This window comes from Podarcis vaucheri (genome assembly GCF_965113315.1).
Source record: "Podarcis vaucheri genome assembly, chromosome: 4".
Classification (NCBI taxonomy): Eukaryota; Metazoa; Chordata; class Lepidosauria; order Squamata; family Lacertidae; genus Podarcis; species Podarcis vaucheri.
Window position 1 is genome coordinate 23,770,562 of NC_138762.1, and position 61,223 is coordinate 23,831,784.

Consider the following 61,223-nt stretch of genomic DNA (forward strand, 5'->3'; position numbering starts at 1 on the left):
TTGGAAAAGCAATAAATATTATTTTTTAAAAAAAACAGATGAGTCAACATTATGAGAAATGTAACAACTCTGTTGGCTTATCTAAAACGGAATCCCTGAAGGCCTGTTCCTACAGTATGTCTCTATATTATTCAGGAGGTTTCCTCTGTTTGGAGGAGGCGTAATATTGAAGTGCCAAACTAGGGCCCAGCCATAACTGCTCCTTGGTTTAACACCCCCACCCACCCACAAACAGTAGCAGATTGTGAAAATATGGGTTCCGCGTTACTGATTTTTCAGGGGGCTGAGTCTTCAAAATGGTAATAAATGTTCCCTGAGGCCTTACTGGTAACAGTTATGGTAATACTTTTTGTCTTATTTTCCCTTCTCCCTTCCCTCTTTAGTAGTAGTGGGACTTCCTCTGGTGGACACAAAATTCATAGCCACCATTTTCCCTCCCAGAATGCCCCTGGGAAAATCCTATAGCATGGCATGAAGACATTGAAGAAGCAGGCAGGGGAGAAGGATATCTGCTGGCTGGTGGCCGATGAAATTTGCTGTTAAAAGAAGCAGCAATAAACCAGGCTTGTCGTGGGCTTCTGCCACCAGATTAGTTTGGAGTTGCCATTCTTTACTGAATCCCTTTTTAGGGAGGATCCAGACAATATTATTGTCCGCTGGGGTTTTCAAAAAAGTTATTATTTTTATTTCCCCAAATTGGATTTATCATTATTTTTTTCCAAACGTTAAAGTATAACAGTGGTGTCACTTTTTCAAATGTGGACCTACAAGGAGCTGTTAAGACTTCTCGGAGCTTCTATACTTGTCATCAAAAAGTTCCTGCTTGCATTTCCTCTGCTTCTGTTTCTTCATCTTGAGTGTGGCAGGAGGGTTTTATTTTGAATTTGTAAGGCCTTCTACATGAAAAGGATATGGTTCGCCACTGAGCTTTGATCCCTTCCACCTCCATCCTCACCTCCAATAACAGTTTTGTTAAGATACTGCCCTCATTGCACAGGCTGGCCATGAATTTTAAGGTAAGACCCATACTGGTAAACCAGCAAAGCAAATGGACAATACAAAAAAGATACCTTCAGTGAGAAGCCAAAAGCATATCCTTCATGACAAAACACTGTGTTACCCCAAGTGCCCCATTCTCCTCCATTTGGCACTGTAAGCACGTCATGATATTTCTGGACTTCTGACTTCCAGAGGCAACCAGAGATGGTCAAGAAGAGCACAGAGCTGATGAGGAGCTCCATCAAAGGTAGCCAATTCTGGACACAACTGCAGAAGCACTGAGGAAGAAGAAGTCTTGAGAATGTTCGAAATCAGTGAATTAATTTATATCCCAGGAATTTTTGATAAGTTTATTCTCTAAACAGAATCTCACTGGATCCAATTTGCCCTGGAGGTGCCATGGTTAGTTTGGGTTGATGCACTAACCAAAAAAAGATCCACTAGCTTTTCTGATTACAGTTTGATTCCTTTGAGTTTTATAGTGTTGCTATAGGATTGGGGCATTGGTTCGGATCAGGGGTCAGCAAACCTTTTCAGCAAAGAGGCGGTCCACTGTCCCTCAGACCTTGGGGGGAGCGGACTATATTTTGAAGGGGGGGAAATGAATGAATTCCTATGCCCCACAAATAAACCAGAGATGCATTTTAAATAAATGCACACATTCTACTCATTTAAAAACACGCTGATCCGTGGTCCAGATTTAGAAGGCAGTTGGGCTGGATCCAGCCCCTGGGCCTTAGTTTGCCTACCCATGGTTTGGATGAAGTCTTTGGATCCCAACCAAGCCTGTGATTTTGTATGTGTAAGATGCAAGTTTATAGTAGAAGAGAATTGCTGAAGTGATTAACAAACCAGTTTGTTAAGTTAATATCCCTAGCTGAGCCTGTAAGTACCCCTTTGTACATATCTAAAGAGCTGGTCAAGAACAGATTGAACATTAAATGCTTTACTGTTGTAAAGCATTTCGGTGCTGTAACCCAAACCAAGGAGCTCCTGATCCCAATCGGTCAACTATGGGGCTTACTGAAAGCTGAGAGTGGAGAGATATGGGAGGCAGCCCTAGTCCAGAGTAGCTATCTTTGAATTACAACCATTCTTGCATATCAAGCCATGTGGCTCTGCTGTTAGAGATCTGCAGGTCAGCATTACCCTCACCCTGTTATAAGGAGAAATGTTATAAGGAATTAAGTATAAATAGATTATTAGAGCATTAAAGGGAAAAATAAGGTTAGAATGTGTTAAGACAATTATAGGATAGAAAACAGAGGAAGATGGAAAGGAACTGCTGAAATAATTAATAGAAGTGGAATACAAAAAGGGAGGTGTGAGGAAGTCGTGGAAATTAGTGAAAGAAAGATAAGATATTGAAATTGGACTGTGTTTTAAATGGTTTTTGTTTTGTTTTGTTAGTTGTATGTTAGTGTTTTGCAGCTTTTTTGTTTTTTTTTTCTTTTGTATTGTATTGTATTGTATTATTGTATGTTTTTTCTTTTTTGGCTTTTTGTAGTGTTGTGTTCAATTTGTTGGAAAACTAATAAATATTATTATATTAAAAAAAGAGATATGGGAAGCAGCCCTAGTCTAGAGTAGCTATCTTTGAATTACAACCATTCTTGTATATCAAGCCATGTGTCTCTGCTGTTAGAGATCTGCAGGTCAGCATTACCCTCACTCTGAATACATACCCTTCAAGTGTCCCAATTTTCCCAGGATATCCTGGAATTACAGAAGCTATCCTGGCTTCTGATTTTATCCTGGACTATCCCGTTTCCCCTGTCCAGCACCACCATGCCCAGGGAGGGAGGAGGTGGCACTTGCAGCCAGTGTTGACACTTGCAGTAGCGCTGAGTTCTCATGCAAGTCCAGCAAGAGCATGGCATCAAAAGACTTGCTGCCTTGCTGCCACACATGTCAGCTGGCTCCCACAGAAGTGCAGCACCTAAAGACATGGGTTCCAGTTTTCTTCGGAGGAATGTTGGAGGGCATGTGATAGGCAAAACTTTTACTGCCGCCACCCCTTTTGGGGTAACTCAAGGAAGAGGTCACTGAAAACAGGGATGGCACATTAAGATACTGCTGGAAAATAGTGTGAAAAGTGCCCCCCCACACACATTTTGAGGTTTGCCTCCCCACCTAAAAACACTTACCACAAGAACAATTCAGGTGGGTCCTCCACCACCTTTGTACCTCATTCAAGTTTGGTCACTGGTCTAATCCCATGTCACAATCCATGCACCACTTCCCTTTAACCTTGCCAAGCTGCTGATAGGAGAACAATGCAGTTGTCAGAATGGGAGATGCCTTGAGCTAAGCAGTAAAATGTGGATGTAGGCAGGGCAGAGAGCATAGGGCAGAACAGGGAAGGGCAATGTGGAAGTCATCCTCCTGAGCAGCAGCTGCCATGCTTGGCTGCCCCATAGCTAGGGATCGGGGAGAAATTCAATTCGGTTTGTGTTTAAAGGTGAACTTGCCTGACTGAGTTTCTGAAAGAACACTAGAACAAAAACACAGCCATCCTTTGAAATTTGCGCTTCTCTGAATTTTGCACTACAGTTCTCCAGGCAAGTAAGATGTAAAGAAAGGCATATATTGGGGTAAGTATGTCTAAAAATGCATATACAACATAGAAACACATTATATTAAGGAAAATTGCTCTGCAGAGTTGCCTGTATTAGGCGACATTACATGCAAAAATTTACATGTGTATATTGGGAGGAAAATGTACTGAAATGCTGGCGAATTTTCTTGAGAAGAAAGAAAGAAAGGAAGGAAGGAAGGAAGGAAGGAAGGAAGGAAGGAAGGAAGGAAGGAAGAAAGAAAGAAAGAAAGAAAGAAAGAAAGAAAGAAAGAAAGAAAGAAAGAAAGAAAGAAAGAAAGAAAGAAAGAAAGAAAGAAAGAAAGAAAGAAATTAGCTTAAGACTGAAATAGTGAGAAACTGGTATGGACAGGTTCACCTTTCACTATCCATAGCTGAGCAGAGAGCAGAGGAACAACTATAGAGTTTCTATGACTTGCCCACCCCCAACACTGGTTTCCTTGAGTATGTGCCTCCAAAACCATTTAGCCTTAGAGTGTACTTTGGCACTCTACCCTTTCCCTTTTCATTCTTTTGTGCATAATGCAATTGGTTATTTCCCTCTTGCTATCCATCCAGTGACTTGATTGGCCTATGGATTTCTGGCACATGTGTCTGCAAGAAACATAAATAAGTATAGACTGTAATAATCAACAATGTGTTTAAGCAACAATCACCCTTTGAATGAATTCATGGGTCTTGTGAAGGAAAAGCACACATTTCCCTTTTCTCATTTGCTTCCTTTGGAAGGAAAGAAGATAAGCCACTCAAAAGAAAGGTACACCTTGTTATTTAAGAAGGAACATCTTGTAATATATTTAAAATCCAAAACCAGAGTAGCCTTGTGCTACTTAATGAATGATAAATTACTGAGGTACTTGCAGTAAGGTACAGTACCTAGTATATCCCTGAGAAGAGAATCTCCTGTCCTTCATTTTGCCTGAATTTGGCTCTGAGCCTGTTGTAACCAGTAGAATGCAACCAGTCCCTTTGAGGAAGCATGAATGTATGTCTTTCTTTATCCTATTGACAACATTCATATATTGTTCAATAATTACCGGGAACAAATAATCACAGTTAGAAATCACAGCAGCAAACCATACCAAGCAGCCCTAAAGCACTGAAATATCTTTAAAAATGTAAAACACCTGGGAAAATGGAAAGGTCTTCACTTAATGCCAAAAGGATTATAGTACTGGGGCCACCCAAATAAGCTTAGCTGGGCAAGGCATTAAATAACCAGGATGCCACTACCAAAAGGACTCTTTCCACCCATCACACCTTACTTGGTGGGGGCACCCAAAGAAGGAACCTTAAAGTGGATGTGTCAATAAAAAGATATTTAAGGTAAAGGTAGGTCCAGTCGTGACCGACTCTGGGGCTGCGACACTCATCTCACTTTATTGGCCGAGGGAGCCGGCGTACAGCTTCCGGGTCATGTGGCCAGCATGACTAAGCCGCTTCTGGTGAAACCAGAGCAGCGCAGGGAAACGCCGTTTACCTTCCCGCCGGAGCGGTACCTATTTATCTACTTGCACTTTGACGTGCTTTCAAACTGCTAGGTTGGCAGGAGCAGGGACCAAGCAACAGGAGCTCACCCCATCACAGGGATTCAAACCACCAACCTTCTGATCAGTAAGTCCTAGGCTCTGTGGTTTAACCCACAACGCCACCTAGTGCCAAAAGGACCACGTGTGGACAGCAGGCAAGCTTAGAACTCACATGGTAAATCGCAACCAACCAGGTTTCTAATTTACATAAGCTGCATTCTGTGCAATACCAAAGATTTATTTGTGTCGACCTCCCACCACCACCATCTGTAACACTTCGTGAAAAGATTGGGGTTTTTTGTTTTGGGGTTGTCGTTTTTTCTAAAATGTCTGTATGTCAATCAAAACTTGGAGCAGCTGTGCTTGTGACAAACTTCTGTCCCTGCAACCAGCACCCACAGTCATATTGTTTACCAGTGGTTGTTGTTTTTTTTCACAACTTGTTGATGGGAAGGCCAAACATTATGGCAAGTACCTTATTGGAGATCTTCCAGAAAACCTAAAGTTTAAAAACATATAAAGATGATGAGAACCTCTCTGCATTTCCAGATTTCAGGAGAATGGAAAGGATAGGAAGCTGGTAAGGGCACAATCCAAAATCCTTGTACCAACACATAGTCAACTACAGATTTCCTCTGCCTAAGCATATCCATCAACTGCCCAGGAAAAAAAATGGGACATGCCTTTTTAAAGAGAGGACAGAGGCCAAAATGGCTGCCGCAATCTTGTGAGATTTTGGACTACACTTTTTTCGGGCATAGTGCCCAAATGCACATGTTTTGGGGTGCTGCACAAGATCGTTGCCCCACAAAAAATGCTTGGGGGGGCAGTGCTCTTGTGTGGTGCTCCAAAATGCATGTTTCAAGGCATTCTGCCCCCAAAAGGCCTTTCGGAGAGCGATTTGGTGTGACTCACATGAGTCGCACACAAGTGCAGACTCAGTACATGGTGTTGTGTTGGAAGGAAAGCCTAAGAATTGTTGGGATTAAAGTAACAATGCTTGCAACAAGTTACCTTGCACCAGTATGGGGCGATAGAAAGGGAACCTATTATTCTCTCACTTATCCCTTCTCTTTTAGTAGTTACTTGTTAGTGAAGTCAATCATTTCCACTTAAGCTTTATTCCCTTCCCATTCCATCTCCAGGTTCAGACAGTAACAGTATGAACTAGCATGTTCCAGTGTTTAACATTTACACTGGAACATTTACACTCCAACAAGAACACAGCATTAGATGAGCACTGTCAATTATTAAGAAACTGGGCATAGCCTGATAAACCTGATATTCCATATGCCAGCAGATCCCAGATGATGAAGCAAATGTTGACATCTGAGCATTATAGAAGTGGTGATAAAAAATGATAACAATAAGAACATTGTCAAATATGCATGATGCACAGTTATGACCACTATGCACCATTAACCAATAATCTCCCTAACAAAGGGCTTCTTGGGCAAGTTGCCATAGCAGCAACTGTAATAATCAGGCAAGATCAGCCATGTGTGGTGTTGGCCCCAATCACAGAAAAATATTCGCATGCATTAAGTATTGGCCATGAATGAGAATCTGCACTTTCACCCACACCTAAAGATGCATCCATTCAATTCAATTGAACTAGATGATCAAAAGGGGAAATCAGGTTCACTGTTGACAGGCCTAGACACAGAGAGATGCACCTTGCTGTCTATCTCTGTATTGGGGCAGGCAATTGTCTCCTGTTCAGAGGCTTCCATTTGGACAATGAAACATTAACGCTAAGGTCATCACTCCTCAATATAGGTACAATGGTGGACTATATATGTGTTGACTGGGTGATTTTAAAAATGTATACAGACTCTCTCTCTCTCTCTCTCTCTCTCACGCGCACACACACACACACACACCTGGAAGGAAGGAAGACCCAAGTTAAAAATAGCATGAACATCTGCCTTTGCTGTTCCCTCTTGCTTATGAAATATAAATGTTGCTGCTCAATCACACAGCTATTTGGGACAGTGGTCACTTCACCAGGAAGTACACTGATGTTCACACACAACTGGGAAGTCCTTTCTGCAGGCAGTTGTTGTGTTTCCCCCATAGTTTATTACAGGCATAGGCAAACGTGGCCCTCCAGATGTTTTGAGACTACAATTCCCATCATCCCTGACCACTGGTCCTGTTAGCTAGGGATGATGGCAATTGTAGTCCCAAAACATCTGGAGGGCCGAGTTTGCCTATGCCTGGTTTATTACCTTTGTGACTTGCACTTCTCCACACACCCCACCCCACATATTGGTTGAAAATACAGAATGTTGGTAGCAGGCTGGTTTCTTACTAAGCAAATTGACAGAACAGTGCCTCCAACACTATCAACACCTGCAAAGCTGTGCCCCTTATTTAATATTTTTCATTGCCTCTCATTGGGAAGTGATAGGTGCAGAGTTAAGTAATTTGGTTCAGAATAGACACACACCATTCTCAAGCTGATATTTAATTGTGGTTAACATCCATGACAACTGATAGTAGCAGAGAAACATTGTATGATAAGGAGACACCATAGTGTTCAGCGACAGCAGAAGAGCTCCACATCATTAAGTGCTGTGTCATCGCGCTCGCCTTGGTAACCCTGCACCTTTGTCTGGATCCCGCAGACAGAACCAGAATAGCAGCGACTGCTCCAAGAGCCAAATCTACCCCAGGCAAGTCCCTGGCCTGTCAGTGCAGTTCCGTCTTGGCAGGTGAACTGGACGTTGTTGGCTGCTGTATCATCACCTTTGCCTTGGTGTTCTTCCACTCTCAGAGAGAAAGAGACCAGATTGCCTTGTGGACAGTATTTAATTTCTTTCCAGGATCCCCACCTGTCAAAGAAGATACTAATGTTAATTAGAAATGCACAAGGATCCCTCTGCTTGCTCCAAATGGGATCAAGCACTTGTGAGCATTTCAAGAGGATGCTCCAAAAGCCTCAAAGGCCTTTCCATTGCTGCCTTCAAATGTCCACAATGTACCTGCCTCTGCGCCTCCTTCCTACCCCAACACTCTCCCCTCCCAGTGAAGGCAGTAGTCCATGGCCAGGAACCCAGAATTAGGTAGAGCTAGTAAGTCTATGAAACTGTTTGATATCATTTTGCTGTTCCATTTACAATAAATCTTGCTTGGTAGAATGATCTAGCAAAATTATATATTTACTGGAAGAGGAGAGAGATGACAGGGCACATAGATCAGTTCACTAGGGCTCGACTTCTTTTAAGTTAGAGAACTCTCCTGAAGCAAAGGAACCAGTATATTTCAGAGGATGTAATGTGGGATATAGGATTATGATCCTCCATCCCTGCTGTCAAGAAGAAAACACCAACAACTAGGGTATCATATGCCTGGGTACAGGGGTAGGCTTTAGATAGTTTTAAAAAAAAGTTCAAATGTTTTGAATATGTTTTGTTTTAACAGTACTTTTAAAATAAAGTACTTCTTTGGGAGGAAATGTGGGCTAGTACTTTAATAATTAGTGGTCCTGTAAGGAAAAACAATAACTGACTTGGGCTGCAATCCTACAAACACTTTGTTGCTGTTTAGTCATTTAGTCGTGTCCGACTCTTTGTGACCCCATGGACCAGAGCACACCAGGCACTCCTGTCTTCCACTGCCTCCCACAGTTTGGTCAAACTCATGCTGGTAGCTTTGAGAACACTGTCCAACCATCTCGTCCTCTGTCGTCCCCTTTTCCTTGTGCCCTCCATCTTTCCCAACATCAGGGTCTTTTCCAGGGAGTCTTTTCTTCTCATGAGGTGGCCAAAGTATTGGATCCTCAGCTTCACAATCTGTCCTTCCAGTGACAAACACTTTACCTAGAAGTAAGTCTCACTGAACTCAATGCAACTCCCAAACAAATAACTTCACTTAGTCCTTCCAGTTATTTAATCCCTGACAGTAATATGGTGTTTTCTAAGAATATCCTGGTTCTCTTGAATAGAATTGGAGTCTGTCTCTCTTCGTTTCTCGGCTTCCATGAGGCAGAGCCAGGTCCAGATTTGGCCTTGAGTAAGATCCCCTTAATACAGAGCTTTCCGAACTTTTCATGAAGGAGTGTGGGGAGAGTTCACGCGACACACCTACAGACTGCAGCTGACACACAAATGTGTTGTGACACACAGTTTGGAAAGCTCTGCCTTAATGTTTCCCTCCTTAAGTGTCATCACTGCCCCTTCATTTGCCTTCTTCTCTGAGTCCAACACATATGGCAAAAGAGGAGGGCAGGAAGAGCAGAATCTGCTCGTCCTCCTTCCTCCTTGCACTACTCACTTGCTCAGAGAGGTTAAGTGAACATGCAAGGAGGAGCGGCAGCTAAGCAAGGAAGAGCCAGAGGTTGGTACAGGGTCCCCTACTGAAGGACAGGCCTCAGCAAGTGTCCAACAGTGCCAGCCCCTCAGGCTGGATTTGCCATGAATTCTGTGGTCTTGCAAAGTAGTGTTTGAAACCAGGAAAATGCTAGAGTTGATACCACTTGAGAGTTTTGAACAGGCAGTATGAATCCTGATGTTCACCTTTTGATGGTGCTGATTTAACCCAGCGTAAGTAATTTCCTGTCAGTCCCTCCCATCTTCCAAACAATTACACCAAGAATAAATGAAAGCAAGAAAGCTACTTACGGTCCAACTGAAGACTCAATTATTGATCCATCAGTGCAGTGGAGACGGACTCCATTCAGGGCTGTATCATCCCCAAGGCCTTGAACTGGCTCTACCTATTGGGAAAAATATGCCAGGCTAGCTTCCTCATGAGGTGATTATCTGGGTGATGGCCCATTCAGAGAACAAAGGAAAAGGGGCTCTGTGCCAGACACCAAATGGGTGGGACCCATCCTTCAACTCTTAGATAGTTAGAAAGACAAGCCCGGGTTTTAGAGCAAGAGTTTTTGGTGATGTGAGGTAGAAGAACAGCAGCAAGCAGAGGGCCAGAGAATAATGCTTGATTTCTGTTTGTATCCAAGGCTGTGGCTATGAGAGAAGCAAAACCCTTTTGTAGGTAATGCTGTAAACCTCTCCATTGTAGGCTCAGGTTGTATATATGTGCAAATTAAACCATAAATCATAAAGACACCACAGTCTCCACTGTGCCTTATTCTAAAATGAAACCTGAACCCTGGGTAAGCACTTGGAACTCCTGGAATCTCGCACCACTTGGAAATTGGGCTGGTATGCAACAGTGGTGTCAGAAGGTGAGATTTGTGTTTCCTGGAGGTGGACCTGTGAGGAAGGTGTGCCCATGCCAAAATGAAGGGAGGAACAGCAACTTCCCTGGAGTAGGTCAGGTAGATGCTCCAGCAGCAGTTAGTGCAGCAGTGAGACCAGCTACCTGAGGAGCTGATGATGACTGATTTCTCCAACCCCTGGGAGCCTGATGTGGAAAATGGGATGCAGGAGAAAAGTGCCTCAGTGGAGGACAAACTGCAGGATGGAGATGAAGAGCGACTGCTAATAGATCTCTTTACTCCATGTGTGCCAGCGGAGCAGGAGGAGCAGCCTCACTCTAAAGAAAACATGAACCCCAGCTAGATGCCTGGAAACTCTGGAATCTTGCACCACTCAGAGACTGGGGTGGCATTCAATAATATCATGGAGTCCCATTCTAACCACATAGCACAGAAAGAAAACAATCTTACCATTGAGAAAAAGCTTTTATTCCCTGCAGAGATCACTGGGGGTGAGGGGTGGGGGAAATAGGGATGGTATTCAACTAAGCTTTACACAGATTTGTCCCATTAATGAACACTACTAAAGTCTATTAATTGCATCAGGCTTCTCTTGAGTAAAGCTGAGCTGAATACAGTACCTCCAAAAGATATTGCCTTGTGAGACAGTTGGAAGGGCTTCATTGACCATACCTGGTCCAAATGTCACTGGGCCCAACCGCCAACAGGATGCAACCACTTACATACAACCTGTGGCATTGAGGGGGACTTGCACCCCTAAACACATACACACACACACACACACACACACACACACACACACAGAAACAAACCATGCTAGAATACTTTCCCAGTAAAGAAATGAATTTAACAGAATCTCTCCTGATCAACCTCAGGGTAGGCGAAGAGGAAACCAGCCCATCACCTGGTTGCTGATATCTTTCCCATCATTCCTTAACACTTCTCCACCTTTTAGACAAAGGGGGAGAATAATAGACTTAAGAGTACAGCCATTGCCTATGCTCCCCCCCTCCTCACGGAGGTCTAAAACTATGTTCTGGGAAGCATTCAGAAACGAAGGAGGGGAAGAACTTTAGAGAGAGCTGAATGTGACAACATCTCAGGAGCAAACCTTACCTTCAGTGAGAAGCCATGAGCATAAGATCCTGCTGGACAAAACTGGATTGCACCCCAAATACCCCACGGTCCTCCATTTGACACTGTGAGGATAGAATTATAGTTTCGGGCTTCTGCAGGCGCAAGGGAGCAGGAGAGGGTCAAGAAGACCACAGCTGGGATGGTAAAATCCATGGAAAGTAATCTGCTCTGAATCGAGGTGCAGAAAGTTAAAGAAAGTTGGGAATTTATAGCCCAGGACTTTGAGCTGTGCTGCTATTTCCAGAACTCAGTAAGAAGTCAGACAATACCACCAGAAGACAGAGTTGCATTAAATGCACATCATGTCAAAAAGGGGCCAGGAAGTTTACAAAAGAGTTGGATTCCCCAAACCCTCTCAGAGTTGCTGGAACTCATCCAAGGCGAAATAATCCTGCAAAAATTTAACCTCTTCTCTATCTTTGCAATGTCCCACAACACACTTGGGTATTATATCCACATCCTTGGAACTACAACAATGAGAATTCAGGAGATGTGAAAGAAGGGAGAAACGTCACTAAATGCTGAGTCTAGATTTATAAATTATACATGGTGGGGCGCAGGATGGCCCCATAATGAGCCATTCTGACCTACAGTTCGCAGGCTGCAGATCATGGAAAAAATCACTACCAGAAAGAAAGAAAATTCCAGTGGAATGAGGGGTAACATATAAGTTCTAGGCAGGAGAATTGTGTGCCACATGTTAAGATTCCCAAAATAAAAATTAACAGTATATGTTAATGACACAAACCAGGAATAGGACGGGGGGGGGTATTTATGGTCTCTGTGATTTGTACTTCCTACCCCCATCCCAAATACAAATCTGGGACTTTACTCGTTGGCTAAATAATCTGAAAGTGGGTAGCAGGCTTGTTTCTCACTAAGCAGTTGGGCAGAATAGTGCCTCCACATTTTTCTCTACCTGCCAGATGGGAATCCTCTGATGAACTAAACAGGCAATTACAGATAGGTAGCCGTGTTGGTCTGCCATAGCCAAATAAAAAAATTCCTTCCAGTAGCACCTTAAAGACCAACTAAGTTAGTTCTTGGTATGAGCTTTCGTGTGCATGCACACTTCTTCAGATACACACTGAAGAAGTGTGTATCTGAAGAAGTGTGCATGCACACGAAAGCTCATACCAAGAACTAACTTAGTTGGCCTTTAAGGTGCTACTGGAAGGAATTTTTTTATTTAAACAGGCAATGTTTAGCTGATTCACCCTTAACATAGGACCTCAACTGTGGCCCTATGATTTCTTCCCGCAGATACAGTGGTGCCTTGGGTTACATATGCTTCAGGTTACATACGCTTCAGGTTACAGACTCTGCTAACCCAGAAATATTACCTCGGGTTAAGAACTTTGCTTCAGGATGAGAACAGAAATCATGCTCCAGTGGCGAGGCGGCAGCGGGAGGACCCATTAGCTGAAGTGGTAACTTCAGGTTAAGAACGAACCTCCAGAACAAATTAAGTTCTTAACCCAAGGTACCACTGTATAAGAAACATCCCTGGAGTCACAAGATAGTTGCCTAGTGAGGGAATTTCACAAGTATTCAGGTCCTACATAGACACACACACACACCCTTTTGGGCTGACTAATCAAATAGATATGAATGACAGATACATCTGCAGGACCTCAGAAGCTAAACTCAAGGCCTGGTCATATAAATTTCGGTGCAGGTCCTTCAGATAACCTGGCCCCAAACCACTTGCTGCTTTACAGGTAATCTGCAGCATTTTATACTGAGTCCAGAAATGAACAGGTAAGCAATGGCACTGATAAAGCATAGATATTATGTGCTCTGATCTTTTAACATAAGAAGAGTTTTGCTGGATCTGTCCACCAGCCATCTCATCTGACATCCTGTTCTCACAGTGGGCAACCGAGTGCCTATGGAAAATCAAAAACCAGTGCTTTCCCCATTGGTGATTCACAGCAAGTGTTATTCAGAGGCATATTGCCTCCAACAGTCCTGTCCCCTACCAGCAACTAAGCAGATGCACTCTGTACCAGCTGACACCTTTAAAAGCAGCCCCACAGAGAATGCAAGCTATTTTACTTTCTAAATTTGGATTTAAATATGTTTTCCCACCCACCAAAATAATTTCAGTTCTAGGTTGGAAACGCCAGAGTGTGCTATGTTTGATTTCAGGACCAGCAAGATGAATTCAGACTGTGACTCAGCACAATATCTGTATGTTGGTTAACCAACGCCTGCATAGTTGTGCCCCTTGTTTAAATTTTTTTTTCATTTCCTCTCATTCAGAAGAGAAATGTGCAGAGTTACACAATTCAGATCGACACACACCATTCTCCAGCTGATATTTAATGATAGTTAACATCCACGGCTACTGAAAATAGCAGAGAAACCTGGTAAGATGTGGAGACGCAGAAGGTTCTGAAACAGCAGTAGAGGTGTACATCATTAAGTGCTGTGTCATCACTCAGGCCTTGTTTATCCTCCACCTTTGTCTGTATCCCACAGATAGAACCAGTGCAACGACGGCTCGGTGAGCCAAAATGACCCCTGTCAAGTCCATGACCCTTCAGCACCTCTCCATCTTTGCAGATGAACATGATGTTGTTGGCTGCTGTATCATCATCTATGCCCCGGCCTTCTTCCACTCTCAGAGAGAAAGAGACCAGATTGCCTCTGGAACAATATTGGGCCTGTGTCCAGGATCCCCACCTGTCAAAGATGACATCAATGCTAATTAGAAATGCACAAACATCCCTCTGCTTGCTCAAAACAGGATGAAGCCTTTGTGAGCATTCCAACTGGATGCTCCAAAAGTCTCATTCATGTGTTTACACTGTACCTGCCTCTGCCTGTCCTTCCTTTCCCAACACTCTCTCCTCCCAGTGAAGGTAGTGGCCCTTGGCCAGGAGCACAGAATTAGGTATCATTGGTACATGGGTATAGGTAAAGGTAAAGGGACCCCTGACCATTAGGTCCAGTCGTGGCCAACTCTGGGGTTGCGGCGCTCATCTCGCTTTATTGGCTGAGGGAGCTGGCATACAGCTTCTGGGTCATGTGGCCAGCATGACTAAGCCGCTTCTGGCGAACCAGAGCAGCGCATGGAAACGCCGTTTACCTTCCTGCCGGAGCGGTACCTATTTATCTACTTGCACTGGTGTGCTTTCGAACTGCTAGGTTGGCAGGAGCAGGGACCGAGCAACGGGAATGCACCCCGTTGTGGGGATTCGAACCGCCGACCTTCTGATTGCTTTGGTATTTCATTTGCAATACGTATTACATGGTTAAACTTAAGATTGTCTGGGCCATAGATGAAACAGCAAAATTGAAGAGTTAATACCCTTTGAGAGCATAGAACAAGCAAGATGAATCCCGACATTTACCTTTTCGTGCTGCTTATCTAACCCAGCATAAATAATTTCATCTCAGCCTTTCCCACCACCACCACCTTTCAAACAATTACACCAAAAAGAAAGCCAGAAAGCTACTCACGGTCCAACTTTAGACTCAATTGTTGAACCATCAGTGCAGTGCAAGCGGATTCCATTCAGGCCTGTTTGATCACCAGGAACTTCGTCTGACTCCACCTAGTGAGAGAAGACAGAAAGAGATTTAATAAATGTGAAGATAAAGCTAGGATTTTAGTACTGCTCATATAAATAATGGCTAAGGGACACAGGGTTGAATCCACACCAAGTTAGTTATGCTTAGTCGCGCTGAAATCAGAGTCAAACAGATCTCATTGAACTCATGGTTAACAAATGCAATTAACATGGTGTGGATCCAACAGTTTTCAGCTGGAATTATCCATGCCCTGTCTTCTAGCTCAGACCACTACAGTGGGGGGGGGGGTTTGCTGAAAATAGGGGGTGTTATTCAGCTAAGTTTTACACTGATGTTAAAGAACTCTGCTAATGAATATTAATTTCAATAAGGCTTCTCTGAGTCAAACTGAGGACTTCATTGGCCATATTTGGCCCAAAGGTCATTGGTGCCAATGGCTCAGGACCTCCCTACCTAACGCATAGGTTCCACTTAATGTATTTATTTTTCCCAATTTGAACTACAAAATGGTTATTTTCTTGAGTCAAAATGAGAGTACCCCTAAACATTTTTAGAGAGAGAAAACATTGGGTCTAGAACTATGATCTGTGGAGTGTTCAGAAAGAAAGGAGAGAACTAAATTTAGATAGAGCTAGATGTGACAACAACTCAGGAGCAAACCTTACCTTCAATGAGAAGCCATTAGCAAAATATCCTTGTGGACAAAATTTCAGCGGCCCCCAGGTACCCCACTTTCCTCCATTTGACACAGTGAGAAGAGAAGCAGTGAATTGGGCTTCTGCAGGTGCAAGACAGCAGGAGAGGGTCAAGAAGACCACAGCAGGGATGGTGATATCCATGGAAAATGATCTGCTCTGAATCAAGACACAGAAGGCTGGCTGAAGAATAACAGCATTGACAGCCTGGACCGTCTAGAGGGGCTGGGAGCTGGGGGCACTGTTATACAGTGGTTTCACTCCTTCCTCCTGGGCCATGTTCAGAAAGTGGTGGTGGGGGGTGAGTGTTCAGACCCCTGGGCCCTCACTTGTGGGGTGCCTCAGGGTTCCGTCCTCTCCCCCATGCTTTTTAACATCTATATGAAGCCACTGGGAGAGATCATCAGGGGATTTGGACTGGGTGTCCATCAATATGCAGATGATACCCAGCTCTAGCTCTCTTTCAAATCAGAATCAGTGAAGGCGATGAAGGTCCTGTGTGAGTGCCTGGAGGCGGTTGGAGGATGGATGGCGGCTAATGGATTGAAGTTGAATCCTGACAAGACAGAAGTATTATTTTGGGGGGACAGGGGGCGGGCTGGTGTGGAGGACTCCCTGGTCCTGAATAGGGTAACTGTGCCCCTGAAGGACCAGGTGCGCAGCCTGGGAGTCATTTTGGACTCACAGCTGTCCATGGAGGCGCAGGTCAATTCTGTATCCAGGGCAGCTGTCTACCAACTCCACCTGGTACACAGGCTGAGATCCTACCTGCCCGTGGACTGTCTCGCCAGAGTGGTGCATGCTCTAGTTATCTCCTGCTTGGACTACTGCAATGCGCTCTACGTGGGGCTACCTTTGAAGGTGACCCGGAAACTACAATTAATCCAGAATGCGGCAGCTAGACTGGTGACTGGGGGCGGTCGCCGAGACCACATAACACCGGTCTTGAAAGACCTACATTGGCTCCCCGTACGTTTCTGAGCACAGTTCAAAGTGCTGGTGTTGACCTTTAAAGCCCTAAACGGCCTTGGCCCAGTATACCTAAAGGAGCGTCTCCACCCCCATCGTTCTGCCCGGACGCTGAGGTCCAGCGCCGAGGGCCTTCTGGCGGTTCTCTCATTGCGAGAAGCAAAGCTACAGGGAACCTGGCAGAGGGCCTTCTCGGTAGTGGCGCCTGCCCTGTGGAACGCCCTCCCATCAGATGTCAAAGTGATGAATAACTACCTGACATTTAGAAGACATCTTCAGGGAAGCTTTTAATCTGTGATATTTTACAGTATTTTTTGTTTCTATAGAAGCCGCCCAGAGTGGCTGGGGAAACCCAGCCAGATGGGCGGGGTACAAATAATATATTATTATTATTATTATTATTATTATTATTATTATTATTATTGCCCAGAAATTTCAGCTGTGTCACTTATTTCAGAACACGGTAAGAGATTAGGCAATACCAACAGAAGACAGAGTTTCGTTAAAACCACATTATTTCAGTAGTGGCCAGGAACTTTGTGAAACAGATAGATTCCACTGAACTCCCCTGAGTTACTGAGAATCTGAGCTTGAACTCAACCAAGTGGAATTAATCTTGCAAAAATTAATCTCCTCTGCCTCCACTTTATACAGCAACACACTTGGGTATTCTGTTGTTGTCATTTAGTCATCTAGTTGTGTCCAACTCTTTGTGACCCCATGGACCAGAGCATGCCAGGCACTCTTGTGTTCCACTGCCTCCCGCAGTTTGGTCAAACTCAAGTTGGTAGCTTCGAGAACACTGTCCAACCATCTTGTCCTCTGTCGTCCACTTCTCCTTGTGCCCTCCATCTTTCCCAGCATCAGGGTCTTTTCCAGGGAGTCTTCTCTTCTCATGAGGCGGCCAAAGTATTGGAGCCTCAGCTTCGGGAACTGTCCTTCCAGTGAGCACCCTAACAGATACAATGAGAATTCAGGAAAGGTGAAAGACAAGAGAAAGTGCCACCACATGCCGAGGATGGGATTGTGAATCTCACATAGGGACGGCCAAGACTGGCCCCATCCTGAGCCATTCTGACCTATGTTTCTCAGGAAGCAGCTTGCATGCGCTAGTGGATCATGCAGCCCCACTCCAGTGCTGCTAGGACCATGCACTACCATCACCAACACCATGCCAGTTGATCATGCAGCCACTTCCATGGATAGCTGTGGTGAGAGCCCAGGACCCTCCTGCAGAGCGAGGCATTGCGGATTATGTCAGCCTGCAGAACACCTGTCCTGAGATCTTATATAAACTTTATTTAAACTTCTCTATCATGGCTTGCAATGTCTGCTTTATAGAAGTTGAGGAAGACATGTTAGCCCATAACGGCCTTCTCAGGGATTGTGGTTGTTGTAATACAGCAAAAAATGATTTTTTTATTTTTTGAAAGCTGCCTGCACATCTTGCTTCAAAACCTTCATTCTAATGGGCCTAGAGGCGCCCTTTCTTCCCTCTCTGTGGAAGTAACGCTCCGCTTCTGCTGAGGCACACCTCGCACCCGGCACACTCCTGAGCTTCTGCCTCTTGGCTAGCAAACAGGGTTTTCCCCCTGACCGTTTGTCCTCTCTCAGATTTGGTTACTAGACATAATGCTTGGCTGGAGCATAACCAGGGACGCAGATGTAATCAAGTATTGGGGAACATTTTAGGGAAACACCTGCTGACATGTGTGTATGGAAATGTGCTTAGATGAAAATACGTCATGTTCAGAGTGGTTTCACTACTGCTTCCAATTGTTGACTTCTGCTAATAAAAGGAGCCTTGGCAGAGCTAGCCATGCAGCTTGTTTGAAGCATGCTTGCCAGCGTGTTTCTGCACAGCTCACCTGCATCCAACCTCCTGTCGTCCTCGTTATTCCTACACCTCTCTTTATTATTATTATTATTATTATTATTATTATTATTCAATAATCTAAGAGACTGAGCCCTTTTCTCTCTCCAGGCCCTGTGCAGCCCCAGCACCAGTAGAAACGAGTTGCAGTAAACATTGTGTGTCAACACTTTAGGAAATAGCTTGATTCAGATAAACCACTCAGTTTCTGTGAATCTGTACTGCAATTCGTCCAAAGCAAGGTAAACCTGCAAAAGTTGTTCCCTTTTGGTTCTATTGATTACCAGGAAAAAAAGGAAATTCCAGTAGGGCAGGGGGCAGACTACAAAAGCCACATGGAGACCAGGAGTTGGAGGGGCAAGTGGGGCATTAACTCCTTCGGGGGGGGTTCTTGCCCTTCTTCTTTCCACCCCCTCCCCCACCTCAGTGCTGCACATCTGGGAGGACTGGTCTTGGATTAGTATTCATGTTTCTGGTGCATTTGGGATGCATTGGGGTGCATGTGTGTTCAAAGCAAGCAGGATGGAAATGGACAGAATAGTGCCTCCACTTTCCCCCTCATATCTTGTCTTCTGGATATGCTAGATATGCTAGATCGGAATCCAGACTAGCTAATGATCTTACAGGAAGTCAGTATGGCCATTGTATCAGATCTTCCCACTTAGCCATGATGCTCACAGCATGACCTTTGGCCAGTCACTCCTTCTTTAGATTAGATAGATAGATGATAGATAGATAGATAGATAGATAGATAGATAGATAGATAGATAGATGAGAGATAGAGATGATAGAGATAGAGATATGCTTCTCCTTCAGAAGAGATAGGTGCAAAATTAAGTAATTAAAATGAAAAGAATCACACACTACTTTCAAGCAAGTATTTAATTGTGGTTAACGCTCATAACTACTGAAAAGCAGCAGAGATACAGGGAGGTACTTAGGGTTCAGCCACTGCAAAAGAACTTCACATCATTGAGTGCTGTGTCATCGCCCTTGCCTTGGGGAGACTCCACCCTTGTCTGAATGCCATCAATGAATCCGGAGTAGCAGCGACTGCTCCATGGACCAAAACTACCCCAGGAAAGTCCATGGCCCATCAGTCCAGTACCATCTTGGCAGGTGAACTGGATGTTGTTGGCTGCTGTATCGTCACCACTGCCCTGAGGTTTTTCCACCTTCAGAGAGAAAGAGACTAGATTGCCACGGGGGCAATACTGAATCTCTGTCCAGAATCCCCACCTGCCAAAGAAGACACTGACCGTTAATTAGAAATGGGACAGGAATCTGCTTGCTCCAAAAGGGATCAGGCCATTACTAGCATTGCAAGAGGAGGCTCTTAGTGTCTCAAAGGCTTTGCATTGTATTCAAAAGGTACCTGCTGCTCCTTCCTTCCCTTCTACCTTCCACTCCTAGTGAAGGCGGAGAAACCCATGATCATAGAATCAGGTATTATCGGTGTGTGAGTCTATGAAACTGTTAAATTTCGCAGTCTGAAATAAATATTGTTTGACACAGCCTAAGATCTTCTGGGTCTGAGATGATCCAGAATAATTATGTGTTTACTGGAAAAGAGTCGGGAAACCTTAAATGGGGAGAAGTATCAGTTTATTGGGGCTCAACTTGTTTTGAGCCACGTAGCTCTTCTGAGGAAACAGAACCCTGAGAGGATGTTAATAGGACATCAGAAGATGTAATGTGGGGCATGGGACTTTGGCCCTCCACTTCTTCCTCAAGAAGAATGAGAAACCAGCAACTAGGGACTGGGCCAGAGGGAGCAGTTGGTCAAATTCAGGGATCTCCTATCAACAGGATCTTGAAGAGGTATGGAATGATGGGTAAGCGATACTATCTTAGGAAGAGAGGTGGTAGACACTTGACGTTGGTTGCCACTGCTCAATCACCCCCCAAAAGAGAACTGGGTAGCCATGTTGACTTGCCCTCCTATCGGGTGCTGATCTAACCCAGCCTAACAAATTTCAGTTCAGCCCCTTCAACCATTATCTTCCAAAGAATTGAACCAAAGTGGAGAAGAAAGCAAGAAAGCCACTCACGGTCCAACTGAAGACTCAATAACTGAACCATCCGTGCAGTGCAGGCGGATTCCGTTGAGGGCTGTGTCATCACCACGGCCTTGAACTGGCTCTACCTAGAGGGAAAAGAGATGCAGAGAATGTGATAAATTTGAACTGCTGAACTACTGACATCAATCTAGTATATATTTTGGGAAATGATTTTTCCATTTGTATGCTCTCTATGAGTGTGCCCGCCTCTTGAGATATTGTCACTAAACCTGGCCCTAATGGTTCCTGAGGTGAGGATCTTTGTGGAATTTCGGGTACCAGGCGCCATTTTGACTCTAAATGGCAGACCCAAACATTACTTGGCAATACTGCATTACATTTTTTTCTGAGTTCCAAAATTTTAATAATTTCCATTCCATTCAATTCCACTGAGTAAAAATAATCTCTTATATAACAGCTACAATGTTGTGATTTCAATTAGTGTTGATATAATAGGTAATTTATAAAGTTCCAAGTGAGGAACTTTAGCTGTAATCCTTATTCTTTCCTGCCTGTGATACTTTTTTCCATGATGCTTTCCCATCCATATAATAATGCAATAATAATTTATAATTTATACCCCGCCTACAGGGCCGGATTTAGGTTTGATGACGCCGTAAGCTACTGAAGGTAATGGGGCCCTTTATATGTCCTGTTGTCCTTTGTCAACAACAAATTGCCACTGTTTTTTGTGTTGAATATCTGCTATATGGTCATTTAAGGAACTTAAACATAGCTAAAGCCATTTGCACATAACAAAATATGTATTTTATCAAAGTAATAAACTTAACTTAAATTTTGGAAATGTACATCCAGGTTTTTTTCTATTTAATTTTTTGAGGGGCCCCCAAGAGAGTGGGGGCCCTAAGCTATAGCTTGTTTAGCTTATACGTAAATCTGGCACTGCCCGCCCCCCTGACTGGGTTTCCCAGTCACTCTGGGCGGCTCCCAACTGAATATTAAAACATAATACAGCATTAAACATTAAAAACTTGCCTAAACAGGGCTGCCTTCAGATGTCTTTTAAAAGTAAGGTAGTTGCTTATTGCCTTGACATCTGATGGGAGGGTGTTCCACAGGGCAGGCACCACTACCAAGAAGGCCCTCTGCCTGGTTCCCTGTAACCTCACTTCTCACTATATGGTGTTGTATACAATATGGTGTTATATACAATGATACAACACTATATGGTGTTGTATCCTTTATTCCTGCAACTGTTGGTTGCAGAAGAAGCTGGTTGGTTGGGAGAAGTATTCTCTTACAGTTTCCAAAACTCACTGCATCGCTTTGTCCCGTGATTCAGCTTTCAGTAAACAAGCTGTCTTTGCTGTTTTTCCAGCCTCGGAAGAACAGTCTGAATCCAGACTGCAGATAGTTAATCCAAAAACTTCTCTTCTTGCAGCTGGCAGACTCCTTTCCTCCCTGCCACTTATTTATGGCCATTTATCCTTATCTCCTTAACACATTCATTTGTGGATAATGGAGGTTAGGGAGCATTTGATAGCAATTCTGGCCATTTGGCCTAGCATCTCCTTAGTTAAGAGTCCATCCCTGTCCTATTGCTTCCCCACATTTAAAGTTGAGTTCAAAAACTGTGTTCTGGGGAGTGTTCAGAAAAAAACAAAGGAAGGAGAGAGAGATCTGATTGTGACAGCAACCCAACAGCAAACCTTACCTTCAGTGAGAAACCATGAGCATATCCCCATGGACAAAATTGGATCGTCCCCCAAGTGCCCCATGGTCCTCCATTTTTCACTGTGAGGACAGAATTATAGTTCTCGTCTTCTGCATGGGCAAGGCAGCTGAAGAGGATCAAGAAGAGCATAGTAGTGATGGTGAAGTCCATGGAAAGCAATCTATTCTGAATCAAGGTGGAAATAGTCCATCAAAGAATAGCAGCCTTGAGAATATATAGCCCAGAAATTTCAGCTGTGTCACTTATTTCAGAACACAGTAAGAGATTAGGTAACACCACCAGTAGACAGAGTTTCGTTAAAACCACATCATTTCAGCAGTGGCAAGGAACGTTGTGAAACAAGCTGATTCCACTGAACTACCCAGAGTTACTGCAATCTGATCTTGAACTCAACCAAGGGGAATTAATCTTGCAAAAATTAATCCCCTCTGCCTCTACTGTGTACAGCAACACACTTGGGTATTCTGTTGTTGTCGTTTAGTCGTCTAGTTGTGTCTGACTCTTTGTGACCCCATGGACCAGAACATGCCAGGCACTCCTGTCTTCCACTGCCTCCCACAGTTTGGTCAAACTCATGCTGGTAGCTTCAAGAACACTGTCCAACCATCTCATCCTCTGTCCCCTTCTCCTTGTGCCCTCCATCTTTCCCAACATCAGGGTCTTTTCCAGGGAGTCTTCTCTTCTCATGAGGTGCCCAAAGTATTGGAGCCTCAGCTTTAGGATCTGTCCTTCCAGTGAGCACCCTAACAGATACAATGAGAATTCAGGAAAGGTGAAAGACAAGAGAAAGTGCCACCTCAAGAAAGCACCACCTGTAGATATATTTGCATTAAATACCTATTGTGTATCAATATTGGCTGGCGGTTCAGGAAATAGTTTGATTCTGATAAGCTTCTCAGAGTAGCAGGGTATTTCAGTTGTAACCTCTTCAAGCCAAAATAAACCTGCAAAAAGTAAACTATTCTGTCTTGATGAAGTCCTGCAACTCACTTGGGTGCTATATCCACACCCTTAGAACAGCTACAATGAGAATTCACATTTCACTTTAATGTACATGGGGAAAGTGCAAGAATCACTGTGATATGGGTGTCTAAAGAATTAGAGTTGAGGGTAAGGAAAATACAGATTATCCCAAGAACAATATCAGATCATAGCCCTGTATTTTTGGAAATGCAAGATGAAATTCAATCCACTTTTAGTTGGAGATAAAATGAGGACTTGTTAGAGGATCTAAATTTTTTTGAAAAAACCTTAAAAAAACCTTAGAAGATTATTTTGATCTAAATATTAACAAAGACACCAAAATTCAAGTAATATGGGGAAGACTTCCGGGTTGGTGCCTCCGGCAATGGTGGATTTCCTCTGATCGGGAGGAATCTGCTCTGTGGAAATTTGGGTCTGGCCGCCACGGTGAAGGGGGAGACCCGTAAAAATCACAGGCGGGAGAAGCCTGTGAACGTGGGATTCGGCGGGCACCTTTTGCGCCTCCCCTACTCATGGGGAAACCCGGTTTCGGGGATCCGGAGCGATGTGGGGTGAGCGGTGCGGTGCTTCGAATCATCTGCTTCTTCCATGGAGCGAAGCCGCATAGCTGTTGCCGGAGAGCATTGACTTTTTCCTTTAATTTGGCATTGAAACGGGGAGGTTCAAAACAGGAAGTCTGCCTTCCCTATTTGTAAACAGACTGAGGTAAGGAGGCTGTAGGCTGAAGTCTTGGAAAGCCTTTTGTAAAAGACTAAATTTTCATCGGTAAAGAGCATAAACCCCCCTTGGAGGCAGGAGAAGAGGGGGGGAAGTTCTGGACTAAGTATGCCTGCAGGAGAGAGTGAAGGGAATTAAAATACCACCGCTCTGACCCTGGAAACGGGCTGCCAGTAGGACTGACGTTTTGGAATGTTCATTGACAGCACTTAGAACGTTCCTTGACAGCTAGCAAAGTAAGAGAAATACATTGTTTCTATTGTCTCCGGCTGCTTCTAAAAAGGAGTAAAAAGTAACTGAAAACTGAAACTAACTTTGGATTGTATGAGTTGCGTTTAAAGGGGACACTGTTGACTATTATAAATAGAAACTGTTTCCTCCTAGTGGAAGTCTCTGAAATTGGTTACTTTATAAGAGCTGGGCTAGGGGGATTTCCAGCTGCAAGATAAGAATTGTGAGACTCTGGGATTGACCTTGAATCTTTCAAGTGTTATGGCAGATGGAAAGAAAAAAACAGACGAAATGTCGACAGAAGAGGCCTTAGTGGTCATATTAGTGAAAATAAACGATTCGCTGGAACAGCTTCACAGGAAAACAGACAATTTGGGACAAGAGGTGAACACCAACACAGAAACCATCCAGAGATTGATACAGGAATTTACCTTGATACGGCAAACTGCTGATGAAGTCAGGGAGAAAACCCTTGCTGCTGAATGTAAAACAATACAACTAGAGTGTGAGAGAGCCCCATCCATTCAAAGGCAACTCAATGAACATAAGTTGACATCTGATATGATGGAACTTAAAGAAACCCTACCTGAATTGGGAAAGGAAAGCTTGACAGAGCTTCAGGAGGAGATAGGACTAACATCGGTTGAGAAAGAGAGGCTTTGGGGGGTCAGTATGACCGCCAAAAATGTGAATTTATTTAAGGCTAACTGTGAAGGACGTTGGATTGAAGAGAAGGGGGATTGGGAAATATGGACAAATCTGAAGTTGCTATTGTTGGGCCGAGCTGTTGGGGTGGGGATGGGGGTTGCTGTGTTGCCGGGGATGTTGCTTTTGTTCCAAACAGTGCAAGTTTTGGATGGGATGGATTGTTTCAGGAGGTGGCAGAGGGATGTTTCTGGATTTGTTTGGCAGGGCAGGAAGCCTCGAGTAAAATTTAAGATATTGATGGATGCCAAAGAAGGAGGTGGACCTGCCCTGCCAGACCCCTAAACTTTGTTGTGAACCATCTGCTTCTTGCTGGCTGAGAGAATGGTTGTCTCTTGGAAGCACTGAAGTGTTGGATAATGGCAGATGAAGTTGATGGACTAGATGGAATTGGCAGGAAAGACTGGCAAGATCCGAGACCAGGGAGAAGAGTCAGTGGAAGAAGACTGGGAAAAGTTTAAAGATTATTTATAGAAATATTGTAAAATTAATGAATGTTAGAAGAATGTTGGAATGAAGTTATATGGCTTCAGTAGAAATGTTATAAGGAATTAAGTATAAATAGATTAATAGAGTATTAAAGGAAAATAAGGTTAAAATGTGTTAAGATAATTATAGGACAGAAAACAGGGGAAGATGGAAAGGAATTGCTGAAATAATTAATAGAAGTGGAATACAAAAAGGGAGGTGTGAGGAGGCCATGGAAATATGTGAAAGAAAGATAAGATATTGGAAGTTTTTTCCTTTTTTTGTTTTTGATGTGTTTTTAAATTGTTTTTGTCTTTCTTGTTTTGTTAATTTTTATGTAGTGTTTTTGTATTGTAATGTACTGTTTTTTCTTTGTTTTTTTGTAAGTGTTTAAATTGTTGTAAAAGGAATAAATATTATTATAAAAAACAAAACAAAATTCAAGTAGTATGGGATGCCAGTAAAGCGATCGTGAATGGTCTATTTATTCAGCAAAACACATACAGAAGAAAACAGGGAGAGAAAAGGAAAAGGGAAATTTTAGAGGCATTAATGAAAAATGAAAGACAGCTAATAAACAGACCAAATAAAGAGTCTATAAAACAAGCAATAAAATTGTTACAAACACAATATTCAATGATTATTAACCAAGAAATAGAGTGGAAGATAAAAAGAATGAAACAGAAATATTTTGAGTATGCAAACAAACCAGGGAAATTATTAGCATGGCAGTTAAATAAAAATGAGCAAAAAAATATATAAAGAAAATAAAATTAAATGACAAAATTATAGACAATCCCTAAGAAATTAGGAAGGCTTTTGTTAAATATTTTACAGAACTATATAGAAAAGGAAGAGAAAAAAGTAAAGATATAGATCAATACCTGAAGGGTAGTACTCTGCCAAGGATAGCAGAAGAGAAATTAACAATTTTAAATGCCAACATAACAATACAGGAAATACTAGATGCCATCAACTTAGCAAAAATAGAGAAATCGACAGGACCAGACGGATTAAAAGCAAAATAATATAAGAAATTGAACAATCAATTGTTGAAACCATTACAGGAGATAATGAATGAAATCTTAACTTCAGGGAAAGCCCCAGAGACATAGAAAGAGGCATATATAACTTTAATTCCAAAACAAGTGGCTGATGTGTTAGCAGTTAATAATTATAGACTGATTTCATTATTAAATAATGATTATAAACTATTTGCTAACATAATGGCCTATAGGATGAAATTAGTACTGAAAGATTATATACATCAAGATCAGGCCGGATTCCTTCCAGGAAGACAAATGAAGGATAATATTAGGAATATTATTGACATCATAGAATACCTGGAATTGAGAAATGAAAAGGAAGCAGCACTGATGTTCACAGATGCGGAAAAATCCTTCGACAATGTCTCTTGGGAATTCATGGGGGAAATTTTCAAGAAATGAAATTTGGAGATAAATTTAGGAAAGGAATTCAAGCCATATATTCAGACCAAAAAGCAAAATTAATTGTAAATTAGGTGATAACAGAGGAATGCAAAATTCAAAAAGACACAAGACAAGGATGTCCATTATCACCTTTATTATTTATATTAGTGTTGGAGGTACTTGCTAGAAATATCAGAGCAGATGAAAATATTAAAGGAATTAAAATAGGCAAAAAATCATATATGTTAAAAGCCTATGCAGAATATCTTGTAATTATGGTAGAAGAACCTAAAGACTCTCTCCCAAAAGTTATAGAAAAAAATCAGGAGTCTGGCCAAGTAGCAGGATTTAAATTAAATAAAAACAAGACCAAATTATTAATTTAAAAGAAGCAGATAAAAAAGAATTGTCTCAAATCATAGGAATAGAAACTCATTAAAAAGTTAAATATTTAGGAATTTGTCTCACAACCAGGAATATTACCATAATATCTATAAAGACAATTATGAAAAATGCTAGAATGAGGTAAAAAGGAATCTAGAAATATGGGGGGGGACGGGACAAATATTTCCTTATTAGGAAGAATTGCAGCAATCAAAATGAATGTTTTCCAAATACAAACAACACCGGTAATAAGTGATGCAGTTTTCTTTAAGAAGTGGCAAAAAGATATATCCAAATTTATATGGAAAGGAAAGTAGCCTAGAATAAAATATAAAATATTAACAGGTGTTAAGGATAGAGGAGGTTTCTCTCTTCCAGATTTAAAATTGTATTATGAGGCAAGCCGCATTACTTGGATTTGGGATTGGGTTAAGTTAGAAAATACTGATTTATTAGATTTGGAGGGACATGATAACAGATTTGGTTGGCATGCGTATTTATGGTATAATAAAGGGAAGATACATAAAGGATTTTACAATCATATAATTAGGAAAGCATTAATAAAAGTACGGGGAAAATATAAAGACTTATTAGAGCAAAAAACACCCTGGTGGGTAGCCCCAACAGAGGCGATGTCAATCAAAAGAATAAATATGGAGGCAAAATGCCCAACATATAGAGATTTATTGGCAGAAAGAGAAGGGAAACTAAGGCTTAAAGTTTATGATAAAATAAAAGATTCGGTTTACAACTGGCTGCAACATTGTCAATTAAATGATGTTTTTAAGGAAGACAATAAGAAATGATTTAGTTATACCACATCTAGATTCCAAAGAGAAATAATAGAAGAGAATGGTAAATTATTAAAGTACAGTGGTGCCTCGCAAGACAAAAAGAATCCGTTCTGTGATTCTCTTCATCTAACGGTTTTTTTGTCTTGCGAAGCAAGCCCATTGACAGATTAGCGGATTACCGCTATTGGCGCTATTAGCGGCTTTTAGCGGCTTATCTGCTGATCGGATCAGCTGATAAGCAGCTTAGCAGCTTAGAAAAAGGGGGGGAGGAAAAAAAACCTGCAGGAACTCGCAAGGCATTGTCGTCTTGCGAAGCAAGCCCATAGGAAATTCATTTTGCGAAGCACCTCCAAAACGGAAAACCCTTTCGTCTAGCGGGTTTTCTGTCTTGCGAGGCATTCGTCTTGCGGGGCACCACTGTAAACTTATAGTTTATTGTTAGAATGGAAGACAAAAGATGAGGAGGTAAAATCAGTAATGATTAAATGGGCACAAGATATAGGGCATAATATACACATGGAAGATTGGGGAAAGTTATGGCGAAGTAATTTAAAATTTACAGACTGCATACTGTTGAAAGAGAATTATATGAAAATGATGTATATGTGGTATATTACACCGGTGAAAATGGCCAAAATGCATAGAACAAGCTCCAACAAATGCTGGAAATGCAAAGAAAAGGAAGTTACATTTTTTCATATGTGGTGGAATTGTAAAATAATTAGAAACTATTGGGATATGATTTATAATGAATTGGGGGGGGGATGTTCAAGATAACCTTTGTTAAAAGACCAGAAGCCTTTTTATTAGGTATTATAGGACAAGATTTACCAAAAGACAAGAATTTATTTATGTATGCAACAACAGCGGCCAGAATTCTACTAGCTCAAAGACAGAAAAGCGATGAAATACCAACAAAAGAACAATGGCAAGAAAAGTTGATAGAATACACTGAAATGGCGAAGCTAACTGAGAGACTTAAAGATAAGGGCAATACGGACATTTTAAAAAGATTGGGAACCTCTTATGATGCATATACAGAAACAATGCACTGAAATGAACTCACTTGCAGGATTTGAGTAATACAAATAGAAAACATAAATATGAGGTTAAAATGTGAAGAACTGACTGACAAGGTACAACTTTAATTTTAATACATAAGGCATACAAAATTATAAGCAGAAGAAGTAAATTTGCAATAAACCAGAAAGGGACGTTGTGGGGAGTCAGGGGGGCGTAATTGAAAATGTAAAATGTAATTTGAATTTTTGATTATGTTAAAATTTGTTGCAAAATCTTAATAATAATAATTAATAATAATAAAAAGAACAGCTACAATGAGAATTCAGGACAGAGGACCTGTCACCAAATACTGAAGATAGGAGGTGTGAATGTTTGGGGGGGCCACCAGGGGGCGCATTGGAAGATGGCCAACAATAACATCTCTCCGACCCACACGAGGTAATTAAGAGGCTGATATGGGAGTATGCAGCCTCCCTTGCCCCCCCCAAGGGAATGGGGGGGACTGCCTTGCCAGCTGTGTCCTTAATTCACCCCCGGATTCGAAAGTAGGGGGTGAGGACACTTGGCACGAAGCCCTCGGATGAGGTCGGCTCTCCCTGACGCTGTCTCTAATCGCGCACTGGTTCGCATTAGCTCGAAATATATAATTGGAAATATATAATTGGAAAGAAGCTAATGCACATACATCAAGTGAAGATCGGGAGTAAAGACTGCTGATTAATGGGATCTCTGTGAGCGGAGCGACGGGCTGGACAAATAAATCAAGTGAAGAATCATCATTAAAAGATTGGTATGTTGGAGTGAAACGGAAAGGGGGGGAGGAAAAAACTTTTTTTGTCTTATGTGAGTACTAATAACCGTCCCCTCCAGAGAGAAGAATCATTGCAAATTACTAATCACAAGCAGGAGTTAAGAACTGTGTGGAAATGAATTACTGATCAAAGAGAGGACTGGTGGAAACATAAGGGAATGGAAAGAAAGTTTTATGACGCAGTTATAAATGGAGTTTCGTTAAGACAGGCTTGCCCATAGGACGACGAGGGGGAGGAGGACCAGGGTCATCGGAATGTGAATGTATGGTTATCAGAATGTGATCTTGACCTAGCAGGGCCCCCTGAGATATAGATTGGCAAGCCTGTGGAAATCAACGGACAGACTGTGGGAATGTTCTTTACGGAGGTGTGGAAATGGCGTCTGTCCTTTATGTGATATGACTCTTGGAGAGTGCAAAACCCACACAGGATATGTTTGTTTTTAACTCACTTGTGAAGATTATCAGAGATCACAAAGAAAGGAATATATGATAACAACAAGAAGATGAGGAAAATAACAAAGAGACTATCTGGACAGAACTGGATAGAACTGTTTAATTAAAGCAGCAGCAAGAGTGAAGTTTGGATCCCTTCCGGTGCCCCCAACAAAATTTTAAAAATCTGGCTGTATAATTTGGAACTAATGTGATTTGGAATTAATGTGATTTGATTGGCCTGTTAATAAAAATTATATTTTTTTAAAAAGGAGGTGTGAATGTTCAGTGGAAACAGCCAGGAGTGGCCCCATCTTCAGTCACTTGGATGGTTGTTGACTGAATGGCCAGCCAGCCAGCGGATCATGGGGCCATTGTTGTTGCTGGCCAGTGTGCCTTCTCAATCTGCTGCCTGCAAAGATGGGCGGGGTATAAATAAATTATTATTATTATTATTATTATTATTATTATTATTATGCATAGTCTGCCCAGAAAATACCGGGACCACCACAAAAACCCTTAAGCCATCACCGCTTTTCATCATGTCATGCGGGGTCAGGGCCGGATTAAGACCATTAGAAGCCCTAAACGAGAGCTTTCCAAACTTTGTGTCATGATGCATTAGTTTGTCAGCTGCAGTGTGTAGGTGTGTCATGCAAATGCTTCCTTGGTGGACCGAGTAGCATTTTACCAATTACCAGAATCTAATTTTGTTCTATTGATGTATATCATTAATCTCTATTATTACTAGTTTACTGTTATTTACTGCTCTTGTGGTAGTATATATGCCTGTAATTCTTCCATTTATTGTGGGAGCCTTTTCCCCTCAGCTGCAATATATGGTCCATGGTAAATCTGGCAAAGGAAAATTTCTGTGGCGCCCCCCTTCTCTTGATAAGTGTGTGTTTATTTTGCCTAAAGCTTAATCCAGCCTTGTGCAGAGTCCCAAATTTTACAAGCAGGGAAAGGGAGTGGGGAAGAAGAAGAAGAAGAAGAGTTTGGATTTGATATCCCGCTTTATCACTACCCTAAGGAGTCTCAAAGCGGCTAACATTCTCCTTTCCCTTCCTCCCCCACAACAAACACTCTGTGAGGTGAGTGGGGCTGAGAGACTTCACAGAAGTGTGACTGGCCCAAGGTCACCCAGCAGCTGCATGCGGAGGAGCGGAGACGCGAACCCGGTTCCCCAGATTACGTGACTACCACTCTTAACCACTACACCAGTGTGTGGAAGGAGATGGCTCAACCCCTCACAGTGATGCACTGGAACCTGCAGGGAGGAGAGGGGGTTGGGCACCAGCTGTTGTTGTTGCTGCTCCACTTCTCAGCTCCACCAGTTGGTACCACTCAACGCATCCGACCTGGGTGATGGTAGTAGCAGGAGCGGCCTAAGGGTGCCTGGCTCACGCAGGTGAACAGAGGTCATAGCCACTGACCATAGAGACTATGTTACTGGTGCAGAAGGGCTGCCTTGAAACTTCTGGTGTGGGAGCCTCTTCTGACATTCAAGGCTGGTTGATTTTACCATGTGGTTTTACCATATATCATAAAAGGCTGCTGCATATAACCAAGACATTTACCAGTACAGTATTGTGACATACACCTCTTGGTAACAGCCGTCTGGGCAACTTAGCCAGCCCTGCTCTTTCCCCATATTCAAATGCGGGGTGGAGGGGGATGTAATCCACTGGAGCAGTCAAGTACAACATTACCTGTTTGGCTAGAGTGGACATGCAAGGGAATGTTGGTCCGGCCAGTTTAAACATCCTGTTACACCTGGCTGGGGCATCCTTTCCTTTGCATATGACCAGTAGGTGGGCATGACCTTTCCAGACCTGGTAAAAGGCCAAGTCATGTAGCCACCTCTCTTCTTTTTCGTCCTGCCTGCTTCCTGCTTCACCTGGACTGCACTGCTGGCTCTCAGCCAGCAGTCCCTGGGTTATCTCCCATATGGGGTAAACCTATTTCTATGTATCTGTAACTTTAAGCCTAAAGTCTTCCTTCAGGAATCACACAGTGCTCTGTCCGATCATGAGTAAACTTCTTTTTGTTACTTATGAATAAGATTGTTGTGTCTTTATTCTTTTAGGAGGGATTAAAGGGGTCTTACCAAGAACATATCCCAATCTGGGCAAGGCAGATTGAATTGCTTATTATTTTAAGAGATTCTAACGAGTCTGCAGCCAACTTTCTGCTGTGTGATACGGGAATGTACAGTACTCTGCTATATGAAGAAATTTGCTAGTGTGAGTTAGGAAGGATAATATCAATCAATACATTGGTACCTCAGGTTACATATGCTTCAGGTTACAACGCTTCAGGTTACAGACTCCACTAACCCAGAAATAGTACCTCAGGTTAGGAACTTTGCTTCAGGATGATAACAGAAATCATGCTACGGGGCCGCAGCGGCAGCAGGAGGCACCATTAGCTAAAGTGGTGCTTCAGGTTAAGAACAGTTCTTTAATATTTTTCATTGCTTCTCATCCAGAAGTGATAGGTGCAGAATTCTGTTCAAAAGAATCACACACAATTCTCAGGACAATGTTTAATAGTTGTTAACCTTCACAAATACCGAAAAGTAGCAGAGATACGCTGTAAAGGGCGCAGGCACATAGAGTTCAGTCACAGCAGAAGAACTTCACATCATTAAGTGTTGTATCATCGTCCTTGCCTTGGAGACCCTCCACCTTTGTCTGGATCCCACAGATATAACCAGAGGAGCAGCGATTGCTCCATGCGCCAAAATTACCCCAGGTAAGTCCCTGGCCCATCAGCCCAGTTCCATCTTGACAAGTGAACTGGATGTTGTTGGCAGCCGTATCATCACCTTTGCCCCGGGGTGCTTCCACTCTCAGAGAGAAAGAGATCAGATTGCTTTGGGGGCAATAGTGAATCCCTGTCCAGGTTCCCCACCTGCCAAAGAAGACACTGGTGTTAATTAGTCACACATGGGAAGCCTTCTGCTCACACCTAAACAGATCAGGTCCATGTGAATATTCCAAGAGGATGCACCCAAAGTCTCAAGGGCTCTGTATTGTTGTGCCCAAAATTTCACAAAGCAGCTGCCTCTGCCCCTCCTTTCTGCCCCAACACTCCCTGCTCCCGGTGAGGGCAGAAGCAGTTCTCCAGGAACCCAGAAGCAGGTATTGTAGCTGTCTGAGTCTGTGAAACAGTTAATTATCACTTTAATGTATCATTATTGCTTAACACAACCTAAGATCATCTGGGCCTGAGATGTTTGCCTCCTTAAGTCTCATCACTGCCTTCTCACTTAGCTCCTTCTCTGAGGCCAATATCTATGGCAAACCAAGAGGGAGAGGGCAAGATAACCAGAGGCTGCTGCTCCCTGTCCTTCCTCCTATCCCTTGCTCAAAGAGATTCAGTGAACTTGTAAAGACAGCAAGAGTTGCAGCTAAGGAAGTAAGCTCAAGGTGTCCATACTGGGTCACCTATGGGATACAGGGATTGGCAAGTCCTAACAGTGCCAACCTCTAAAACCAGGCCTGCTATCAATTTTTTGGGGTCCTGCAAAGTTGAGTTGGAAGCCAGCAAAAGGCTAGAGTTGGTTCCCTTTGAGAGGTCAGAAAAAGCAAAGTGAACCCTATGGTTTCTTCGTGCTGGTCTAACCTAGCACAGCAAATTTCAGTTCAGCCCCTCCCACCAACACCTTCCCAAAAATTGCAACCAAAAGGAAATGAAATCAAGAGAGATGCTCACGGTCCGCTTGCAGACTCAATTACTGAACTGTCAGTGCAGTGCAGGCGAATTCCATTTAGGGCTGTATCATCATCCTTGACACCACCACCTTGGTTTGGCTCTACCTGGTGGGAGAAGAGACAAAGAGACTGAGATAAATCTGAAGATAAACCAAGGACTGCAAAAATCAAAGTCAAAGTAAATCTGTCAGGGACTGGACTGAGGAGGAATGATGGGAGGCCCCCCCCCTCCATTTATCTGTCCGCCCCCAAGGGCAGGAGGGCAGTATTGATTTAGAACAGTGGTTTGCAGAGGGGCATAGCCCAGAGGGGAAAAGCTTGGAAATACTGGGTGAGGAACAGCCAGAATAGGAAACACCAGGAAAGAGACAGCTGGCAGATTCAGTGTCCTTGGACAGCATTCCTGACCTCACTTCACCTAAGACTAGAAAGGCTTGGAAAGTGATAAAAAGGAAAGTGCAACAGCAACAAGCTCAGATTACTCAACGTAGGAGTGGCGTAGATTAATGGGGACAGAGGGGGTGAACCTTTACTGGGAGCAACGCCAATATTTAGAGAGATATACAGCACTTTGCTTCTCACTGTGATTATTAAAGAACTTATCTGGTAAGAACGCGCCTTTCGTTTGATCTGCTTATTTACTGCCACCAGGGGAGGGATCCGATTCCCGAAAGCCTGACAAAATCATGAGTTCAATAAGATCGAAGTTCAATTAACTTGGCATGGATGCAACAGTTTTCAGCTGGAATTATGCATGCCCTTAAGTCTGCAGCCTCACCTGGATACTATTACCATGGCCAGAGTAGATTTTCCATGCCTGAGATAGGAATGCAGCCCCTTTCTAACCATGCAGCAATAGAGATAAAGCTCTTTCCCTGGGCAGATGACTAAGAGGGAGGGCGTAGGCTTAAAATAAGGGTAGTATTCCATTAAAATTTGTACAGCGCAGTCCCGTTGATAGTAATAACATGACTCATGTGTGTTAATTTCAAGAATTCTACACCAAGTAAAACCTGATTACTGTGTTCCATTCATAGTTTTTTTTAAAGAATCAGAATTGGAAGGGAAAACAAGGGTCATCTAGTCCATACGATGCAGGAATTATTTGCCCAACATAGGGCTTGAACCCATGACCCTGAGATTAAGAGTCTCATGCCCAACCCACTGAGCTATCACACCAGCCATTCTTTGTGGGTGGGTGATGGAACACAGTGCATTCAGCCATAATTATCAACCTTGAGTGATTAATAAAAATAGAGTCTGGCAATCACTTCCTATACTGCAGACTTCCCAACTTTGATCCCTCTCAGATCTTTTAGATGATAACACCCATCATCCCAGACCATTTGTCATGTTGGCTGGGGTTGATGGGAACTGGAGTCCAACTTATCTGGAGATATATAGGACAACATCCTACATCAAAATAAAAAAAATTCCTTCCAGTAGCACCTTAAAGACCAACTAAGTTAGTTCTTGGTATGAGCTTTCGTGTGCATGCACACTTCTTCAGTGTATCTGAAGAAGTGTGCATGCACACGAAAGCTCATACCAAGAACTAACTTAGTTGGTCTTTAAGGTGCTACTGGAAGGGATTTTTTTATTTTGACTATGGCAGACCAACACGGCTACCTATCTGTAACATCCTACATGTAAGCAGTCCCACCAAACAGAGTCAGTCCACTCATTAGGCAGGGTGAGGCTGCTGCTTCGGGCACCAGAAGCCCCCCCAGGTGGCATGCCCATGGGCGCCCCATCTGCCTGGCCGCCTCCACCGTCAGCAGAGAAGCACCTCCACCACTGGCACTGATTTTGGGCAAGGTAGGTGGTTGAGGTAGTGGCAGCAGCAGTAGGGCAAAGTGGATCTTCCCCTTTTGCCTCAAGCAGTGAAACAGGGTGCACTGCCCCACCACCAAATAATCTGCCCGCATACCAGGGCTTTTTTTTTTCAGCCAGAACTCGCCAGAACTCAGTTCCGGCAGCTCTCAAGTGGGCACTATTGCCGTTCTAAGAGAACAAGACACCTCTTTTTCTAGGAAAATAGCACTGCTGCACAAGTTGCTAATATATTTCACTCGGTGGCCCAAATTACCATCTGGCTACTCAACCTTTTGTTGTCCATAATTTAGATAAAGCAGAGGACTAAAAAACTTAAAGAGTCCATCAGTTCCGTATTGTTTCCCCATCTTCAGAAGGTTTTCAGAAAGAAAGGGAGGGAGGAACTTCAAAGTGACAGCAGCCCTGGAGGAAACCTTACCTTCAGTGAGAAGCCATGAGCGTATCCCTGAGGGCAAAACTGGATTACCCCCCAGCTACCCCAAGGTCCTCCATTTGTCACAGAAAGGATAGAATTAAAGTTTCGGGCTTCCACAGACCCAAGGCAGCAGCAGAGGATCAAGAAGAACGCAGGTGAGGCAGTGAGATCCATGGTATCTCTGCTCTGAAGCTAGTTGAAAGAAAGCAGCCTTGGGAATTTATAGCCCAGAGGTCTGAGCCGGATCATACCCTGAGACAAGGAAATACTTTCAAAACTTGCAAAAGGTAAAAGAAGACCACCAGTAGGTGTATTTGCATTGAATGTGCATTACGTGTCAGTAGTGACTACGGCATTAAGGAAGCAGTTTGATTCTGCTAAACCTCTTGGAGCTGCAAGGGTTTTTTTTGGCTGGAACTGGTCTGAGGCAAAGTAAACCAGAAGAAAATGACCTCTTGGTGACATTGTGTTGCTCACTGATTCCTTAGAACTGCTATGATAAGTGAAAGGAGGAAGAAACTGTCACTAAAAGCTGAGGACAGGATGTGTGAACCTCAAGCAGTGACTGCTGGGCCTGGCCCTGTCGTGAACCATACTGACCTACACTTCTTCGATGGCAGATTGTGAGGGATGGTGAATCTCACACGGCCACCACCCCATCTGCTGCTCTTAGAGCTGCCCTGTTCCATCTCCACTGCCATGACCCTGACGGACTAAGCAGCCATATGACCACATAGACTGTTCCTGGCCCAGTGTGCCTTCAGAATCTGCTGCCCGCAGTATGACTGCACATCAGGCTCACTGATTCTAGGGGGCTGAGGTTTCTTTGGCCCTCTCAATATTTTTGGGGAGGGGGCCTGGCCCCCTCAGTGTCAGGAGACACCGCAGGTTTTGTGGTGTCACACGCATCTCCAAACACCACGCAGGCCAGTACAGCCTTCCACTAGGTGCACTGGCCTGTGCAGTGTCAAGAGACGCACATGACGTCACGTAACCCTTCATTCCCCGGCTTCTCCCTGATGTGTTTGTATGTGTAGGGATGTGTGTGTGTGTTTGCACACACACACCTGCCTAAAGCTAGGATCTAGTGAACAACAGAGATGTTTACACAATGTAAGTACACAAAGAAGGCATTGCTGCATGCAATCAGCTACGAAAACAGATTCCTGTTTTATACTGAAAATAAAATGCCTACACCAAATGAAGGAAAATGGTGAAGCTGACATACAAATACTTTGTATTTACCCTTCCGTATCATTTTGAAGGGCAAATTATTTAAATTATTTAATTGCAATGGTTCGGCAGCTAGTGGTTATGTAGGGAATATGTGGAGTGTTTATTCCTTTATTTTAAATTGTGCCTTATACTGTCTTCATGCCTACTCAGAAGTAGGTCCCACTGAATTTGATAGCATTTACTCTCTGGTATGTGCCTGATCATCGGGATGCGGGTGGCGCTGTGGGTAAAAGCCTCAGCGCCTAGGGCTTGCCAATCAAAAGGTCGGCCGTTCGAATCCCCGCGGCGGGGTGCACTCCTGTTGCTCAGTCCCAGCGCCTGCCAACCTAGCAGTTCGAAAGCACCCCCGGGTGCAAGTAGATAAATAGGGACCACTTACTAGCGGGAAGGTAAACAACGTTTCCGTGTGCTGCGCTGGCTCGCCAGATGCAGCTTGTCACGCTGGCCATGTGACCCGGAAGTGTCTGCGGACAGCGCTGGCCCCCGGCCTCTTGAGTGAGATGAGCGCACAAACCCCAGAGTCTGTCAAGACTGGCCCGTTCGGGCAGGGGTACCTTTACCTTTACCTATGTGCCTGATCAAGGGACACAGGTGGCACTGTGGGTTAAAAACCACAGAGCCTAGGACTTGTTGATCAGAAGGTCGGTGGTTCGAATCCCCGTGACAGGGTGAGCCAGCGTTGCTCAGTCCCTGCTCCTGCCAACCTAGCAGTTCGAAAGCACGTCAAAGTGCAAGTAGATAAATAGGTCCCGCTCCAGTGGGAAGGTAAACGACGTTTCCATGCACTGCTCTGGTTTGCCAAAAGCGGCTTAGTCATGCTGGCCTCATGACCCGGAAGCTGTACGCCGGCTCCATTGGCCAATAAAGCGAGATGAGCGCTGCAACCCCAGAGTCGGCCACTACTGGACCTAATGGTCAGGGGTCCCTTTACCCTTTAACTTTACCCTATTTCCCTGATCATGCTCATGGTTTCCCGTTTTAAGAGGCTTGCTCCAAAATGAAAAGTCACTATGGCTTACAAAACTCAAAAAGTAATAAAAATATTTAGCAATCCTGCTGATAAGATTATTTTCCCCCTTCAATGGGGAAGGAAGTTCTGCAAATATATTTCACAACAGCTGAAAATGGTGCAATACTTTAATCTTACCAGAAATTGATAATATTTCTCCCTCTCTCCTGTTGAGGATGTTGTTCAAATATTAAACTTGTACTATCCACTGTAAAAGTTGTTTTATGTCAGTTAGTCTTTAGGATTCATGGCAGATGAATATGCAGTTGCAAATGCTTAAAATAAGACTCCATGGATGGGATGGGGGGAAGTCTCGAGATTCGGAGAATCTCCTCATACAGATATGTTTTTACTAATTTGTGTTTATTTGTACATGGTATTTGTAAAAACCAATAAAATGTTTAAAAGAAGTAGAAGAAGAAGTCTGGCTTTCTTTTTTCAGATAAAGCAAAATTGCTTCCACACCATCACCTCCATCTCACTAAATTTGATCCACAGCTGGAAGCAGCCATGTTTCCAAATACCAGTTGCTGGAAACCACGGAAGAGGAGCATGCTCTTTTGCTCATGTTCTGCTCCCTGGTTCCCTGATCCTTTGTGTTTCAGCGGGATCTCTGCTAGCACACCAAGTAGAAACCTATAAATTCAGCTGGCACGACACATCTAATGACATCTGCTCTGCCGTTCCTGGCAACCAGAGGGAAGGGTGTGGAGGAGAGAAAGTAGATGCTCTTTTTACAGAATCCATGGTACACCCAAACTGACTCCAGAATTGACCATTTTCATGCCATTTGTTCTTCTACTGCTAGAACTGCTGCCATGGCTGATGAAGGGCCAGTCTTCAATATATCACTTTGGGAGAAGGCATTCAAGCAAGAGGTGAAGACTCAACTCCAGGGATTCCTGAATTATACTGGTTTTCAGTCCCGCAAACAGACTGAAATGGCCTTGGTGGATGATCTACACCGGGAATGGTAAGCAGTGCATGAGATCCCTGACGCTTCTGCTGCACCACTCAGTGACCTTTAGATTTCATTGAATTTTTTTTTTTTTTTTTTTTTTTTTGTGGGGAATAACACACATATTATAAAGAAGGGGGAAAGAGTAGGCCAGTGTGCCTTCTCAATCTGCTGCCTGCAAAATGGCAGCGCAGGTTTCCGTCAGGTCCTTCCTGACATTGTGGGTGAGGGCGCCCTGAAGAATGCCTTTGTCAACACTTTATGTAAGTGTTTATATACAATGGCTCGAAATGGCTGCACTATATAAGCATGTAAGAAGTTAAGAAAAGTTGCTAGCCTTGGACATCCTACTGCTCCCCTACCTGATTTCTCATTGTGATTATGGGGTGGAAGGACCTGAAGGAGACCTGCACTGCCACTTTGCAAGCAGCAGACTGAGAAGGCACACTGGCCAGCAACAACAGTGGCCCCATGATCCGTTGGCTGGCTGGCCATTCAGTCTGCCACCATCTAAGTGACTGAATATGGGGCCACTCCTGGCTGTCTCCACTGAACATTTACACCTCCTAACTTCCGCATTTAGTGACAATTCCTCTGTCCTGAGTTCTCATTGTAGCTGTTCTAAGGGTGTGGATATAGTACCAAAGTGAGTTGCAGGACACCATCAAGACAGAATAGTTTACTTTTTACAGGTTTATTTTGGCTTGAAGAGGTTCCAACTCAAATACCCTGCTACTCTGAGAAGCTTATCAGAATCAAACTATTTCCTTAACTCTGTAGCCAATATTGACACACAATAGGTATTTCATGCAAATCTATCTACAGGTGGTGCCGCCTTGTTCTTTATTATTTCTGAGATATTTTCCAGATGTGACCCAGCCCAAGTCTCTGGGCTATAAATTCTCAAGGCTGTTATTCTTCGATGGACTCTTTCTACCTTGATTCAGAATAGATTGCTTTCCATGGACTTCACCATCACTACTATGCTCTTCTTGATCCTCTTCAGCTGCCTTGCCCATGCAGAAGAGAAGAACTATAACTCTATCCTCACAGTGCCAAATGGAGGACCATGGGGCACTTGGGGAACTATCCAATTTTGTCCACGGGGATATGCTCATGGCTTCTCACTGAAGGTAAGGCTTGCTGTTGGGTTGCTTTCACAATCAGATCTCTCTCTCCTTCCTTTGTTTTTTTTTTCTGAACACTCCCCAGAACACAGTTTTTTAACTCAACAAGAAATGTGGGGAAGCAATAGGACAGGGATGGACTCTTAACTAAGGAGGTGCTAGGCCAAATGGCCAGAATTGCTATCAATTGCTATCAACCTCGATTATCCACAAAGGAATGTGTTAAGGAGATAAGGATAAATGGCCATAAATAAGCGGCAGAGAGGAAAGGAGTCTGCCAGCTGCAAGAATAGAAGTTTTTGGATTAACTATCTGCAGTCTGGATTCAGACTGTTCTTCCAAGGCTGGAAAAACAGCAAAGACGGCTTGTTTACTGGAAGCTGAATCACGGGACAAAGCGATGCAGTGAGTTTTGGAAACTGTAAGAGAACAGCTTCTCCCAACCTACCAGCTTCTCCTGCAACCAACAGTTGCAGGAATAAAGGATACAACACCATATATGGATGGGAAAGCATCGTGGAAAAAAATTGTCACAGACAGGAAAGAATAAGGATTACAGCTAAAGTTCCTCACTTGAAACTTTATAAATTACCTATTATATCAACACTAATTGAAATCACAAGATTATAGCTGTTATATAAGGAGTTATTTTAACTCAATGGAATGGAATGGAATGGAATGGAATGGAAATTATTAAAATTTTGGAACACAGAAAAAATGTAAAGCGGTATTGCCAAGTCATGTTTTGGTCTGCCATTTAGATTCAAAATGGTGCCTGGTACCCAAAATTCCACAAAGACCCTCACCTCAGGAACCAGGTTTGGTGACAATATCTCAAGAGGTGGCTATACTCATAGAGAGCATACACATGGAAAAACCATTTCCCAAAATATATACTAGATTAATGTCAGTAGTTCAGCAGTTCAAATTTATCACACTCTCTGCATCTCTTTTCCCTCTAGGTAGAGCCAGTTCAAGGCCGTGGTGATGATACAGCCCTCAACGGAATCCGCCTGCACTGCACGGATGGTTCAGTTATTGAGTCTTCAGTTGGACCGTGAGTGGCTTTCTTGCTTTCTTCTCCGCTTTGGTTCATTTCTTTGGAAGATAATGGTTGAAGGGGCTGAACCGAAATTTGTTAGGCTGGGTTAGATCAGCACCCGATAGGAGGGCAAGTCAACATGGCTACCCAGTTCTCTTTTGGGGGGTTGTTGAGCAGTGGCAACCAACGTCAAGTTTCTACCACCTCTCTTCCTAAGATAGTATCGCTTACCCACTATTCCATACTGCTCCAAGATCCTGTTCATAGGAGATCCCTGAATTTGACTAACTGCTCTTTTGGCCCAGCCCCTAGTTGCTGGTTTCTGATTCTTCTTGAAAAAGTAGCCAGCCAAAGTAATGCCCCATATTACATCTTCTGATGTCCTATTAACATCCTATTAACATTAATTAATTTTATAATGAATGATTTTAGAGTGTTGTTTGTGCTGTACTTTTGTACTGTTTTATTGTTGTTAGCCGCCCTGAGCCCGGCTTCGGCTGGGGAGGGCGGGATATAAATAATAATAAAAAAATATTATTATTATTATCATTATCCTCTGAGGGTTCTGTTTCCTCAGAAGAACTACCTGGCTCAAAACAAGTTGAGCCCCAATAAACTGATACTTCTCCCCATTTCAGGTTTCCCACCTCTTTTCCAGGAAACAGATAATTATTCTGGGTCATCTCAGATCCAGAAGATCTTAGGTTGTGTCAAACAATATTTATTGCAGATATCAATGTGTAATTTAACAGTTTCATAGACTCACACACTGATAATACCTGATTCTGTGATCATGGGTTTCTCTGCCTTCACCAGGGGTGGAGGGTAGAGGGGAAGGAAGGAGCAGCAGGTACTTTCTGAATACAATGCAAAGCCTTTGAGACACTATGAGCATCCTTCTGTAATGCTAGTAATGGCCTGATCCCTTTTGGAGCAAGCAGATTCCTGTCCCATTTCTAATTAACGGTCAGTGTCTTCTTTGGCAGGTGGGGATCCTGGACAGGGATTCAGTATTGCCCCCGTGGCAATCTAGTCTCTTTCTCTCTGAGGGTGGAAAAACCTCAGGGCAAAGGTGACGATACTGCAGCCAACAACATCCAGTTCACCTGCCAAGATGGTACTGGGCTGATGGGCCATGGACTTTCCTGGGGTAATTTTGGTCCATGGAGCAGTCGCTGCTACTCCGGATTCATTGATGGCATTCAGACAAGGGTGGAGTCTCCCCAAGGCAAGGGCGACGACACAGCACTCAATGATGTGAAGTTCTTTTGCAGTGGCTGAACCAAGTATCTCTGCTGCTTTTCAGCAGTCGTGAATGTTAACCACAATTAAATATTGGCATGAAAGTAGTGTGTGATTCTTTTCATTTTAATTACTTAATTTTGCACCTATCACTTCTGGGTGGGAAGCAATGAAACACACACACACACACACACACACACACACACACACAATATCTCCAATTCTAAGCTTTCCTCCATGTACCTCAAGGGGGCACAGACATTTTTCTCTCCTCCCATTTTATCCTCACAACCACCCTGTGAGCTAGGTTAGGCTGAGAGGGAGTGACTGGCCAAAGGTCATGGTGTGAGCATCATGGCTAAGTGGGAAGATCTGATACAATTGCCCAGTGGCGTAGCGTGGGGGTGCAGGGGGGGCGGCCGCACCGGGCGCAACATCTGGGGGTTAGGGTGCGCAAATCCATGGGTTAGGGGCGCAAATTACTTGCCTTGCCCCGGGTGCTGACAACCCACACTACGCCACTGCAATTGCCATACTGACTTCCTTTCTAGACCATTAGCTAGGCTGGATTCCGATCTAGCATATCTAGCATCTCCAGAAGACAAGATATGAGGGGGGAAGTGGAGACACTATTCTGTCTAACTACTTAGTGAGAAATAAGCCTGCTTCCAATTTTCAGCATTTTTAGCCAGTGAGTAAAGTCACAGATTGGCATTTGGATGAGCAAGCCACAGAGACAATAAATGATGGAGGAACACACAAATTGTCTGCAGAAGATACTTCCTGCTTGCGTGTGAATATTGTGCATAATAAACTACAGATTATGAAACTATTGTAGCATACCCTCTAACAATACAAACCAAGGGGAAGCTGGATCAGTTTTCAGTACTCATGGGCTGATTTTATTTGCTTATTTGAAGCCATTTTGTCCTGAAACGTAAATATGGGCCTCAATGAATGACATTTATTGATTCATTTGTTTTCCATTTCTAAATGCGAAAAGAGTGCTTCCCTTAAAGAGCCTCATGAGCCTTCTATGAGGTTTTGACTTCTCTTCTGTCTTAGATTTTATTGCCTGGCAATAGTCTTAGGAAGCCATTTTTTGTTTTGCTTTTTGTTTTTTTATTCATTTTATTAAATTTGCTTGACAACATTACATTATTATATATGGTATTTTGAAAAAAGAAAAGAAATACAAATCAAAGACAAGTCTATTCAATACAATTCACCATACATTCTTTCAAGTGTACACAAGATATGTAGAATTTAGCTGACACTGTATAATTCTCCCTCTCCCCCCGGATTATAAATAATTTGTCTAGGGCCACTAGTTAGGTGCCTAGTGAGAGAATCCCACAGGCATGGGCCCATGGATGCAATATATCTCAATGGGAGAAACCTATCTCTAGGGCTAGACACATTCAAATGGCTACAGGCAGTCCTTCAGGTAACCTGGTCCCAAACCTACTAAGCTTTAAACCAATGTCCTGCTCTTTAAATGGGGTCTAGAAATGAATAGGTCACCAATGCACAGTCTCCAACTGTCAGGAATGATTGGTGAGTGTTCCGAGGAAGAACAGCTGCTAATTAACGGAGGCTTATCTCTGTAAGTCCCCATTCTCTCCCCCTTCTCTGTCTCCAATTCCCTGACACCAACTGCCCTGAAAATGCCGAGACCACCACAAAAACCCTTAAGCCATCACAGCTTTTCATTATGTCATGCAGGGCCAGGGCCAGATTAAGACCTTTAGAAGCCCTAAACAAGAGCTTTCCAAACTTTGTGTCGGGATGTGTTTGTTTGTCAGCCGCAGTGTGTAGGTGTCAGGAACAAGCCAGCTCCCAGTGAAGATTTGCAGCCAGCTGAGGAAAGCAGCCAGGAACAGAGAGGGTTAACTCTCATGCAGGAGGAAGAACTATCTCCTGTGCCCCTTGGAATGCCGGTTGATAAGGGGACGACTGCGAGAGTGCTGGAACCCAGCCAAAGTCAATCAGGCAGGAACAGAGAAGGAAGTAGTCTGTCAACCGGGAAGAGGTTAGAGCTGACCCAATCTCTCCTAAGGGGCAGGCTATTACACAGGAAACAAAACAAACGATGCAAGGTCCAAAGAGTCAATATCTTCTGTAAAACCCAGAAACAGACTTCAGAAGGGTCATCTTGATTGATGATGCCAGAGGCTATGTTACAGGCGTCCGGAGCTATCTGTTTGTTTTTGCAATATTTCCTCCTTTTTAATTAACGACGCTTACTGTGCTATCAAGCCAGGAACCTGGACGCATAACAGTAGGTGTGTCATGCAAATGCTCCCCGCGCTCCTCCCAGGGCTGGAAAGGGGCTAGTTTGCTAGTAAAACTGAATTATGGTGTTGTGAAACGATGCATGTCTCAAAAGTTTGTCACCCACATGAAAAGTTTGGAAAGCTCTGCCCTAAACACTTAAAAGATTTGAGTGCCCCCATACATATCTCATTCAAAATATAAACATGTGAGCCTCGGTGGAACGAGTGGCATTTTACCAGTTACCAGAGTCTAATTTTGTTGTATTGATTAATCTCTATTATAACTATTTTATTATTGTTTATTATTATTTACTGCTATTGTGGTAGTATATATCCCTGTAATTCTTCCATTTATTGTGGGAGCCTTTTGCCCTCAGCTGCAATATATGGTCCATGGCAATGGAAAATTTCTGTGGTGCCCCCCTTTTCTTGATTTTGTCTAAAGCTTAATCCAGCCTTGTGCAGAGTCCCAAATTCTACAATCAGGGAAAGGGAGTGGGGAAGGGCGAGTGTGTGGGAAGGAGATGACCCAACCCCTCACAGTGATGCACTGGGACCTGCAGGGAGGAGAGGGGGTTGGGCACCAGCTGTTGTTGTTGCTGCTCCACTTCTCAGCTCCACCAGTTGGTACCGCTCAACGCATCTGATCAGGGTGATGGTAGTGGCAGGAGCGGCCTTGCTGAATGATCTCTTTAAACTTGAGGGTTCCTTATTGTTTCACAAGATGTGTATTTCTTTTAAGGCCAGAGCAAATCACGTGACCTAGTTTTACAGCTGCGAAGCAATATAGCAGGTGCTGTTAAGTTTTGGTAATTAAGCTGTTGGGTATGGTATATAAAGAGCAGTATGGAGCTCTCCCAGTACCCTAGTGGATGGGTCATGCTTATTTTTATATTTTAATTTAGTGTAAAAGGAGTTTTTGTTTTTGCTATTAAAACCTAGCAAAAGTTATTTTGCATTTCTTGAATGTGTGGTCTCCCCAGCATGCCTTCTGCAGTGCAACTAATCTGCAATTAGCCAACAGGACAGGCCTAAGTGTGCCTGGCTCACGCAGGTGCGCAGGAGTCATAGCTGCTGACCATAAAGACTATTATGCTGGCGCAGAAATTGCTGCCTTGAAACATCTGGTGTAGAAGCCTCTTCTGACACCCAAAGCTGGTTGATTTTACCATGTTGTTTTACCATATATCATATAACCAAGACATTTGCCAGTACGGTATTATGACATACACCTCTTGGTAACAGCCGTTTGGGCAGCTTAGCCATCCCTGCTCTTTCCCCATATTCCATTGGGAGAGGGGGGCACACTGATGTAGAAAAAATGTCTCTATTTTCATCTGAGGAATGTTGGAGGGCATGCCAACGCAGCAAATACAGCACTGATATTACGTGTGCCAACATCTTGGCTCCCAGCAGGCGGCTGCATTCTGCCAGCTGACATTTCTAAGCCATCTTTAAAAGCATCCTCTAACAGATGATTTTCAAATCTGAAACAGAGGCATTGTGATTCCCTGCTTGTCAGGGATTGGACTCAAGAGGGCAAGAGGGAGGAGTGGTGAAGATCACGCACGCACCTTTCTCCTGCAGAGTCAGGAGAAGGGGGAGGCAGCACTGAATTACAGCAGGGCTTTGGGGAGTTTGAGGGAAATCACAGCTCAGACAAACAAAAGAGTTGGGCAGTGTTAGAAGAAGAAGACTGTAGCAGGGCAGCCAGATGACATGCTGTCACTGGAGAGTATTTCTGATCCCCCTTCTCCCAGAACACGATGTTTGATAAAAGTGCAGGAACAATGGAATCAGAGACATTTGACCACGAGTGGCCACAGTAAGGGAGGTGGGAGGAGGAGCCCAGTTTGGAGTAATGCCATATTGAGGCTTGATGCTTTCTTTTGTCTCTCGCTATTAGGATTAACTAAAACTCATTTAAAAAGGACTCTACCTTGTTTCCTCTGCTCTTGTTGCAACCAAGGGAGGAATAGCTTTCCCGAAGCCTTGGCAGAGCCATGACACTGCTTTCCCCTCCCACAAAAAAAACAAGCTCAGTTCTAGGCCAAAAAAAAGAAACCCCAAAATGTCAATGTGGGGCTAAGGAAGCCCTCTTGGTGCTAGACAAAAGCATTTTTATTGACCCAGGTTTTGGCTCTTGATTTGGAGGATAACCAGTTATGTCTGTGGCCTCTTTTTGAGTCAAGTCTCGGGGCCAACAGAAAGGATTCAGACCGTGATTCAGCACACTGTGTCTTTGTTTGTTAATCAACACCTGCATAGTTGTGCCCCTTCTTTAATATTTTTCATTGCTTCTCATCCAGAAGTGATAGGTGCAGAATTCTGTTCAAAAGAATCACACACAATTCTCAGGACAATATTTAATTGTTGTTAACCTTCACAAATACCGAATAGTACCAGAGATATGCCGTAAGGGGCGGAGGTACATTGGGTTCAATCACAGCAGAAGAACTTCACATCATTAAGTGCTGTGTCATCGCCATCGCCTTGGTGAGACTCCACCTTTGTCTGGATCCCACAGATATAACCAGAGGAGCAGCGATTGCTCCATGGGCCAAAACTACCCCAGTTAAGTCCCTGGCCCATCAGCCCAGTTCCATCTTGACAGGTGAACTGGATGTTGTTGGCGGCCGTATCGTCACCATTACCCTGGTTTTCTTCCACTCTCAGAGAGTAAGAGATCAGATTGCTTTGAGGGCAATACTGAATCCCTGTCCAGGTTCCCCACCTGTCAGAGAAGACACTGGTGTTAATTATTAAAACATGGGGAGCCTTCTGCTTACATCTAAATGGATCAGGTCCATGTGAATATTCGAAGAGGATGCCCCCAATGTCTCAAGGGCTCTGCATTGTTGCATCCAAAGTATCACAAAGCAATTGCCTCTGCCCCTCCTTTCTGCCCCAACACTCCCTGCTCCTGGTGAGGGCAGAAGCAATTCTCCAGGAACCCAGAAGCAGGTATTGTTGCTGTCTGAGTCTGTGAAACAGTTAATTGTCACTTTAATGTATCATTTCCAATAAGTATTGCTCATCACAGCCTAAGATCTTCTGGGCCTGAAATGGTCCAGAACAATTATTTGTTTACTGGAAAAGAGGAGAGAGTCTCAAAAAGCACACAATTATCCATTTATTGGGGCTCAACTTCTTTTGAGCTAGAAAACTCTTCTGAGGCATAGTGCCTTCCTCTTTTATTGGTTTTTGGTTTTGTTTTATGTTTTAAGGATATATTGTTTGGCGTTTTAGACTGTATACTGCATAGAACTTTTTGAAATGTTGGGGATTGTAAATATTAAATAAACAAATATCTGATCTCTCCCAACTGGAATATGGTGTTTTCTGAATAAAATCCTTGTTCTCTTGAACAGACTTGGAGTTTCCATTTATCTCTATTTCTTTCTTGGCTTCCATGAGGCAGAGACAGATCCAGGTTTAGTTTTGGGTAAAATGTTTGCCTCCTTAATTCCCATCACTGCCCTCTCACTTAGCCGCTTCTCTGAGTCCAACACCTATGGCAGACCAAGAGGGAGAGGGCAAGATAGCCAGAAGCTGCTGCTCCCTGTCCTTCCTCCTGTCCCTCGTTCAAAGAGATTCAGTGAACTTGTAAAGAGAGCAAGAGTTGCAACTAAGAAAGGAAGCTCAAGGTGGGATACAGGGATTGGCAAGTGACCAACAGTGCCAACCTCTAAAACCAGGCCTGCTATCAATTTTGGGGTCCTGCAAAGTTGAGTTGGAAGCCAGCAAAAAGCTAGAGTTGGTGCCCTTTGAGAGGTCAGAAAAAGCAAGGTGAACCCTATGGTTTCTTTGTGCTGGTCTAACCTAGCATAACAAATTTCAGTTCAGCCCCTCCCACCAACACCTTCCCAAAAATTGCAACCAAAAAGAAATGAAATCCAGAGAGATGCTCACGGTCCAGTTGCAGACTCAATTACTGAACTGTCAGTGCAGTGCAGGCGAATTCCATTTAGGGCTGTATCATCCTCCCTGAAACCACTACCTTGGTGTGGCTCTACCTAGTGGGAAGAGAGACGAAGAGACTGGGTTAAATCTGAGGATAAACCAAGGATTGCAAAAATCAAAGTCAAAAGTAAATCATGAATTCAATGAGATCTAAGTTCAGTTAACGTGACATGGATGCAACAGTTTTCAGCTAGAATTATCCATTCTCTTAAGTCTCTTAAGACACAAGGGTCATCTAGTCCCGATGCAGCAATTATTTGCCCAACATGGTGCTTTAACCCACAACCCTAAGATTAAGAGTCTCATGCCCAACCAACTGAGCTATCACACCAGCCATAACAGCCCATGTGAAACTCATTCCTTGAAATGATCGTCAGAAAAGAAAAAAAATAAGCATTCAGAATGTTGCAAGCTGCTGTCCTGAAGTATAAAACATACTTCAGGAATCTTTGAAGACATTTAAAAAACACACACTGGGATGTAAATAGTTTAATTCATGTTTCGTTCTCCTGGCAATTATGGGGATCACTTTCATGTGCAGATTTTTGCATTAACTCAATCAGCTTCGTTAAACCAAATTAGTTCATTCCAAGCACTGCCTTTCCCCCACAGCCAAAATTAGTTAAAGGTCCTGTGCTCTTCTTTACAGCTTTTTCACTGCTTGCCAGGGGATTCAATCGGGATCTCCTTCACCTTGGACGAGAATCATGCTAGTAGATCTAAAAGATAAGCGTACCATGCAAACCAAAACATGACATTGCTGCAAAACAATTGTTTTGTATGAGTGTGAGTGTATGTATTTTTGTTGTTTATTTTTGAATTGCACAATCCAATTCTTTGTGGGTGAGTGATGAGACACACTGCATTCAGCCGTAATTATAAACCTTGAGTGATTTTTTTTTTTTTAAGACTGGCAATCACTTCCAATACTGCAGGCTTCCCAACTTTGATCCCTCTCAGATGTTTTGGATGATAACACCCATCATCCCAGATCATTTGTCTTGCTGGCTGGAGTTGATGGGAGATGGAGTCCAACATATCTGGAGATATGTTGGAAAACATCCTACATGTAAGCAGTCCCACCAAACAGAGCCGACCCAGTCATTAGGCAGGGTGAGGCTGCTGCTTCAGGTGCCAGAAACCACAAATGTAGCATGCCCAAGGGTGCCCCACATCCCTTGCTGTCTCCACTATTGGCAGAGAAGCACCATTGGCACTGATTTTGAGCAAGACCACATACATTTGGGGCAAGATCTCACCCCAAATTGGCATAATCTTGCCCCCATAGCCCAATGGCTGGGAGCACAGTGGAAGCAGAGCAGGTGGTGTCGGCTGGAGTAGTTAGGTCATGGTGGTAGTGACAGCAGCAGTTGGACAAAGTGGATCTTCCCCTTTTGCCTCAAGCAGTGAAACAGGATGCACTGCCCCACCACCAAATAATCTGCCCGCATACCAGGGCTTTTTCTTTTTTCAGCCAGAACTCGCCAGAACTCACTTCCGGCAGCTCTCAAGTGGGCACTATTGCCATTCTAAGAGAACAAGACACCTCTTTTTCTAGAAAAATAGCACTGCTGCATAAGTTGCTAATATATTTCACTTGGTGGCCCAAATTACCATCTGGCTACTCAACCTCTTATTGCCCATATTAGGGCAATAAGAGGCCCTCATTGCCCATATTAGTCCTCTGGACTAATAGACTTAAGAGTCCATCAGTTCCCTATTGTTTCCCCATCTTCAGAAGGTGTTCAGAAAGAAAGGGAGGGAGGAACTTCAAAGTAAGCCAATGGTGACAGCAACCCTGGAGGAAACCTTACCTTCAGTGAGAAGCCATGAGCATATCCCTGAGGGCAAAACTGGATTAGCCCCCAGGTACCCCAAGATCCTCCATTTGTCACAGAAAGGACGGAATTAAAGTCTCGGGCTTCCACAAGCCCAAGGCAGCAGCAGAGGATCAAGAAGAACGCAGGTGAGGCAGTGAGATCCATGGTATCTCTGCTCTGAAGCTAGCTGAAGGAAAGCAGCCTTGGGAATTTATAGCCCAGAGGTCTGAGCCAGGTCATATCCTGAGACAATGAAATATTTTCCAAACTTGTAAAAGGTAAAGGAAGACCACTAGTAGGTTTATTTGCATTGAATGTGCATTACGTGTCAATAGTGACTACGGCATTAAGGAAGCAGTTTGATTCTGCTAAACCTCTTGGAGCTGCAAGGGGGTTTTTGGGCTGGAACTGGTCTGAGGCAAAGTAAACCAGAAGAAAATGACCTCTTGGTGACATCGTGTTGCTCACTTGGGCATTATTATTCCTTAGGATGGCTGTAATAAGTGAAAGGAGGAAGAAACTGTCACTAAAAGCTGAGGGCACAATGTGTGAACCTCAAGTAGTGACTGCTGGGCCTGGCCCAGTCGTGAACCATACTGACCTACAATTATTAGATGGAAGATGGTGAGGGTTAGGGTTAGGGTGAATCATGTGAATCATGTGCCACCCCACCCCACACCCCATCTGCTGCTCTCAGGGCCACCCTGTACCATCACCACTGCCATGGCCCTGACTGACTAAGCTGCTGGATGACCACAAAGACTGTTGCTGGCCAGTGTGCCTTTGGAATCTGCTGCCTGCAATGTGGCTGCACAGCAGGCTCACTGACTCTAGGGGGCTGAGGTTTCTTTGCTTGAAGGGTGCCTGGCCCCCTCAGTGTCAGGAGACACTGCAGGTTTTGTGATGTCACACGCATCTCCCAACACCACGCAGGCTAGTGCAGTCTTCCAGTAAGCCACACCGGCCTGTGCAATGTCGGGAGATGCTCCCCACTTTCTCCCTGATGCTTAGGTGTGTTGTGTTTGTATGTGTAGAGATGTGTGGGTGGGTGGGTGGGTGTTTGCATGCATGCACGTGCCTAAAGCTGGGATCTAACAAACAACAGAAATGTTTACACAATGTGAGTACACAAAGAGGGCATTGTGCATACAATCAGCTACAAAAATGGAGTCCTGTTTATACTGAAAACAAAATACTTGCACCAAATGAAGGGAAATTGTGAATCTGACGTACGAAGCACTTTGTATTTACTCTTCCCTTTAATTTTGAAGGGAAAAATAACCAATCACTTTAAATTATTTAATTGCAATGGTTCAGCAGCTGGTGGTTTTGTAGGGAACATGTGGAGTGTTTATTCCTTTATTGTAAATTGTTCCTTATACTGTCTGCATGTCTACTCAGAAGTAAGTCCCACTCAGTTCAGTAGGGTAGGTTAGGATGAGCAGTTGTAATTTGCTCAAGCTGGCCATGCGAGCTTTATGGGAAAGCTGGGATTCTTGGTATAAGAGCTTCTTGGTATAAGAATTGGAAGCCTAATAGCATGTAGAATTGCTTCTACACCATCACCTCCATCTCACTAAATTTCTTCCAACAGCTGGAGGCAGCCATGTTTCCAAATACCAGTTGCTGGAAAGCTCATGTTCTGCTCCCTTGTTTCCCACAGGTATCTGGTTGGCCACTGTGAGAAGCAAATGCTGGACTAGATAGGCCAATCGCCTGATCCAACATACTATTCTTATATTTCTAAGTGGTGGCAGGGAATGGGGCATGATTCTGTAGTTCACCTCAAGTGCCAGAATGTACTAGTCTGGCCCTGGGTCAGACCAGTAAGAGGTCTTTCTGAGTCACTGGGCCTTACAGCCAGTGCCTGACCTAGTTGCCCTGCCTGGAAGCATTTACAGTGGTACCTAGGGTTAAGAACTCAATTCGTTCTGGAGGTCCGTTCTTAACTGAAACTGTTCTTAACCTGAGGTACCACTTTAGCTAATGGGGCCTCCTGCTGCCGCTGTGCCACCGCACGATTTCTGTTCTCATCCTGAAGCAAAGTTCTTAACCCGAGGTACTATTTCTGGGTTAGCGGAGTCTGTAACCTGAAGCATCTGTAACCTGAAGCGTCTGTAACCCAAGGTACCACTGTATATTTCAAAAGCTGGGTGATTTAAAAAAAAACTTGTAATAAATTGGTTATCAGCCTACAGTTATACACTGCGTGTGGTTTTGCTCCCAGGACCCAGAGAAAAGGGGGTAAAGGTGGATAGTAAATAGTTTCTTAAGCAAATTTGGACTATTTGTAGTATTTGTAGTAAAAGCAAACATAGCCTGTTTTTCGGTTAAGAAATTGCACATCCACCCTCTATAAATCTACTTATCTTTATTGATTCCCCAAACCAGTTCCTGCCTTAGATGCCACAGTAAGCAGTAAACCATCCTCTGCAGGAGATCCAGTAAGACCCTTCAGAGATATCACTGGAGCAAATAGCTCCTTGGGGTCAGGTGTCTGATATAGGATATACAAAGTAAGTTGCATCTTCTGCAATAACAACTGTGAACACAACCAGTTTTAAGAGCCGTGTCGGTGGGGTGATATTGCCACCACCCTCTCATTAGTTACAATGGGAGGAAAATTCACTATGGTTACATCTGCGCCATACACTTAAAGCACACAGTGTTCTCTCAAAGACTACCAAATTTATTTTGGCATAAGCTTTCACGTACCAGAGTCTACTTTGTTCCGTTCATGAAGTGTTAGTCTCATTTATCAGACCTATAAACATGCAATAATAAAGGCTGCTGGTGTAATCATTGGGGTTAATGGCAATGAAATGGAAAAAGCACCATCTGTGACAATGCAAGTACACAGAATTATCACAGTGACCAGAGGCACCCTTCTCTTCTTGGTTTCATCTTTTCTAGGGCCCGGTCCTGGCACTGAAAATAAATTCAAGTTCTAAACCATGGATAGGGTATGTGGCCTTCCAGATATTGTGGACTACAACTCCCAACAGCCACAGCTGGCATGGTCAGTGGTCAGAGGTGATAGGCACTGGAGACCAACAACATGTGGAGGGCTACAGATTCTGCATTCCTGGTCTAGCCCTTCTCAGCTCTACTTCAGTGTGGAACCTTCCAAAGATGGAACCATACTCTAGAATCTTTTATCTAGCAGCAGTCTGTTTTGCAATGATTACATCCCTGAAATGGGTTTTAAAATGGGTGCTATGTTGCACTTGCCAGGCCTATTCTAATCTTCTAATTCCTGATCTTCAGAAATCTTTCCCCTTCTTTTTCTTGTATTTCAGTAGTGCGCATGCATATATATATATATATATATATATATATATATATATATATATATATGCAGGTTTTGGTGTCTTCGGGTGTCTTCCCGTGTAAGAGTCGGGGTGTCTGTGCGACGTTTCGACGAGGTCTCACTCGTCATCTTCAGGCTGGTGCTTTCGGCTTCTTGTTACTGGAACAGAGCAGAATCTGGTGTTTGAGTTCCTATAAATACTGTTGAGGGGTGTGGTGTATAGCCTCCAACGTTCTAGGCAGAGAGGAAGTTCCTAGGCAGAGAGAGAGACACCCCGACTCTTACACGGGAAGACACCCGAAGACACCAAAACCTGCATTCCTGTACCCGTGAAAATCTACGAAAGCATATATATATATATATATATATATATATATATATATATATATATTTGCTTTCGTAGATTTTCACGGGTACAGGAATGCAGGTTTTGGTGTCTTCGGGTGTCTTCCCGTGTAAGAGTCGGGGTGTCTGGGCGACGTTTCGACGAGGTCTCACTCTCGTCGAAACGTCGCCCAGACACCCCGACTCTTACACGGGAAGACACCCGAAGACACCAAAACCTGCATATATATATATATATATATATATCACATCATCTTGTTCTGTGTCACCATCACTCACTCATTCTCAGCTTGGCTGCACAGCACATAGATTTTGCTCTTAGCGTCTCTTCCCAGTAACCTCAGTTCCCTGATCCTTTCTGCTTCAGCGGGATCTCTGCTAGCACACCAAGCAGAAACCTGTAAATTCAGCCGGCACGACACATCTAATGACATCTGCTCTGCAGCTCCTGGCAACCAGAGGGAAGGGTGTGGAGGAGAGAAAGTAGATGCTCTTTTTACAGAATCCACAGTACACCCAAATTGACTCCAGAATTGACCATTATCATGCCATTTGTTCTTTTACTGCTAGAACTGCTGCCATGGCTGACGAAGGGCCAGTCTGCAATGTATCACTTTGGAAGAAGGCATTCAAGCAAGAGGTGAAGACTCAACTCCAGGGATTTCTGAATTATACTGGTTTTTAGTCCCACAAACAGACTGAAATGGCCTTGGTGGATGATCTACACCGGGTAGGCAGTGTATGAGATCACTGCCGATACCACTGCACCACTCAGTGACCTTTAAGGTAAAGGTAAAGGGACCCCTGACCATTAGGTTCAGTCGTGACCGACTCTGGGGTTGCGGCGCTCATCTCGCTTTATTGGCCGATGGAGCCGGCGTACAGCTTCCGGGTCATGTGGCCAGCATGACTAAGCCGCTTCTGGCGAACCAGAGCAGCACATGGAAACGCCGTTTACCTTCCCACCAGAGCGGTACCTATTTATCTACTTGCACTTTGACGTGCTTTCGAACTGCTAGGTTGGCAGGAGCAGGGACCGAGCAACAGGAGCTCTCCCCGTTGCGGGGATTCGAACCGCCGACCTTCTGATCGGCAAGTCCTAGGCTCTGTGGTTTAACCCACAGCGCCACCCGCGTCCCCCAAAGGTCCCCCGCCCAGTGTCCTTTAGATTTCTTTTTTTGTGTGTGTGCGGAATAAGACACACATTATAAAGAAGGGGGAAAGAGTAGTCAAAAGAGCATTTGGCAGGATTAGGGAGCAGAGTGAGCAAAGGCCAATTCTTCGCAGGAAGAGTTAAAATCACCTACTAGGTCATTCATCACAAAATAACAAATTGCCTTAGCCAGCATCCATTCCTTTTGGTATCTGTATAGCTGACCACCTAAATTCCTCCAAGCATGCAAAACAAAACAAAAAATAGAAAGGGTTTACCTGGTCCTGTTAATCTAGATTGCTTCTCACTAATATGTGTTTTGGAAATCAGCCTTCTATGATAAGTGTCACTTTTTCATCTTTTACTGAAAGGCACCAATTTCTTATGCATGTGCTTTTTTATAATGCAATTTTTTATTTCATTTTTTTATTTTTTACGAATTGACTTCAAATTGAATAGTTACATTATGTCATATATTGACTTTCAACCCACAGTGTTTTTGCCCATACTGTTTTCTACTGCATTATATATTAAACTATTATCTATTACAGAAATCCATCTAATACTTGTCATTTTTCTACCACTACTCCTGTCTCGAATCCTGCCCGCGATTTCATTTGACTGTAGGGCTTTTTCAAATAGTCCAAAAAAAAGTTCATTATTTTGATCTCTTATTATTTCTGTCAGCTTTGCCATTTCCACATAGTCCATAAGCCATTCCTCCTTCAATTTCTTATTATGTTAAGGCAGCTTTATATGTACGTACATATTTAGGAATTGTCTTGCTGAGCCGGAGATCAGGTTTGTCTAGCCTGGCAACCTATTTCTCCTGGATTCCTGGTGTTTTATTGATGACCCTTTGCTGCGCAAGCTGCCTTGTAAATTCTCCATCAAAATTTTAAATCAAATAAATAAATCCTGAGAGTGGTGATGGTGGCGGCATAGGGAACTAGAGACCGGGAGAAAATCAATTCTGCTCACATTCAACAGGTGACCCTACCTGAGTTGCATTTTCCAAAGCACTCCAAGAACCGCAGTACAACCACTATTCAAAATACGCAGTTCTTAGTATATGAAACTAAGTTACATTAATGAAAGGACTAACGTTTAAATTATAACATTATATTGGTTTTTGGAGTAAATGGATAATAAGTAATTTAAACTTAAATGTAACTATCTGAAAGTACAAAAGAATGCATGAAACAAGGTTATAATTTGCTGACATTTTTATTGTTAAGAATGCACGGTGAGGGGGATGTGGGGAAGTCCGGTAGAAGACTGAAAAAAGCTTTGAAATGATGAATCTTTCTTCTTTTCTGTTCTTTCTATTCTTGTTTCTTTGTATATCTGACTTGGTGTATTTATCTGGAAAAAATGTAATAAAAAATATTTATATATATAAAAAAAATACGCAGTTCTCAGAATTTTGCAATTAATGCAACGTGTCAAGGGATGTGCACGAAAATGCATATATGGGTGGGAATAGCATGCAGAAATGTCTTATATTTAGAGAAGTGGCTGTATAAAAACATGCCTTTTAGGAGAAATTCACACTAAACTGTTGATAAATTTTCTTGGGGACATTAAAAAAAAATTCTGAAATTGATATGCGAATGTGGAGATCTGAACTTAACATTGGAAAAAGGAAAGGAAAGTAAAATTGACAGAATCACCTCCCTCTGAAGGGAACAGCTGCAGCCTGAACACTTTCTGCACGACCTGGGACTTCTCACATTACCTGAGCAGTGTGTGGGATACCTGCACTGAAACATCTTCTGAATTGTAAACGTAATGTGAGAAGGGGCCTGTGCCATCCAGTGCTGTCTGCCCTGCTATTTGCTAAAACTAACCTGACAGCAAATGATATCAGTGTTGCAATTAAATGTCACATTTAACACTCACTCTGCTATGCCATTAGGAATGTAAATGGTAATGGCATTAGAAACTCATGTATCGCATTAGAGCACCAGCTGCCAGCTGTTTTGCTGCCACCTGCTTCCTCCTTTGTTTTCTGTTGTGAAGGGGTAGGGAGAGCTCTTATTTTACACGCACATCACACCCTAGCAAAATAAAAAACTGGACCTCTCTCCCCCATTTTGTTCCAGGAACTTAGAGAAACTGTTTCCAGTGTGTAAGCTGAAAGACATCTCTTTCGAGGAAAGCTAAATAGGAGATTTAAATCTGATTCTGCAGCATCTTTGATAAGCCACATATTTTAACAAATGGCTGCTTTGAAAATACAGATGTTAACTTAATTTCAGTGATATGCAGATTACACTGTGAAATGCTAGGTCTCTTCGGTGCTGCGGAAGCATCGCTTTCTGCAATCAGCTGGAAGCAGAGCTAAATGCAGCCTCAACAAAGGATTTTGTATGATGCTCTGCTAGCTTCATGACGAAGATCCTTTACTGAGATGCAAGTTCCCATTGAGCAAAGTTTCCCTGCAACTTTAATTAATTAATGTTCATAGGCATTCCATTATTGTCACTGTTCACAATTTTGCACAGTGCTTCGAAATCCTGCAAACCCTCTTCAGCTTGACACAGTAAGCTTTGGTGAGTTCACCAGGCTAGAGGTGAAATCTTTGCAACCTTGCTTGGAAAGAAAGAACCAAGACCCTTGAGATGCTTAATTCTGCATGCAGAAGAACATTCTGCACACTTTGTTGCTGTTCTGCAGCATAGTCCTCCATATGGGGGCTTCCACATATGTCTTGGTGCATCGCTGACAACATTGGTGCAATGTGTGATGAGAAGGATGATACGAGGGAGGAGAATTTGAGACCAAGTAGCAGTGGGGAGGGGATGCGGGTGGCGCTGTGGGTTAAACCACAGAGCCTAGGACTTGCCAATCAGAAGGTCGGCGGTTCGAATCCCCACGACGAGGTGAGCTCCCGTTGCTCGGTCCCTGCTCCTGCCAACCTAGCAGTTTGAAAGCACGTCAAAGTGCAAGTAGATAAATAGGTACCGCTCTGGCGGGATGGTAAACAGTGTTTCTGTGTGCTGCTCTGGTTCACCAGAGTCAGTCATGACTGGACCTAATGGTCAGGGGTCCCTTTACCTTTAGCTAGCAGTGGGGAATCTGCGGCCCTCCAGATGTTGCTAGACTCCAACTCCCATCAGCCTCAGCCAGCATGGTCAACAGCATGGGAGCTGTAGTTCCACAACATATGAGGGGCAAAAGTTCTCAATCCCTGCACTCATCTCGTCCTCAGATATTCTAGAACAAACACAGAAACTATTAGGCTCTTCCTACCAGCACATGAAACACTAATACATGGCACATCATAGGTTAAAAAAAATAGAAGCCAACTAGACAACGGTAACGGATAAAAATGTAAACTTTTCAAATCAGCATAGAACGCTGTCTTAAAAAAAACTCATAAAAAATAACCACAGATTAAGGTCTAGTACATTTAACATTAGCAATTTCTATGTGAACCATGCCAGGGGAAAAAATAATAATATGCCAACTGAAACTGATAAATGTGCCAAAGAAATGCATTAGAAAATCGCTGGCGCTTGAAGGTTCTAATCTTGTCCATCTCCTTCAGCACAGCATGCTTAGATCTGGATTATGCAAAGCTCCCTCTTTAAAAAAAATAATACAAAAAACAGTTTTTCAGGAATCCATAAGGAAAAGTCAAATTGCAGGATAACAGCAAAAATGTCTAGGTCTCACTCCTCGTATTGGTTCCTCATAACAGAAACTTTAATAATTGTTACTAGTGAGAGCAGTCCACACATGCATATATAAAATCCTAAGTGGAATTAATAGATTCGTCTAGTTGTCACTCAAGCCAAAATCAGGCATATTTCCATGTAGATTGCCTTGGAAATGAATATTAACGTGAAATATAGATGTTAATATTCATTTTCAAGGCAATCTAGATGGAAATACACCTGATTATAGTTTGAGTGACAACATGACTGAAATGTGAAAAAATTACTTTTATAATATTAAAGGCTTTCAAACTTATTCAGTCAAGGTGCTTGGGATTGGGCTGTGGAAATGCCCTTTGCAGAAGACCAGTCACTTCAGGAGGGTTAGGAGTAATCATTGCCAAAAAAGGTCCTAAGAGTGGCAGACCTAGGGAGGGAAAGTGCAACTTTCTCATAGGATAAGGATTGCAAAGCTCCTTGGGCCCCCCCAACCTATTCTATAGTCTGCAAATTAATTTTTTAGTGTGGCAGCACCCATGTGTTTTTAACAGGCGTTTAGCTTATTGTTGATTTTAATTATTTTTGAATGTTTTATATATAAATTGTATATCCTCTATTTGACTGAGAAGTTGAGTAGCTTTGGCACACATAGACGGGTCCTTCACTGAATGTAGAATTAGTACAGTTAAAATCAGACATAGTTAAATCATGACTAGCTCTCCACAGTTGTTCTTTAGTTAAAGGTTTGCCATTTTGAAAGAAATCTGCCATTCTAGGGAGCTCTGTAAGCCTTCTCCTGCGTGTCAATGCCCAATCCTAGCCCAGCAATGTGACAAAGTGCCCCTGCTCCACAATCCAAACTGAGATCACACAGGGCACAAATAGCCAACATCAATGTAACTGTACCTAGATGCTTCCATTTGCAAACAGTGTGTGTGTGTGTGTGTGTGTGTGAGAGAGAGAGAGAGAGAGAGAGAGAGAGAGAGAGAGAGAGAGAGAGACTGTTGGGGGTCTGTCTCGGATCACCCAGAGAATGGGATGTAGGCAAAGACTTCATTTGTGACCCCATACTTTCTCCTCCCATGGGACATTAGCATAAAATGTAACTGTGCACTCAGTAACTGGGCAGTTTTTTCAGCTTAAGCAAGCAAATAGTGGTTGTTGCTGTTCTGGAGGGAATCTTCCTTTGCAAAGGGATCTGCGGTAAAGTAGGAGATTTTTAGCTATTTCAGGAGCTGTTCGGCTCATTGCTAGCAGTTTAGAAATTGCCCCTGCTTCAAGACCCCCAATCAGATATCTTGGAAGACATCCACAGTTAGCTCCTCGTATTTGAGCTCCCTGAAGTTGTGAAGTGTCCTAAACACTGAGTCCTTCAAGCAGTAACATTCAAAATGGATGGTGGTACTACAGGGGAGGTCATCAGAGTGAGATCGCTGGCCCAGGGCTCTATGTGCCCTTTCAAAATCGTCAAAGGAGAGAGAAATGTTCAGATCCAAGCCATTAAACCTGTAAAAAGATGGCCATGTCTGCCTTTACTTTTCCTCTGTGATGTGCCCCCCCCAGTGCCACTCAAAAAATCTTCCTAATCTCATGGTTTGAATATTCCTCAAGCTTCAGTAACAGCGGTCACCATTTTTAATAGCGCAAGCTCAGTCTGATTACCTATCACTAAGGTCATACCCTCACTACCAGTTTTTGTAATGCCTGCCAACTGAGTGATGAGTATCTGGAGTTCAGCCATCCAGTCACCCTGAAAAGCTTCCCTCATTTTAGCAACGTACTTGTTCTCGGTCAGAGCATTACTCAATTTCATGCCTCACAGTACCAAAGGAGTGCCGTGCACCAT

At 43.3% G+C, this 61,223-nt stretch overlaps 4 protein-coding genes across 4 annotated transcripts; 1 reads left to right on the top strand and 3 right to left on the bottom strand.

Moving 5' to 3' along the window:
• Window positions 1–7,578: 7,578 nt before the first annotated feature.
• Window positions 7,579–15,867, bottom strand: LOC309531576 (uncharacterized protein). Its single transcript, XM_082221167.1, has 6 exons — window positions 15,655–15,867; window positions 14,918–15,012; window positions 13,789–14,137; window positions 11,429–11,683; window positions 9,750–9,844; window positions 7,579–7,961 (listed from the first exon to the last, which is right to left on the bottom strand). The coding sequence occupies exons 1-6, from the start codon at window positions 15,826–15,828 to the stop codon at window positions 7,667–7,669; spliced, it is 1,263 nt and encodes a 420-aa protein (XP_082077293.1). The 5' UTR covers window positions 15,829–15,867; the 3' UTR covers window positions 7,579–7,666.
• Window positions 15,868–19,393: 3,526 nt separating this feature from the next.
• On the bottom strand, window positions 19,394–36,411 carry LOC309530580 (vitelline membrane outer layer protein 1-like). The gene is made up of 3 exons (XM_082219649.1): window positions 36,238–36,411; window positions 20,578–20,672; window positions 19,394–19,765 (listed from the first exon to the last, which is right to left on the bottom strand). Exons 1-3 carry the CDS (start codon window positions 36,406–36,408, stop codon window positions 19,471–19,473), a joined length of 561 nt encoding a protein of 186 aa, XP_082075775.1. The 5' UTR covers window positions 36,409–36,411; the 3' UTR covers window positions 19,394–19,470.
• Window positions 36,412–40,344: 3,933 nt separating this feature from the next.
• On the top strand, window positions 40,345–42,952 carry LOC309531125 (vitelline membrane outer layer protein 1-like). Its single transcript, XM_082220465.1, is given in 4 exon segments — window positions 40,345–40,374; window positions 40,376–40,570; window positions 41,527–41,621; window positions 42,593–42,952. Coding segments are annotated over 4 exon segments (600 nt in total). The 5' UTR covers window positions 40,345–40,359; the 3' UTR covers window positions 42,888–42,952.
• A 3,821-nt stretch (window positions 42,953–46,773) lies between these two features.
• On the bottom strand, window positions 46,774–51,072 carry LOC309530607 (vitelline membrane outer layer protein 1-like; the record flags this gene model as incomplete). The annotated part of the gene is made up of 3 exons (XM_082219686.1): window positions 46,774–47,858; window positions 49,037–49,140; window positions 50,902–51,072. The coding sequence occupies 3 exons, from the start codon at window positions 51,070–51,072 to the stop codon at window positions 47,564–47,566; spliced, it is 570 nt and encodes a 189-aa protein (XP_082075812.1). The 3' UTR covers window positions 46,774–47,563.
• Window positions 51,073–61,223: the final 10,151 nt, after the last annotated feature.

What these genes read in the sequence shown, in the direction of transcription:
- LOC309530580 (XM_082219649.1), bottom strand. Translation starts at nt 36,408, where the DNA reads ATGGATCTCACTGCCTCACCTGCGTTCTTCTTGATCCTCTGCTGCTGC. An exon ending in CTCATGGCTTCTCACTGAAG is followed by an intron (nt 20,673 to 36,237) that starts GTAAGGTTTCCT and finishes TTTTCCCTCTAG; the next exon opens with GTAGAGCCAGTTCAAGGCCG. An exon ending in ATTGAGTCTTCAGTTGGACC is followed by an intron (nt 19,766 to 20,577) that starts GTGAGTGGCTTT and finishes CTTCTTTGGCAG; the next exon opens with GTGGGGATTCTGGACAGAGA.
- LOC309531576 (XM_082221167.1), bottom strand. Translation starts at nt 15,828, where the DNA reads ATGGATATCACCATCCCTGCTGTGGTCTTCTTGACCCTCTCCTGCTGT. An exon ending in CTAATGGCTTCTCATTGAAG is followed by an intron (nt 15,013 to 15,654) that starts GTAAGGTTTGCT and finishes TTCTCTCACTAG; the next exon opens with GTGGAGTCAGACGAAGTTCC. An exon ending in ATTGAGTCTAAAGTTGGACC is followed by an intron (nt 14,138 to 14,917) that starts GTGAGTAGCTTT and finishes CATCTTTGACAG; the next exon opens with GTGGGGATCCTGGACACAGG.